The following is a 72089-nucleotide window of genomic DNA, read 5'->3' on the forward strand; positions in this document are numbered from 1 at the left end:
TTCCCCTTTACTAGAGTAAGGTTTTTCTTTTGTGTGGGCTTGTAGTTGCTTATATATTGGTTTCATATTAATATTGAGCACATCAGACACTTCCCCCCCATTCTTGTGATACTTTACTGAGAATAATGTAAAAGATGCATTTTCAACATAAGATAGAAAGATATTTTGCAAAAAGTGTAAGGTTTTATTGTGCCTACTAGCATAGGTGCAGTGACGGTTTCACAAATTTTCGTTTTCTATAGTGGTTTATATGGAATTTATTTATGTTGACATGCTGGGCAACTGCAGGTACAGACCCCAATCTATGGTACATATCAAGAAATTCAACTTTGCTTTGTACTGGTGTGACTTTTTCTGCTTTTTGGGAGTACTTCCAGTATCACTAGTGGCATTTCATATGAGTCCCGTGGTGTTATTCAAGATTTACAATACTTCACTAAACATGATGAAAAATACATGAGAACTATAAGAGATCACTTTTTACTGAGACACAATTTACTGGAGAGACAAACAAATGGCTCACACAGAAATTATTAATATCACACAGCATTTTAAGTAGGTGCTCAAAATACTTGAGCTCACCAAAACTGAGGATAACTACAAAATTATTGCAGTTGTACAATATTACTGCAGTTAGTTTATGCACCTAATGATTTAATGTTTCATACTTATGTTTGTTTATATTTCTCTCAGCTGTGAATTGCATCATGTACAGTTTGTGTTTGTGTGTCTAAGTTTTGATAAATTTTAACTTTTTTTTTCACACAGAGTCTCACTTTGTTACCATCGGTAGAATGCTGTGGCATCACAGCTCACAGCAACCTCCAGCTTTTGGGCTTAGGTGATTCTCTTGCCTCAGCCCCCTGAGTAGTTGGGACCAGTGGCACCCACCACAATGCCCAGCTACTTTTTGTTGCAGTTTGGGTGGGGCTGGGTTTGAATCCGTCACCCTTGGTATATGGGGCTGGCGCCCTACTCACTGAGCCACAGGTGCCACATGGTAAATTTTAACTCTTTAGGATAGATTTGTGTATATCTTTTTTTTTATTTTTTAATTAAATCATAGCTGTGTATAAACTATTACCTATACATTTTATGCATTCCTACATATCTAACATTTATTTAATTTATTCTCTATATTTCTAGGCTATGCAGGTCATCTACGAGTTTTTTTCAAATTGTTACAAATCTCTAAAATATATTCCAATACATTAATTTTAAAAATCCACATATAAGTAGACCTGCACAGATTGAACCCATGATGTTCAAGGGTCAACTGTAGTGTCTTCTGAAAGTTGACCTTATTAATAAAAAACAGAGTGTTCTGGTGTGTTTCAAAATGGTTGCTTTTTCTCTCCCTTTTTCAGAAGCAAGATGGGAGTTCACTTGGATATTTACAGTGAGGCAGAGCTGGCAGAGCTCCTGGGGGTAAAACTCAAACAAGTGTGCTTCCTTCCTTCCGCAGCTGGACTCCCTAGAGTTCCTATATCTTAGGCTTGTCCACATAGAGCCTCCAACAGCTCATCAATTATGGTTGAGGTTTTACTACCCAGATAGTGGTTCCCAGGAAGGTTTCTGGGTGTCAGTTTCTGCTCTAGAGAGTTATTTTTATCTGTATCTGCCTGCCTGCCTGTCTCTCCAGTTCTTGGGGTGGATGGTTGTCTTGTGACATTTTATTTTTCTGGGGGATCTAAGAATTGCAGGTTCTTCAGTCTGTTCACCTTTTTATTTGAAGTTAGCATGAAGTCCTTAATTCTTTAAGCTCCTGGCATACAGGACTGGAAACCCAAAAGTCTCTCCACCAGGGTTTTATTCATCAAATATTTATATCAAGTTAACTGGAAGAAAATATTTAATATTTTAAGCCAAGGGATAGGAATGGAAAAGAAATTGCTGCCAGCAGGATGTGGAAATGAATTTATCAGGCTCTAAGTAGAAGTGAGCTATGGAAAGAAGTGAAGGGGGGAGGAGGAGAATGGTAGGTAACTTATGAGTGGTAGTTTGCAGATTGGAGACCCAGGAGTGTGTTTGAGAATAAAAATACCTAGATTGAATTTAATTAGGAAATAAATGGAAACTGAGATTTTATTGGAGTCTTTGTTAGGGGCGTATATTATTCTTTCTTGCTGAGACGGATGGCTGAAAAAAGTCTTCATTGAGACAAATGAAATGCTGATGTTTGTATGTGTGTGGTAGAGCTGAATTGTTAAGGCAAAAGCATCTGACAGACACTGGGACTTGAAACAATGTGATGTTTGTAACCCTAGTGTCCAGAACAGCTCCTAGCACTGAATAAATATTCACTAAATATATGTTGAAGGAATATGTGGGTAATAGAATTTATTTAACACATTCTAATAAGAACCTATAATAAAGTTAAAAAATTAATTTGACAGAAATAAAAAGTGAAATAAAAAGTTCTTTTTTTTTAAATTTATGTAAAGTTCTTTAATGAAAATGTAAAAAAAAATAAATAAATAAACAAAGGTAACTGGCTAGAAACCAGAATCTTAACCTCTATACCATACAGGAATATGTTGTACCAACAGACTTATTCACCATTCTTTGAAATTAATACTTAATTTAGTTTAGTTCTTCGATCTTATTCTACTCCCTTCTCCCTATTCATATTTCTCCTCTTTCCTCTTCTCTTTTCCCTTCTCTTCCTTTCCTTATCCCACATCCTTTCTTCTGCTCTTTTTCTTCATCTCTCCCCTTCTTTTCTTTATATGCTCTTTCCTCTTCTTCTTGCTGCTGGGCACTTTGAAATAACTACTAGCAGTTCCTCATGAAGCTTGAGTGAGGTAGTTAGTGAGGCAGTGAGAGTGGGTAGAAAAATACACTTGGTGAGTAACTATAAACCAGCTCTTAAAAGTCCTTATGTTGATGTATATTTTCCTTAAGTTATGGGAGTGTTTTAAAACAGAAAAACAGCCTCCTCTGATTTATGCTATATAAGACCATTCAAGCCTCTGGTAGGGAAAATGGATGGTTTACAGCAGGGAGAAAGACAAATCACCAGCAGCAGAGAAACAGCAATTTTTTTATAAAAGAAAGGTTTAAGGGAATAATTTGGCTAGGTTAAAAGTTTAAAAGCTGCCTTTACAAAGCAAGCACATATTAATTACATGAAATGTTTTTGGTGTGAGAAGCCTAATGAAGATTATTTTACTCCCAACCAAACCCCTTTGGAGATGCCTCTGCAGGAAAATCACTTAAGAGGCTCATAACTAAAAAAATTACTGAGGTTTATGCTTTGGAAAAAGGGGAGCTTTATTTCTCATAAAGGGTTGTAGCCTGTTGGACGGCCACAGGGTGAGAAGCAAAGCCCTGGCCAGAAGCCAGGCACAAGTGCTTCAAATGACAGACAAAAGAACAGTATTTTATACTGAGTGGAAGCAGTCAAATATACATATTCAATAAGCAATAGGAGGAGTCATGCACATGACAAAAGAAAATCATTTGCATTTGTTATTGGGCTTTATCTCCCCCATCCTTTTATGGCTGGGAACTCAATTTTAAGTTATTTCTGAGGTCCGCTTGCTGGAGAGGCTTTCCTTCAGTTAGCAGAGGGTTAAGAATTTCATTTTAGTTAACAAAGCTATTGCAATTATCTAGGTCAGGGTTTAGGACAGCAGAAATAAAAACAGCAGCAGTAAGATTGCAGTAAACACACTAGTCAGGACCTGGTCTCATTGACTTTGTGTGGAGAGGCAGTGAAGTCACTTTACTCTCTGGTTTGGGACTTAGGGTCTTTCACCAGACAGGGAAAATCAGAATAGGAGCTTGATTGGAGGTAGCTGGTGGGAAAGGGCCAGAAAATTAGTGAGTGATAGAACTAAAAGCACTAATACAGAATATAGTAATATTTTTCTTGAGGCAAAGCAGCTATGGAGAGGACAAGGACCTCAAGTGGGAAGTGTGTGAACAGACAGCACCCGGTTTCTGTGCATTTTCTCTTTTCTTTCTTATCAAAGTAATATATGTACATTGTTATGTAAAAGTATAAATGTATAAAAGTAATAATTATATATACATAAGACTGTATGCAATAGGCATTACAAATAACATAGGTAATATTTATTTTAACATGCTTATGTTAGTATACAAAATATTAACATCCTGTTTGTTACTATTATTATATATTATTTGTATATTACATAAAAATATATATAGTACAGAAGAACTTAAGATAAAAAGTAACAGTGCTATAGAGGCATTAATTTATTTAATTATAGACTTGGTTACAAGGATAAGTAACAAAAAGCAAGAAGACAAAGACTATGCTCGGCCTTCCCCGCCAAAAACTGTTAAGGGTAAGCCGCAGGAAAAATGGCCAGCTTGGAGGTACTCAAATTGCTACCGTCTCCTTTAATTCTCTGAAGCAGGTGGGTGGGGCCAGAATGGCCCACTCTTAAAGAGCGTGAAGGCGCCTGGCGGCACTCTGGCTTTTCTGGAGCAGTCTCTATGGTATTCTTCCCAGCCCACCCTCCCCTTGGGTAGCGGCAGTCACGTGACAGGCTCTTGGATTACGGCAGGTGCCACGTGATCCTGGCCTGCAGTTCTGGGCTGCGGTGAGGTACCTGGACTCTGGAAGGGCGGGCGGTTAGGTCATAATCGCTGCCCGCCGACGGACTATCCCGGGCTGCCAGGTTTAGGAGCAACGAGCTGGCTCAGGTGTTCTCTTCTTAGTGCCTAACGCACGGGTCAGCTCTTTTTGCTGGCGCCGCGGTCCCCACCTCTTTGCGGTGAAGTTACCTTTGGGTTTTGAGACCTCGGGGCCTGAATCCCAAACTTGAGCCAAACTCCCAAATCACATCTCTTTTTCTCTCATCCTCCATCTTTGCCTTTGTACCACGGAATAACTTGGGTTTTGAGCTGGCCGGCTCAGATTTGCCCTGGAGGCCAACTAAGGGCGGTAAAGGTAACCTTGGGGAACGCGGCCCCCCAGTGGACAAAGGCTGAGGCAAAAATAGCATAGGCCTAAGAGCCGCAGGCGGATGAGAATAGGTGATTGAAGACGTAAGGAGAAAACAAACGAACAAAAAAATACTGCGGATTTAGAAGGGTCTGGAAAGGACTTGTTGCACAATGGAAGAATTTGACTCTGAGAAAAAGATGGAGAAAGAAAATCTGGGGCCGAGAACGGATTCTCCACTAGGGGAGCCGGATGGATCGCTTGGGTGGGTGAAGAACGTTACGCCAAACCTGAAAGGTGTTCTGATTGAAGAGTATTAGAATTAGAGCACTTCCCCCACTCTCCAAGCATAAATTTACTTGATTTACCAGTAAGGTTGATTGGTATCATGCTTTTGACAACAGGATAAACTGGAAAGCAGACTGGCGCTAAGCAGAAACAACACTTGGAACAAGGCTAATACCATTCCTGGTGGTGGTGGTGGGTGTTCTAATTGAGGAAGCACTTTTGAGTTGCTTTGAATTATTGGTAAGGGAGATTTGATATCGCCATGTTGTGGATAGGAAGACTAGGAAGAGGAATAGCATTTCCGAGTCAGAGACTAGAGGCTTGAGAGTGCTTTTGTGCAAATTTATACTTGTATTTTGAGATTCGTTTTTTATGTACTTTGTGCCTATGATGAGTGAAATGTAGCTTGGAAGGACAACTGAAGGACTAAAGATAATTCTGTTTTTTTTAAATACAAGGCTGAAATTGAAAACAAATGCAGAATATTCAAACATGAAAATATTTTATTTACTAAAGCACCTGTATGTGCTCTTTTGATGAATTTTTCATGATAAGGATTAACTGAATCTCAAATTTTAATGGCTTATTTGTATTCTTAAGAATATCTTCCTAGGAGCTGTCTCCTGAGCTCCTAATTAGGGGATAAGAAGTAGAAACCCAGTTTTATAATTTAGAAAATGGGGGCCTCTACTCAGCTGTTGTACTAAACATGCTCTTTTGTACATCCCCATTTATTTATATTTTTATAATTTCAATTTCTAAGGCAATTGGATCATAGAAATTCTGTCTTTTGGTTTATATCTGCAGGTGGGTGCTACCAAATACAGCTATGAAGAAAAAGGTAAGATGTATTAGGTACATTAAAAACATGAAGATAAAAAGGTAAGAACTTTCTATTCTAGAAATATGTGATGTGTGTGTTTCTTTTCTGGACTATTGCAAGAGACTTGTACATGGTCTTTCTCTCATCCTCTTTGCAGTTAGATTTAATTTTTCTAATGTATAAATGTGACTGAGTCATTGACATACTTAAGAAGTTTTGGCAACTTCCCAAATCCCATGGAATAAAATCCAAATGGATTTTAAAATAGTGACTAGATTAAATCAAGCCTGACATAGTACATTATGACAAATACTCCTTATATATGTCATTAGGAATTTTTATTAAATATCTTGGTAGAACATGGATTCCCCCTTATTTGACAAGCAAGGCAATTGGAAATATATTTCATAAATTTTATTTTGAAAGGACTTTAAGTCACTTTACCCAGTTCCTTTCTAGTGTAAGTATACAGCATCTTTGACAGGTGTTTTTCTCTCTTTGTAAAACATTGCAGTTGGCAATAAGCCTTTTTACTTTCATAAGGCCATCCTTTCCACTGGACAATTCTCACTGTTGAAAGCTCTCTTACTTTGTATCTTTGCTTTGATAACTTGCTTTATTCTTTTGATGAACATATTTTGAGCATCTGTTATATGTTAGGCACTAGAGATACAAAGAGGAATCTCCCTGCCCTTCAGGAGAGAGTCTTATGAGAGACAGGCACCTTAAAAATTAGTTAACTAAAAAAAATAAAAATAAAAAAAGTTAGTTAACTGCAATGCATTATGGTCTTTGCAATGATATAACAGTTCTGTGGGAGGACAGATGCTTAAGTCAGCCTAGTGCATTAGGGTCAGAGAAGCTTCTTGAGGAGATGATTACTGAACCAAGATTTGAAGGATAAGTGAAACTTAGCTGTGAAGAAAAGAGATTGAAAAATTACTGGCAGAGAGTACAACATGCAACAAAGGCACAGAGGCAGTACCTCCCAGAGGCCTAGCATCAGTCAAAGGGACTAGCAGTGGTTAAGTATGGCTGGGTGCTAAAAGTTACAAGCCAGGAGGGGCAGGAGATGAGAGCAGAGAAGTAGATAGGCAAGAGGGGTCTTATATGTAGTTTAAGGACTTGAGCCTATAGGCCGTGGGGAGCTTTAGAAAAGAAAGAGTAGTTAATAGAAAAAGATCATGGAGATAAGTGAACAGATGAGATCAAGCTCAGAGGAGGAAAGGTTGACCTTTAACACAAAGATGAAGGATTTTAAGTTCAATTGAAATCCCTTGCTAGGTAGTTCACTGCATAAAACATTGTATTATGAGAGAATAGGGTTTAGTTTCCTCATAAGATGGTACTTTTCTAATTTGGTTCTGAATATATTAATAGTACATATTAGTAACATAGATCCACTGCAGTTCTGTCACCAAGAGGACATGTGACTTGTGACAGGTAAGTGTCTAGCTCCTGGAATTCTAAGTATCTCTGCATTCACTATTGGTTGGCTTTGCCAGGTTGTTGGTACTGTTACTGCAGTAAAATGTCAAATATAGGAGAGAAATAGATCTCTTTAGACTGGATTTGCTGTAGATTGCTAACTTTTTTTTTCCCCCCCTACTTTGTCTTTAGGTGCTATTGATGGGTAAAAGTGGGTCTGGTAAGACCAGCATGAGGTCTATTATCTTTGCAAATTATATTGCCAGAGATACTCGGCGCCTTGGTGCAACAAGTAAGATGTTTTATCTTATTGTAAAGTCAGGTGATCTTAACTATTAATCTGCATAACACACCTGGTTGCAGTAGCTTGGGGATATAGAGGTTGAGGTATTTGTTATGGAGCATGTTTCCGTTTTTTTGCATGCCTCCTCAGAGAGGTGTGGACTACTGCTTGCTCTCTTGAGGAGGTTCTTTCCTTTCTTGGTTGCTTATGAAGTGGAATGCCCTTGTCTAACTTCTTGCTATGCTGCTATTTCTTAAACAAGCATAAGGACCCTTTTTATTTGTGCATTTTTGGGGGAGAGTGTTTTTAACTGTTGTTACACAAAGGGAAATTCATAAATATTAACAAACAACAAAATCTTGTAAGATTTTTTAAAGTAGTTAATCCTTACCTTTATTAAAGATAAACTGCAGGGATGGGAAGAGGGGAGGTTAATCTGATCTGTACTTTGCTGCTTCTCTTCCTGCGTGCATGTAGATATTCTTGTTGGAGTTTCAGCTTTTATTTGGCAAATATCTTATTGCCCTTTATGGTTTGAATGTATTGCCATTTATGGTTTGAATGTTTTAGCTTGGCTGCCTGGGTTCCAGGACAATGAGTCTAGAATCCTGGGAGAGCCCTTCCATCTCTGGGCTGTAAGGCCATTTCTTTCTGCAGCATTTCTGGATTTTACCTTGGTCCTTGGTTTCTAGGTGAGGAAAGCATTGCCTTATCTGGCCTTCAGTGATTTCCTATTCTGGGTTTCTAGCAACTTGAATACTTTTAGGGACATGTGACTTACTACTCTATAAGTAGTCAAACATTCTTAAAACACATTATATTCCAAACCATAGAATACAAAGGAAAAGGAGACTTCATTTCTGTTTTCCTGATGCTTGGAGTGTAGTGTAGACTCTCATATTTGGGGCAGCTTTGATGATTATAAAGCTATTTTTTTCGGTACAGCCCCAACTCTAATTCAATTTTTTCTGTTAACTAGTTCTTTTTATTTTCTCTTAAGCCTCTACAAATATTTGGGTATGGTCAAGGTTTCAGTTTATCCTAGCCATCACATGCTTCCCAAATCTTGCCTTCATTAAGTTAAACATCTCTAGTGAGGTGATGGTTATGTTAACAAGTTTGATATAAGCTTACCACATTGTATATCAAATCAGCACATTATACCCCATAAATGCATTAATGTACACAGTTATGATTTAATAAAAAAACCCCACATGCTCTTCTGGTTCTTGTATAGTTTATTAACTCAGAAACTAAGAATAAGTGCTTTTTAAGTTAAATTACTCAGTTTTGTTTGTTTTAGCCTGTGATATGGTCCTGTCCCCTGTGTTTTGTTAACTGTGAAATCCAGGACAAATCACTGTTTCTCTGGGTTGCAGTTTCCTTGTTCATAGAAAAGGAACTGGGACCTATTTTCATTTTAGCTACTTATTCTTTTATTTGCTGTATTAGCTATCTTTTCTCACTCCATACAGTTTTATTGGATAAGTATCTCTTTCAGTTTTCTTCTAAGTCATTGGTCAAAAATTTTGGTCAGGCCTTTTATACCTCTAGAATTGGCATCTGTGGCTCTAGCCTCTGGAATGTCTACCTTTTCAAACTTCTGTCTTGATTTGATAGATTGTAAATTGTTTCTTTTCTTCCAGGGTAAATATATGAGCCTAATATCATTGTGGGTTCAGTTAATGTTTATAGAACAACTGTGATTTGCCTGTTTTGCATTCTGTTTTATTTATTTTAGTTCTCATATTAACTTCCTTTAACTAGGTGAAGAAAGTATGACTTAGAAGTTAACCTCGTTCAGCTAGAATGTCAATCAATGCTTGTACTCTTTTCATTATGCCATGGTCTATTTATCTTAACCTACCCTAATAATTTATGGCAAATTTATTTGTCCTTGTGTTTACACTGCACACTTGGTTGAAGCACCTTTTTCTATTCCAGTTGATATTTCTGGTTTTAGCTGATGAGCAGAGTTGATTTATTACTCTGAATCCAGAGAATAGTCTTGAAACCAACATTTCAAACCTATTCAAAGTGCTTAAAATAGTTTCAACATAATTTAGCATCATTATGAACAGAATGTTAAAAATTATATGAACCCTATACATTATAGCAGACAATTTCTTCAGCAAGTATTATCATTTTCTGAAGCTTCCTGAGTGCTGGGCATTGTGAATGAGACTGGGCTTTTGCCCTTAAGAATATCCTGCATGAGTGGCTGGGTACAGTGGCACTCTGGGAGGCTGAGTTGGGTGGATTGCCTGAGCTCAGGAGTTCAAGACCATGAGCAAAAGCAAGATTCCCTCTCTACTAAAAATAGAAAAACTAGCCCGATGTGGTGGGTACCTATAGTCCCAGCTTCTCGGGAGGCTGAGGCAAGAGGATTGCTTGAGCCCAAGAGATTGAGGTTGCCGTGAGCTACAATGCCATAGCACTCTATGCAGGCCACAGAGTGAGACTGTGTCTCAAAACAACAACAACAGAAGGTTTATCTTGAATGGGACCTGTATTGATAATACTTTGTTAGTAATTACTATCTCTTTAAAGGTAATAAAAGTATAATTAAAAATATGATGTTGGCCTTAAGGCTTCATTAGCTAGTTTGTGGTTTCTTAAGAAAAGTCTAGGTTTTATTATTAAACTTGTAGACTAGTTCAAAATACATACAGTGCATTGCTTTTTACTTGATATTCTTATGTAGTTGTTGATTTTCTCTACAAGTAAAATAGTACTTTTAAAATATTACATTGACTTTAATGTTTTAGCGTTTTTCTAGTTTGGTATTCCTGAAAACAGTCCAGTTTTATTTTGTTAAACTTAGTGTCTACTGTGTTTTGAAATTTGAAGTAAGAATACAGGATGGTTGTATTGTTAATTTATTAGAGGGCTGTTAATAAATGTTTGTGGAATAGTAAATTTGTCAATAAAAATATTGTTATGAATTATTTTATACTCAAATACTGTTGAAGGCTCCAACATTTTCTGCCTTCTTGAAATTCTCTGTTCCCATGGCTTTTACTTAATGCTCTAGTACCCTGGTTTTCTTTATTTTTAACCACCCCTCCCCCCCTTTAAAAAGAGAAAAAACTATATTATAGTATTTTCTTCTTTCTGCCCCATAAGTGTATGTGAATCCTCAAAGGTCTTTCCTTGGTTGTTTGTAGTGACTCTATGACAACAGAGAAGTTAGGAGAACTAGAGGGCCATACAGGGTATATGAGACTAAAGAGGGAATCGAGAAGTGGGGGACTTAGATTATAAAGTATCTTGTAAGCCAAGTTAGGTGGTTTGAACTGAGGGTAGAGAGAGTTTTAAATAGAAAAGTAACATGATCAGACTTATATTTTATTATTTCTAATTTTCAATTTTAATTATAAAATTAATACTTGTGAAAAATTTAAACATTGCAGACGTGTAGAAAGTCTTACTTCCTCTCTCTCAGGCCTACCTCATAGGCAACCACTGTTCTCCTTTTTTTCTGGGTGTATATAATCATGTACCTACAGAGAAGTTTCTTTTTTTTTTGTTTTTCATGAAGAATGTAATAAAAATCTGCATTTTGGAGAAATCTTTATATCAGAATATGGATATATGGGTTAGAGAGAGGCAAGAGTAGAAACAGGTTGACCAATTAGGAAACTATTTTAAGTAGACCAGGTAAGAGATGACAAGAGCTTGATTTGAGTTAGGGTGATGGTAGTATATACAGTGAGATGCAGATGGATTTGGGATATATTTAAGAGTTAGAATCAATAGGACTTGCTGGTAGATTTATGGAGAATGGTGAGGGAAGAATTGGCCTGAAGGATGAAATTAAGGTTTTGACCTAGGCAGTTGCTTAAATTCACTGAATGGAGAAGACTGCATTAGCAATAGATTTTTGTGGGAAGAAAGGGGAGATGATGAGTTGTATTTGGATACATTGAGTCTGGGATACTTGTGGATTATTCAAATGGACATGTACAACATATGAGTCAGAAAGGAGAGGAATCTGTCCTAAAGAAACCTATTTACAAGTTATCAGTATCCAAGTGGTAAATAAAATAATATGAAAAGATGAGCTTGCCATAGGGAAGGTGGCCAAGAATAGAGTCCTGAAGAACTCCAACATTTAAGGGACAGAAAGAAGAACAGGTGCCTGCGAGGGAGGATCGCCAGAGAGGTCATAGATGTGATGTCAGAGATCAAGAGAAGAGAAATTTTTGAGAAGAAAATAGTCAACAGTGTCATGCTGCAGAAAGTAAGAAAAGGGCTAAAAAGTCCACTGGATTTGGTAATTGGGCCATTGGTCACCTGACAAGAACAATTTCTGTGATACATGAGTAGAAACCAGATTTCTATCCCATGTACCCATATCTAAACAGTTACTGAATCCTGTCACTTCTTTTGTTATTGTCTTTCCCTTTCTCAGTAGCACTTCTTTCCATTTTTTTTTTTTTAGTACTAGACCGTTTACATAGTCTTCAAATTAATAGCAGTTTGAGCACCTACTCTCTCGTAGACTCTGTTGGAAATACAAAGACATGTAAGATATGATTCCTTTTCCAAGGAGGGGGAAGTAAAGGGGAGAAGGGAAATAGTTCGAGCACCTACTATGTGCCAGGCACTTTATATAATGATAACTCATTGAATCCTCACAGTAATCCTGTGAGGTCAATGCTATACATCTCTATTTTAATGGAAGAGGAAAGTAATACTCAGAGTTTCAATGACTTGCCCAAGGTCATACAGAGAGGTAGAGCTGATATTTGAACTAGATTTGACTCCAAAGCCCATGCTTTTTAAAAATAATGCTTTTCTATTTATGATCTAGTTTACAGGAAGATAAAATTGCACCAAAATTAGATAGTAGTCAATTTAAGAAACAGTTTTCAGATAGTCATAGAAGAAACACCACTGTGTGATCAATTGTCTATCACATAAATTGTATAGATGACAATTGTTAGACTTTGAGCAATTTTATTCTTTGGGATTTTTAGTGCCTGGCAGAGAGGAGATGCTTAATAAATGTTTAAATGAATTCAGAGGGAGAGATAATGATAAGTGGGGGTAGCCAGGCAGGGCTTTTAGAAGAGATGGGATATAGGTTGAGTCTTAAAACATGTATATAACTTCGAAATAATGATCGGGAGGGCTTTCCAAGCAAAAGAATAGAGTAGGTAAAGTATAAGCAGGGAGGGAATCATAAGGCAGAGGTCGCAAACAGGCAGCCTGCATGCTGGATAAGGCCTGTAGATGTGTTTTGTCTGGCCCATGCCAAAAAAAAAAAAAAAAAAAAGATATCAACATGTAAAAGTTCTCATAAAAATCTTGATTTTTCTGCTACTATTGAAAAATTTAAAGATCTGGAGCCCATGTTCTTACATGGCAGATGAGTAAGAGCTGAGTAACTGCCACTCATTCTATTTTATTTTATTGGGTGGATATTTGCCGTCCATATGAAACCAACTTTGCTTTTGTACATTTACTGGCCTAGCCCCTATTAGCAAGTTTGCGACCCCTGATTTGAAGTGTTTTGGGGGTTGGGGAGGTAGTGGGATTTTGGAGTACTGTGAATAAACTAAATTGGGCTGGAGCAAAAGGCTTTATTAATGTCAATCATTGGGGAATATATAGGTAGATGGGATGCCAAATTGTGAAGGACCTTAAATGTCCCCCTATAGGCATGGAGGAGCCATTGAAAATGTATTGACTGGGGAGTGACATGTTCAAAGTAGTGTTAAGAAGATGAGCCTGGCAGTAGCCTATAGGATGAAGTAAAAGTGGGCAAATCTTTCTGTGGGGGAGGTCAGATAGGGAGATTTTGTAGTAGTGTAGGCTGAGATATGGGTCTTCCTTAATGTTAGTGGTGGGTTGTAAAATAAGAAATGGGATTGAGAGAGATTACAAAGAGCTAGCAATGAATTGAATTTTAACAGAGGAATCAAAAATGGGAAAAAGTTAGAGTCATTAACTGAAAAGGAAATTAATAGCAGGAGTTAGTTTGATTATGTTCTACGTTTGTTTTGTGTTTGGTTTTTGTTATTTTTGTTTCTTTTTAAAAATTTATTTTGTATGTGTGGGACGTTGGTAGAGGCAAGAGAAACAGGAAAGATGTATTCAATGGTATATGACTCTCTCTTACATGTTGAAATTTTTAACATTAGTATTATAATTTGAGATTATTTCTGCTCTAAGTACTAAACTACTAAAAAGTAAAATGACTTATATGAAAGCCAGTTTTATAACTCAGTGTAGTAGGAGCCCACTTTGCCACTAAACCACACTACTAAGCTGAAAATCACCTTCTTGTGGCTTTGAGCATTTCACTCCTCTTTGGTCCTTCTAAATTCTATGGGTTAGTGCTTTGGTTATTTTGAATTTCACCTCCCATGTTACAGTTACTAGATTTGTCAAATATTTGTCTTCCAGTCGATGTAGAACATTCTCATGTTCGATTTCTGGGAAACCTGGTATTGAACCTGTGGGATTGTGGTGGGTAAGTACCATCTACTTATTTGTTTGTGAAACTGATGACAGTAATCATGGCATCTAGTATCATCAGCATGGTGATTACATCTAGAATCACTATACATTGGGTAAAAATTACTTTCAAATTACTACTTGATTAAATAAATATCTCTGACTTTTATGTAATTGTGAAAATGTCTTCTGTATGTGACATGCTAGGTATCTATGGGTGGTATATATTATCTCCTGTTTTGCAGGGTAATAAATTTGGTTTCTTTCTCAGGTGGCCTGACACCAGCGCCAAGCTCTTAGTTGTCACACCATACTGCTTTTGTATTTAGTTTTTTTATTTATCTTCAGGCAGTCTCAGTAATGTAGATTAGACTCTGAGTACATATTGTCTTAGTTGCCTACTTTTGAAAGTGTAAGAGACAGATCTTCTATGACCAAGGCACTCCACAATTATCCTATCACAGATGCATACACACTGTGGTTTATGCTGATGTTCCTTCCTACTCTGTAGCTATTTACATCTATGTGATGAACTGCTATATTGCCCAGTGGTTAGGCATGTGGGCTCCTGGAGTTAAATTGAGGTTTTCCTCTCAGCTCTATTATCTCTGTTATCTTGGGTAAATCATTTAAAACACTTTGAGCATACTTTCTTTTGTACAGTAGGAATAGCAATGGCACCAGCTAATAAGTTTGTTTTGATAACTAAGATAAATGATAGCATTTTGCTATGTGTTCATATATTCGTGTATATATGAATCTATATATGTATATGTGAACACATAGCAAAATGCCTCAAAAAATAAATAGGTATTATTGTTAGCTAACTGTTTCCCAGCTCTTAGCATAGAGTTAGCCATAGAGTAGGTGCCCAGTGAATATTTTGTTGAAAGAATAATGCAATAGTCAAATATTCTGTAATAATATGACTCCATTTCTGCTAGCAGATGGATCCCTTTACATCCTAACAGGTTTCTCCATAAAAATCCTTCCTCATTATTGCTTCCAATTTTCTGTGTCAAGAGTTTAGTCCCAAGTCCTTGCTTTTAGGCACTAAAATATCTTCATTTTTGCAGATAAAACAGAGGAAGTCCAAGGAGATTATGATTCTCCCAAGGTCAAACAGCTAATTAATATCAAAAGTATAGGACTGTAACCTAGGTTCATGATCCCCCCTCCACTATACGATGCTACTGTTTTCTCCTAGCCAGCTTGTAATTGATAACTTATTGTGAATTGGCACACAGCCTAAGAAGCAAAGAGCAACATTCTCCTAAAAATGTTATCATTGGAGTTTTGTCTGTAGTGTTTAGAATATTTGACTATTAAGTTACTCATTCAGCAAGTGTTCATTGAGCACTTTTAATACTGTTAGAAGCTGAGAAACAATGGGGAATAGTAACAGGACATGGTCCTTTTTTCATGGAACTTGTTTTCTTGGGAAGTGAATGCTATTAATTAGAAACTCACACAAAGAATTGTAATATCACACTTGGGGTAAATACTGGAGGTAAGAGAAATACAATGGTATAGCAGCCTACAGTTAGTGGACTGACCCAAGTTGTGGAGTTCATGGACATTTTCTGTGAGGAAGTATGGATTAATGGAAATCTAAAGGGACAAGCAAGAGTTAACTCGATGAAGAGGCAGAAGGTTAACATCTGAAATACAATGAAAAACATGTGTAAGGGCCCATGGAAGAAATCATAAGCCACTTGAGGAACTGAGAGGTCAGTGTGTTTAGAAAATAAGGAAGGGGAAGAGGGTGGTACAAGTTGTGGCTCAAGAAGTAAGAAGTTAAGGCCAGAGTTATTTGCTGTTATTTATCCTTTAAATTTAAGCCTTAAGATTATCTTTGCCATTGATCAAGCTAACAAAAATAGATAATAAGAAGTTACGACTGAATAGAGCACTTCTTTGCTATCTCTATATATTTTTTTCTACTAGGCAAGACACCTTCATGGAAAATTATTTCACTAGCCAACGGGACAACATCTTCCGAAATGTGGAGGTTCTGATTTATGTCTTTGATGTGGAGAGCCGTGAACTGGAAAAGGACATGCATTATTACCAGTCATGCCTAGAGGCTATTCTGCAGAACTCCCCAGATGCCAAAATATTTTGCTTGGTACACAAAATGGATCTGGTACAGGAAGATCAACGGGACCTGGTAAGAAACAAAAGGTGCTACACCAAATGGTTGACATGCTTTGCAAACCTCTTTTGTAGAGGTATAGGAAAATTTGTAACTTTTTTTTTTTTTTTCAGAAAAAAAAGTCTTAGTCATAATTTTTAAAATAAAGTGCTGTCATTTGATTTAAAAAACACTTATTAGTCAGGCATTGGTGGTGTGAGCCTATACTCCCAGCTACTTGGGAGGCTGAGGCAGGAGAATTGTTTGAGCCCAGCAGTTTGAAGTTGCAGGGAGCTACAGTGAGGCCATTACACTCTAGGTGGGGCAACACAGCAAGTATCTGTTTCAAAAAACAAAAACAAAAAAAAAAAAACACTCTTAGACACACTTTCTTCCATGGTAGGGAAAAGGTAATATTCATTTAGTGAATAATTTTCAGAGCTAAGTAAGGACTCTGACCGTGTGATATCACAAAGAAGCCATTATTTATTTTTAAAATAAGTTTCCTATCCTTGTTTTACTGCTCTTCAGAGCAAGGAGATACTACTGTCAAGGTTAGAAGACCCACCAGAAGTGAGATGAAAGGTTGCTGCTGTCACTAGATTGACTTAGGAATCTGGTCTGTGCCAGTTTCCTACCACTGTTGGTACAATTTCATATACCAACCACACTGTGTTATGTACTACAAGTCCCTTACAGTTTCCCTTACATGGAATATTTCTCTTCTTTTCTGCCATGGAAATTAACATACCCAAGTAACAGGTAACACAGACTAGGGTTTGATACCACCAAGATAGCAGAGTAGGAGATACCAATCTTCATCCTCTCCCCCATAAGAAAACAAATATAGATAGCTATAAGGGGGCATTATAGAAAATTACAGTAGAATGAGTAAACTCCTATCTAGCTATGAGACCTCAAGACTGACACATCACAAAAAATAGTTTAGCTTCAGTTTGTTCAATATAAAATAAAAGAAATGGCTTTTAAGGTCTAGGCTGAAAAAGATCTTTTATTTCCAAGGGTAAAGCTAAGGAAAGCACTTTTAGAATATGCTGATCATGTAGAAGAGTACAGCTTTTCTTTGAGTCAAAGTGTAAGGAGCTCCTTTGTTTAACTAAAGGATCTTTTGGTAATAGCTGTGGTAAGGAGTATTTTTTTTTTCATGACTAGTTAACAGGTTTGTCTCTACTGTTCCAGTGTTTTGACATAGGGTAGCTTACAGGTTGTTTTCAAAAACCATTTGTCAGGGTTCTATATATGACTCAGAAAACCTCATTTAAATATCTAGTAGTCTTTTTAGCTCCTTCTTTTCCCTCTCTTACTAAGTATTAATTCTGTTTTAATTCACCAGAAAATTGTGTATGTAACATGGGTCTTAGGTTTTGTAAGGGCCTTTTTGTTGTTATTGTTGCTGCTGTTATTTTTTGTCATCTTTAAAAATTATTTATTCCCTAGCCAAAATTACAATAGAAAAACTTAGAACATTCCAATAAATGAGTTGCTTATGAATGTTTTAATCACTTGTAATTTTGAGTCTAAATGCTTATATAAATATCCCCCAAAGATATCTTAATGCTCTTCAATTAAACTTAATTAAGAAAATCATACTGTTTATTTTATAAATATTTAGATTTGGAAGTTTCAAAGTAAAAATGGTTATAGTACTTCCTTAAATATTAATTTCAGCAAAGATAGTTATTTCCTTCTCTATGTGTATGTTAGGGTTTTCTAGGTAAACAGAACCAATCAAGTATACATGTATATATGTCTGTGTGTGTATGTGTCTGTGTGACTGTCTTTTGATAGAGACTAAGAAGAACAGAAACAGAGACAGATACTATTTTAAGGAATTGGCGTAACTGATTGTGGAGGCTGACAAATCTGAAATGTAGAGGGTAGGCAGACAGGCTGGAGACCCAGGAAAGCATTGATGTTACAGCTCAAGGCAGAAGACAGTATGGAGGCAGAATTCCCTCTTCCTTGAGATCAATCCTTTTCTCTTAAGGCCTTCAACTGATTAAATAAAACCCACTCATTATAGAGGGTGATCTACTTCATCCAAAGTCTCCTTGATTTCAGATGTTAATCTCATCTGAAAAGTACCTTCACAGCAATATCTGGACTGCTGTTTGACCAAATGTTTGGGTATTATGGCCTAGCCAAGTTAACACATAAAACTAACCATTTTAGTCCACCCCTTGTCAACTTGGCCACTTATAGACATCTCCTGAAACCATACTTAATCTCCAAATAAATGTCTTCTTTGCTTTCCCTTATCATAAACATAGATGTATAGAGTTTATACCTTAAAATGTTTTATTAACCTTACATTGTAATATTCAAGTTACAAGACAGAAAGTAGAAGAATAAACATTATCAAAGGACTTTACATCCTCTTAGTGCATTTTTGGTTGTATATAGGATAATTGTATCATGTTAGGTGGAAGTATGACCTTATTATAGTCTTTATTTGGGTTACCCAGAACCTTGCCTCATACAAATATTTGATTAGGAGTATCCAATGGCATTAATTTTTATATCTCTGTTGCCACATTGCACTTTGGACCATCAGTACTCTGTAGTACTGGGAACAGAGTCATTAGCACAATTGAATCTAATCAGTTAAGAAAACCAATTCAAAAAACTGATCCCTAAGATTCTTTTCTAGACCCACTCTCAATATCCAAATCTATATTAGTAGGATTCTTCAGAGTAATAGAACCAATAGATTGTAAAGAAAATATGCACATACACAGACAGTGAGCTCCCTCTATACACACATACAGATAGAAAGTGAGAGATTGATTTTAAGGAACTGATTCGGCTGATTGTGGAGGCTGGCAAGTCTGAAATATGCAGGGCCAACAGAATGGAGATCTGTGGAAGAGCTAACATTGCAATTCAAGTCAGAAGGCAGTTTGGAGGCAGAATTCTATCTTCAGGTAATGTCAGTCTTTTTTCTCTTAAGGCCTTCAACTGACTGGATGAGGCCCACCCACACTGTGGAGAGTAAACTGCTTATCTTAGAATCTACTGATTGAAATGTTAATCTCATGTAAAAAATACTTCATAGTGATATTCAGATCGATGTTTGACCAAATTGCTGAGTATCATGGCCTAGCTAAGTTGACAAATAAAATTAACCATCACAGTGTGTATACACATAACTCACCACTAATCTACTCACTCATGGAAAAATGTCTTTGCATATATATTTATATAGATATTTTCATATACATGTGAATTATATGTCATATATTATTGTCCATGTATATATCATATCCAGGATGGATAGATATTTGTGTATTGGGGAGTTATAGCTATAGAGATAAATAAAGTACATACGTAAATAATATATATGAATATGTATATTTGTATATATACAGTGTAGCCATAAAATTCATGTGCAATTTTATATACATATATATAAAAAGAAAAAGATATATACAAAAGTTATGTGCAATTTTATATACATATATATCTTATGAAAAAGATATATACAAAAGTTAAAACATTTTTATTTATAAATTCTTGATAAGAATTATAAGAATTTATAATTAAATTCTTATAATTTATAATTAAATTCCTCTACATGATATAAATTACAGCTATCTTAACATGACCGAAATTCTGAGACTTGGAGTGTTAGATATATTTTATTAAGACCTCTCTATATAATTTTTATTTATCATCATATTGCTCTCAGTCAGAATTCATTATAAGTAGCATAGGCCTGAAGGAATCTAGCTATTGTACTTTTAAAACTAACCTGAAATAATTTTTTCCATCCTAGTTTGTGAAATAATGTGAATACTCAAAATTTCTCTTAGAAAAGAGCAAAAGCTCTTGGATTAAATATGCTGAAATAGTTACATCTTAGATTTTTGCAATCAAACAGAAGAGCATTTACATGCTGATTAGTGTGTTGGACTTTTTAATTCAGATTTTTAAAGAACGAGAAGAAGACCTGAGGCGTTTGTCTCGCCCACTGGAATGTTCTTGTTTCCGAACATCTATCTGGGATGAAACTCTTTATAAGGTGTGTATGATTTCCTGAGTTTTCTCATTTTAAAATGGGCATGAAAAAAACTAGAAGGGTATTAACGAAACTAAAATATTTTAAACTATTTATAGCCATCTAGATTTGTTGTACTAAAAAAAGAAATAATTGACAATAAATTGTTCGAAAAATATCAAACTTAACATTAAGAGATTTGGGTTTTGATCTTAGATTGGGTTGACATAGTTACCAAAATCATACTGAATTAGCCAGATTAATTTGATAGTGATCTTTGCAATAGCAGAGGTGTCACTTATTGGCCATCATCCATTTTGACCTGTTGTGGTTCCAGTGCTGATTGTAGTTGTGTCAGTATTCAGGTACCTCTACACGATAACCTCTACATGATATAAACTAGTCTGCCTATGTTTGGATGACAATATAAGAAAAATACTTAGGGAACAGATTGGAGAAGGGAATTTTAGAATGAGAATGTTAGAATGGGAATTTTAGAATGTTATACCTAGAGTATGGTAGCTTCAACTTTCACTCCAAACTGAAGACCAGCATTCTTTTAACCAGAAGGATTATTCTAATTGCTGCAATGTATGCCACACTGCTTGCACTAATTATAGAGGTTACAAAAATGGTTGTGTAATGGATGAAACTGAAATTACCTTATTGGCACATAGGCTTCCATTCTGCTTCCTCTCTTTCTTCTACTGATCTAGTGATTTGAAGGACTGGCTCCTTTCGGGTCTTCCTGTGGTTAGATCTTTCCTTCAGACTGTTTCTGGTATCCATTGACAAGTCTGACTCTGGGTGGGAAAGAATCCTTCTCTGTCACTGGTAGCTAGAGCCTCGATATCAAAAAATCAACGGCATCTGACAAGTATCTACAGCCAGAAGCACAGAAACCTGACATGCCAAGGAGGAAAAATCCACTAAAATCCATTAAAAGTAGCCATTGTTTTTTTTAACCACTTCATTTTTCCCCAATATTATGTTGACCCAGCCTCAATCTAATAACAGATCATTTTGAGATACCTGTCTAGGAAATACTGTTCTAGATTAATATGGGCCGAATTTCTCTCAAAGCCTTATTCCCATAGAACAGGTAACCGTGATAAGGATGGACATGACGCACTGATAAGAACCAACTGCGATGTGAAGGATGGCAATACATAACACGACCAAAGACAATTGGCTAATCACAACACTGCTGTGAGTGACAATGTCTCTGCTGTGGTTAGCTTTGGTGCCTTCTCCAAGGTAAATTCAGCAGTGACATTAACACCGACCTGGGAAATTAGAACCTGAACCTCCATGTCTAAGTAATAAAACTAATTGGAACAGAGACATCGCACATCTATGTCTTACCTCAGTGTTTCATAGAGCTGACTTAAATTTTTATATTAAGTTTTCAGCAAGCACTCATATATCTACTTGATGCTTTTGGATACGCAAATGACTTAAGAACAGGTTCCTGACCTCTAGTAGGGGAGAGAAGAACAAAGTACATCTAACAAGAAAAGTTGAAGTGAGAGTGAAAGAAATATGATAATAGAAATACAAATAAAAGAGCTTTAAAAGAATAGAGGGAGGGTGTGGTTAACTTCAACTGCTAAGGTTACTCATACTCCTCTGGATGAAGTCAGTTTTATACAAATACAGTGAATCATTTTTATGTCAATTGAGTCAATTTATATAGCTAACAGCAAATCTTTGGGAATGATAATACCACTAGTTCTTCTTGTAATGGTATAATATCACATTGGGGGTAGGGTCCATTTGTTCATGTGGCTCTGATATTTTTACAAAATTGATTCTTGGATGTATGTTAAATATAGCATTATAAGTTCTGATCTTCAGAGAAATCTACACTGTTGGACTTAGATATTTGTTGAATATCTGGATTAGGACCTTTTTTAGCATAGTTGATCATATTTTTCAACTTTTTTTCTAAGGCAACATGATGGCACTAAATACTTGTTTAATTTAATTATCAATGGACAGAAGTTTCTCCAGCATTTCACAAAAATAAAAAATAAAAAAAAGAAGCAGAAAGTTCAAGAACAGGTAGAAAATTCAAAAATAAATATCCAAATTGATATTTAAAAAAAAAAGAAATTAACTCAAGGATAAAAATAAAATATTAGCTTTATTTTCTTACTTCATTTGTGTTATAGCATGTATAATGTCAGTATTTGTTTGGGACTCAATTATCATATTTTGCTACCCATATGTTACAGCGTACTTGGTCATCTGAAAGGTCTGGGACTAGTTACTTGAGAGTAATAATGCACTGTGTTTCTGTTCTGTTAGGCTTGGTCCAGCATTGTTTATCAGCTGATTCCTAATGTTCAGCAACTGGAAATGAACCTAAGGAATTTTGCCGAAATTATCGAGGCTGATGAAGTACTTCTGTTTGAGAGAGCTACTTTTCTGGTAAGAACTTTCTGCTTTGCAGATGTACTTTGTATGGTACCGTCTTCTGTTCACCAACAGAGAATCTCATATTGTCACTTTCATTATGCACAGCTTTCTATATAAAGTAGTATTGGCAATAAAGAGACCTGAAAGAAGTCCTTGGATATATAACTCTTTAGCAATTAGTAAAATTTAGACATTTGCATGGCTTGGTGCCTGTAGCTCAGTGGCAGGGTGCCAGCCACATGCACCAGGGCTTGCAGGATCAAACCCAGCCCAGGCCTGCTAAACAACGATGACAACTACAACAACAAAAACATAGCCGGGCATTGTTGCAGGTGCCTGTAGTCCCAGCTACTTGGGAGGCTGAGGAAAGAGAATCGTTTAAGTCCAATAGTTTGAGGCTTCTGTGGGCTGTGATGCCATAACACTCTACGAAGGGCAACATAGTGAAACTCTGTCTCAAAAAAAAAAAAAAATTAGATTTTTGCATGTTATTTCTGCTAATAACTATTAATTTGTGTTAAAGGATTCCTTTTTATCACTGAATTTTATTGCGAAATGTTGTATATTTTACTTTTGAGAATATTCCACCCATTCCTCTCTAAAAGACTTTAGTTGAAAACTTTTAGCACTAAGGAAATGTAATGGTAAGCTTGGTGACATACTTCTGATGCATAGGTAGAGGAGGAAAGAAGCATGTTGTTATTTTATTTTTCATATAAATTAAACTTAGTAAATATAATACATTAGAGTGTACTGTTTATACAGCCTACTGTTTATATAGGAGGGATAGAAAAACCAATATTTTTTTTTTTTTTTATTGTTGGGGATTCATTGAGGGTACAATAAGCCAGGTTACACTGATTGCAATTGTTAGGTAAAGTCCCTCTTGCAATCATGTCTTGCCCCCATAAAGTGTGACACACACCAAGGCCCCACCCACCTCCCTCCTTCCCTCTTTCTGTTTCCCCCCCATAACCATAATTGTCATTAATTGTCCTCATATCAGAATTGAGTACATAGGATTCATGCTTCTCCATTCTTGTGATGCTTTACTAAGAATAATGTCTTCCACGTCCATCCAGGTTAATACGAAGGATGTAAAGTCTCCATTTTTTTTAATGGCTGAATAGTATTCCATGGTATACATATACCACAGCTTGTTAATCCATTCCTGGGTTGGTGGGCATTTAGGCTGTTTCCACATTTTGGCGATTGTAAATTGAGCTGCAATAAACAGTCTAGTACATGTGTCCTTATGATAAAAGGATTTCCTTCCTTCTGGGTAGATGCCCAGTAATGGGATTGCAGGATCAAATGGGAGGTCTAGCTTGAGTGCTTTGAGGTTTCTCCATACTTCCTTCCAGAAAGGTTGTACTAGTTTGCAGTCCCACCAGCAGTGTAAAAGTGTTCCCTTCTCTCCACATCCACGCCAGCATCTGCAGTTTTGAGATTTTGTGATGTGGGCCATTCTCACTGGGGTTAGATGATATCTCAGGGTTGTTTTGATTTGCATTTCTCTAATATATAGAGATGATGAACATTTTTTCATGTGTTTGTTAGCCATTCGTCTGTCGTCTTTAGAGAAAGTTCTATTCATGTCTCTTGCCCATTGATATAAGGGATTGTTGGCTTTTTTCATGTGGATTAATTTGAGTTCACTATAGATCCTAGTTATCAAGCTTTTGTCTGATTGAAAATATGCAAATATCCTTTCCCATTGTGTAGGTTGTCTCTTTGCTTTGGTTATTGTCTCCTTACCTGTACAGAAGCTTTTGAGTTTAATGAAGTCCCATTTGTTTATTTTTGTTGTTGTTGCAATTGCCATGGCAGTCTTCTTCATGAAGTCTTTCCCCAGCCCAATATCTTCCAGTGTTTTTCCTATGCTTTCTTGGAGGATTTTTATTGTTTCATGCCTTAAGTTTAAGTCCTTTATCCATCTTGAATCAATTTTTGTGAGTGGGGAAAGGTGTGGGTCCAGTTTCAGTCTTTTACATGTAGACATCCAGTTCTCCCAACACCATTTATTGAATAGGGAGTCTTTCCCCCAAGGTATGTTCTTGTTTGGTTTATCAAAGATGAGGTGGTTGTAAAATGTTAGTTTCATTTCTTGGTTTTCAATTCGATTCCAAGTGTCTATGTCTCTGCTTTTGTGCCAGTACCATGCTGTCTTGAGCACTATGGCTTTGTAGTACAGACTAAAATCTGGTATGCTGATGCCCCCAGCTTTATTTTTGTTACAGAGAACTGCCTTAGCTATACGGGGGTTTTTCCGGTTCCATACAAAACGCAGAATCATTTTTTCCAAACCTTGAAAGTACGATGTTGGTATTTTGATAGGAATGACATTGAATAGGTAGATTGCTTTGGGAAGTATAGACATTTTAACAATGTTGATTCTTCCCATCCATGAGCATGGTATGTTCTTCCATTTGTTAATATCCTCTGCTATTTCCTTTCTGAGAATTTCATAGTTTTCTTTATAGAGGTCCTTCACCTCCTTCGTTAGGTATATTCCTAGGTATTTCATTTTCTTTGAGACTATGGTGAAGGGAGTTGTGTCCTTAATTAGCTTCTCATCTTGACTGTTATTGGTGTACACAAAGGCTACTGACTTGTGGACATTGATTTTATATCCTGAAACATTACTGTATTTTTTGATGACTTCTAGGAGTCTTGTGGTTGAGTCTTTGGGGTTCTCTAAGTATAAGATCATGTCGTCAGCAAAGAGGGAGAGTTTGACCTCATCTGCTCCCATTTGAATTCCCTTTATTTCCTTGTCTTGCCTAATTGTATTGGCTAGAACTTCCAGCACTACGTTGAATAGTAAAGGTGACAGAGGACAACCTTGTCTGGTTCCAGTTCTAAGAGGAAAAGCTTTCAGTTTTACTCCATTCAGTAAAATGTTGGCTGTGGGATTGTCATAGATAGCTTCAATCAGTTTTAGAAATGTGCCACCTATGCCTATACTCTTCAGTGTTCTAATTAGAAAAGGATGCTGGATTTTATCAAATGCTTTTTCTGCATCTATTGAGAGGATCATGTGATCTTTATTTTTGCCTCTGTTAATATGGTGGATAACGTTTATGGACTTGTGTATGTTAAACCAGCCTTGCATCCCTGGGATGAAGCCTACTTGATCATGATGAATGACTTTTTTGATGATAAGCTGTAATCTATTGGCTAGGATTTTGTTGAGAATTTTTGCGTCTATGTTCATGAGTGAGATTGGTCTGAAATTTTCCTTTTTGTTTGGGTCTTTTCCTGGTTTTGGTATCAGGGTGATGTTTGCTTCATAGAATGTGTTGGGGAAGATTCCTTCTTCCTCAATTTTTTGGAATAATTTCTGCAGTACAGGAATAAGCTCTTCCTTGAAGGTTTGATAGAGTTCTGGAGTGAAGCCATCTGGACCAGGGCATTTTTTGGTTGGAAGATTTTTTATTGTTTCTTTGATCTCAGTGCTTGAAATTGGTCTGTTCAGGAGCTCTATTTCTTCGTGGCTGAGTCTAGGGAGAGGGTGTGATTCCAAATATTGATCTATTTCTTTCACATTGTCAAATTTCTGGGCATAGAGTTTCTGGTAGTATTCAGAGATGATCTCTTGTATCTCTGTGGGATCAGTTGTTATTTCCCCTTTATCATTTCTGATTGAGGTTACTAGAGATTTTACTTTTCTATTCCTCGTTAGCCTGGCCAATGGTTTATCTATTTTATTTATTTTTTCAAAAAACCAACTCCTTGTTTTTAATTTTCTGAATGATTCTTTTGTTTTCAATTTCATTGATCTCTGATTTGATTTTGGATATTTCTTTTCTTCTACTGAGTTTAGGTTTAGATTGTTCTTCTTTTTCCAGTTCCATAAGATCTCTTGTGAAATTGTTGATGTGCTCTCTTTCTGTTTTTCGAATGTAGGCATCTAAAGCGATGAATTTTCCTCTCAAAACTGCTTTTGCAGTATCCCACAGGTTTTGGTAGCTTGTGTCTTCATTGTTGTTATGCTCAAGGAAGTTAATGATTTCCTGTTTTATTTCTTCCTTCACCCATCTGTTATTCAACAGAAGATTGTTTAATTTCCATGCCTTTGGGTGGGGTCGAGCATTTTTGTTAGAGTTGAGTTCCACCTTTAGTGCCTTATGGTCTGAGAAGATACAAGGTAAAATTTCAATTTCTTTTGATTCTGTTGATATTTTTGTGTCCCAGGATATGATCAATTTTGGAGAATGTTCCTTGGGGTGATGAGAAGAATGTATATTCTTTATTCTTTTTGGGATGGAGTGTTGTATATGCATCTATCAAGCACAGTTGTTCTAGGGTCTCATTTAAGTCTCTTATATCCTTGTTTAATTTCTGTTTAGAGGATCTGTCCAGCTCTGTAAGAGGAGTGTTAAGGTCCCCTGTTATTACGGTATTATCAGATATCATATTGCTCAGACTGAGTAAGGTCTGTTTCAAGAATCTGGGAGCATTTAAATTGGGTGCATAGATATTTAGAATTGAAATGTCTTCTTGTTGTGTTTTTCCCTTGACGAATACAAAGTGACCATCTTTTCTTTTTTGAGTTTAGTTGCTTTAAATCCACACGTATCTGAAAATAAGATTGCAACTCCTCTTTTCTTCTGAATTCCATTTGCCTGAAAAATTGTCTTCCAACCCTTGACTCGGAGCTTTAATTTGTCTTTTGAAGCCAGGTGTGTTTCTTGCAGACAGCAAATGGATGGCTTGTGTTTTTTAATCCAGTCAACCAATCTATGTCTCTTCAGTGGGGAATTCAAGCCATTAACATTTATTGAGATAATTGATAAGTGTGGTAGTATTCTATTCATCTTATTTTGTGAGAGTCCATTGCTTAGTTTTATCTTTTGCATCAGTGTGGAGGTTTGGTTCTGTCCTTTAATTTCTGAGTTCTTACTTTGCTGCTGATCCATTGTGGTGGTCATTGTGCAGAACAGGTTGAAGTATTTCCTGTAGAGCTGGTCTTGTTGTGGCGAATTTCCTCAATGTTTGTATATCCATAAATGATTTGATTTCTCCGTCAATTTTGAAGCTTAGCTTAGCAGGGTACAGAATTCTGGTCTGGAAATTGTTCTGTTTAAGTAGATTAAAGGTAGATGACCATTGTCTTCTTGCTTGGAAAGTTTCATTAGAGAAGTCTGCGGTCACTCTGATGGATTTGCCCCTGTAGGTCAACTGGCGCTTACTCCTGGCAGCTTGCAGAATCTTTTCTTTTGTCTTGACTTTGGACAGGTTCATCACAATGTGTCTTGGAGAAGCTTGGTTAGAGTTGAGGCGACCTGGGGTCCGATAGCCCTCTGAAAGCAGTGTGTCAGAATCTTTGGTGATATTTGGGAAATTTTCTTTTATAATATTCTATAGTATGGCTTCCATTCCTCTGGGGCATTCTTCTTCCCCTTCTGGAATTCCTATAACTCGTATGTTGGAACGCTTCATAAAGTCCCATAATTCTGACAGTGAACGTTCTGCTTTCTCTCTCTTCTTTTCTGCCTCTTTTACTATCTGAGTTATCTCAAAAACTTTGTCTTCTACCTCTGAAATTCTTTCTTCTGCATGGTCTAACCTGTTGCTGATACTTTCCATTGCATCTTTAAGTTCCCTGATTGACTCTTTCATTTCCTTCAGCTCTGCTATATCCTTTTTATATTCTTCATATTGTTCATCTCTGATTTGATTCTGTTTTTGGATTTCCTTTTGGTTATTTTTCACTTTATTAGCAGTTTCCTTCATTGTTTCCATCATTTCTTTCATTGTTTTCAACATGTGTATTCTAAATTCCCTTTCTGTCATTCCTAACATTTTTGTATAGGTGGAATCCTCTGCAGTAGCTACCTCATGGTCCCTTGGCGGGGTTGTTCTGGACTGGTTCTTCATGTTGCCTGGAGTTTTCTGCTGATTCTTCCTCATGGGTGATTTCTTTTATCTGTTTCCTTGCCCTAATTTTCCTTTCACTTCCTCTTGCTCTTTAAGTTCTCGTGCCTGTGGAAGTTGCGGGCGGGTTTAGACGGATTGAACACACGCGACCACTTGCCGGTTTTCCACTGTTTTAGTTCTCCTCTTGGGGTCCAGAAGTCTCTCTCTGACTCCCTGTATCCTCTCAGGGGTGATGATAGGCAGATCCCACCAGCCAGAGATGCCTGAAGTCCTATATCCCCAGACTCCCGGTGCCCAGATGCAAGGAAGCTGTTACTCGGCTGCCATTTTGCTCCGCCTGAAAAAACCAATATTGTTTTTATAAATCCATTCTTTAAATAGCAGTGATATAGGCACTAATTTGAAATGTCACAATTACCCACATAAGTAATTGCTAATTCATTTAGTAAATGTAACTTGAAGAACAGTTCCCAGTAAATAATTTGTTTCTGACCTTTACTAGTGCTTGGTGATTTTAGAAACATTTTTTTTTTGTGTGTATGTGTATATAGTGTTCTGGTGATGGGCACACCAAAGTAAAAATCTCAGCTTAAGCCTTACACAAGCTATCCATGTAACAAAAACACTTGTACCTCCTTAATATTTTGAAATTAACAAAATAAGATTTTAGAAAGATTTCTTAATTTCTCTGAGCTTGTTTTCTCTTCAATAAAATGAGGATAAAATCTATATCATAGGCTTATTGTATTGATTAAAATGGGACAAGATAACGTTAAGCATCTAGTATAAGCCTTGTCATGTAGTTGGCAAACTATTAAACATTAGTTCCCTTTGGTATTATAACAATAGAGGACAGAAAATCAAAAGTGCAATTTCCCCCCTTCCTTTGTAGAAACATTATTTGTAACAACAGCAGTATTTTTGGGAGCTATATTTTCCTGCTAGCTAGTGTAATAGCTGAGGCAACCAGTCCTAACTAAGGTGTCTTTCTGCTTCAGCCTGCTGGCAGGAGTCACTTGCTTGGAAATGTGTTAACCTGAGCCTTGTTTTTCCTGCTACTGTAAGTAGCAATAAGCAAGTAAGCTATTTTCTTTATCTTGATGCACATGGCATAACAAAACCCTGCATTGGCAGTATTCCTCTGCTACGTCCACCACGTGGTGATAGGGGTTAGCCAAATATAATAAGTTCTCTGTTTTTCACTAAAAGTAACAGGTAGCTTTTGCTTTTTTTGAAGATCAAATTCAGGTGTGGTTGACCATTTTCACTAAGGGGATGAAGTCAAATAAGGGAGAATTATTCTACCACTGGTATAGGAATTATGTTTTGAAAGTTCTGCATTGTTTCAGGGAATTTCCCTGTGATTTTTTTTCTGATGCATGATTTAGTTTTGCTTCCTGCTAGAAACTTTGCATCTGTGAATTCAGCCTGTATATGATACTTTCATGTTTTTTTTTTAAATTTTAAATATGAAAGTATCAGAGAAAATATTTTCAACTGAGTGTCCATTCTGAATAGGTTTATTTATAAAAAGTTAGCCCTTAGGTTGAAATCATCTAGTTAAGCTTCTTAAATAAAATTCCAAAAGGTACTTGGTACTTAAAGGTACTTGGTACTTAAAATTAAATACATTAAGTATGCCTCAGGAACAGCTAGGAATTTTTATTTTCCTTTTTGATTTGTCTCTTTTTAAATCAAAGACCATCACTGAAAATGAAATACTGAAATAAAATGAACATTTAGTGATTAAAGTAAGTTTAAAAGAACAGCAGTAAACCAAAATAGATAATATTTAAATGATCTAATAAAATTATAGCCAAATGATACTAAATGGGTCATCCAAATGGATGTTGAACTCACATAGAATATTAATAAGATATAGAGCAGAGAAGAAGAGATAGTAAGCCAGGTGCCAAGTCTACACTGAAAACAAAGGTGACCAAGAAACTGACAAATGTCTGCTTTGTGTTTCAGCAGAGGATGATAGGAATTTTGTGTGGATTCAAAGGACATTGTTCTTTTTCACAGGTGATTTCTCACTATCAGTGTAAAGAGCAGCGTGATGCCCATAGATTTGAGAAAATCAGCAACATTATTAAGCAGTTTAAGCTGAGCTGCAGGTAAGAGATCTTGTAGGTGTGATCTGTTTATCCCTGGAAAATATTGTCATTTTTGAGAAGTTCAAATAACTAGTTCACTGTACTTCTATATTCAAAATATTTCCATCACTCAAAAGAAAGGTAAACTCTAAGGGAGCCTACAATTGTCCTTTACTGAAAACTCAAGTGGTACAGAAGAAGCATATGAAAAATATCCAAGTAGAGTACCTCCAAGTAGAGTACCATTTCAAGATGTGTGATACTATTTGGGAAGAGGTAAACAGAGAATATCCAAGAGTTTTGGAAAAGAATAAAGGAGAATTTGCCTTACTAAATACCAAAATTTATTATAAAATCATAGTAACTAAAATAGTGAGGTACTGATTCAGAAATAGTACAGAATGGAGAGTCTAGAAATACTGAATTTTTTATATCAGCTTTGATTAAATAAAAATTGAATCTAACTTGAATATAGGAAGAAGGAATGGCTGAACAGTGTAGTAAAGAATAATCAAAATTTTTATTCTGATAAAAGTTTAAAGTCTGAACACTAGTATGAGTTTACTCCCTTTATGCTTTAGCATACTTGGAGACTTTCTGGAATGTTTATGCTAACAGTTTTAAAAAGAAATAGCCAAGGACAAGCAAATATAGTTTCCTAAAGAAATGGGATTATTTCTTGAATTTAAATGTAACATCAAAAAGACATAGGTAGTTCCCGCGGCTTCTGAAACTGAGGCCTGCTACACTTGGCATTTGACTGGTCCTAAAGCCCATCAAGGCCAGCCAGCAGAACAACAAACTGTGGCTTTGCTTCTGCCAGGGCTAGGAAGGGGTGTGTTGAACTCTGCATTCCTGGGGCTTCTGAAACTGACCTCAGCTTGCCACAGTTGGCATCTATCTGGTCCTAAAGCCCATTGGATGGGCTGGAAGAACAGCCAACTGTCACTTTGCTTCTGGCAGGAAGGAGTATGGTGAACTCTGAAATGGGCATTGGACCTGATGGACTTGGTATCCAACTGGTGGTAAAAGCCCACTGGATGGGATGGAAGAGCAGTGAACTGCTGCTTTACTTCTGACTGGTCCTTGAGGCCTCTGAAAGTGACATCAGCTCACCACATTTGGTATTTCACTGGTCTTAAAGCTCACTAGGCCGGCTGTCAGACCTGGGAACTGCCACTTTGCTTCCGGCAGGTATGAGAAAGGGTGTGGTGAACTCCGCAACCTCAGGGCCTTTGAAACAGATATCGGCCGGCTAATCTGGCAGCCAAACAGCCTTAAAAATCTGAGCAGCAGGTGCAACAAGGAGCTTCCAGTCTACTTTGGAAAGTTCTAGAGGGGGTGTGGTGAGCTCTGCATTCCAGGAAAGCCAGATCCCACAGCAGCCCACCAGACAGGGCCACCAAATGTCCCTGAACAGCAATGAAGCTAGCAGATCAATGTGCCATTTGCTTGTCCCAGTCTCTTCCCTCCAAATCCTTAATGCCTCCTATGAGCTGGCTAATCTTACCTTAACAGATTATCTATTAACTTCATATAGACACTCTAACCTTTTAGTTTAAAGTTTAAAAAAACACACACACGAGGAGGAATCAGCAAAATAACCCTAGCAACTTGAAAAATAAAAGCAGATCAATTCCCCAAAGGAACTACAATGGAGCTACAGCAGAAAATTCCATTCATAAAGAACTTGCTGAAATGTCACAAGTGGAATTCAGAATATGGATGGCAGATAAGATGGATGCAATTTAAGAAATGATGAAAAAAGATGTCCAGCAACTGTCTCAAGGTATCAATGAAATTAAAGACAAAGTTACTAAGTATCTGGACATAATTGGGAAGAATATAATAACGTTTAAGGAAATCAGGGGCATTTAAGGAGTTTCAAAACACTACAGTATCTAAGCAATAGAGTAGAATATGGAGAGAAAAGAATCTCAGAATTCCAAAGATCAGACATTTGAGTTAACCCATGCATTCAAGGAGGCAGAAAAGAAGAAAGCAAAAGCAGAGCAATCTCTTAGATAAGGGACTACACAAAGCATACAAACATACAAAACTGTAGGTATTCCTGAAGGAGAAAAAGAAATTCTTAAAACCATGGAAACTCTACTTCAAGCTATCAATGTGGAGAATACACTAACCATTGGGAGAGACCCAGACATGTAGATATTAGATAATAATAGAAGTTTAGGATGATTCATTTCAAACAAAGCATCTCATAGATACATTGTAATTAAACTGGTCAAAGTCACAATGCAAGAGAATTCTACAGGAAGCCAGGGGTAAACGACACCTTACCTACAAAGGAAAAAAACATTAGGCTGACAGCAGACTTGCCATCAGAAACTCCATTAGCAAGGATAGAACAGTCATTTTTCTTTAAGCTTCTTAAAACAACTTTCAATGTAGGATTCTGTATCCTGCTAAACTGGGTTTCATATTTGATGGAGAAATAAAGTTGTTTACTGACAATAACATTGAGGAAATATGCTACTATAAGACCAGCTCTGCGGGAAGTTGCAGGAAGTACTCAGACTTGTACTATATACATACCATCACAATGGAACACCAGCAAACTTAAGACATCCAGAAACTGTAGGACAAAGCCTATCTTCCACAATGGTCCAAGAAGGAAAGCCAGCCAATAGACCTTCACAAAACAAGACAAACACATCACCACCATTCTTATCAATTCTCTCAATAAATGTGAATGGTTTGGATTCCCCAATGAAGAAATATAAGCTGACTGGCAAAAAAGGCACAAGACAAGTATATTCTGTATTCAGGAAACACATTGAACCTCCAAGGATAAAACAAGACTCAGGGTGAAGGATCAGTAAACAATATTTCAGCCAAATGTGAATCAGAAGAAAGCAGGAGTTGAACTCCTATTTGAGGATACAATTGAGTTTAAAGCTATAAAAGTAAAGAAAGACAAAGATGGACTGGTCAAGGGAACATCAAGAAGACATAATCCTAAATATTTGTGCCCCCAACTAAACATGCTCTCGGATTTATAAAAGGAACCCAGACTGGCCTGAGCAATATGATATACTATAACACCATAATGTCTGAGGGCTTCAACACCTCAATGACAGAACTGGAAATATCTTTAAAGCAGAAATTAAACAAACAGTGGACCTAAGCATGACTCTAGAACAAATGGGCTTAACAGACATACACAGAACATACTACCCCAATAATGCTGAGTATATGTTCAAAATTGATTATATCTTAGGACAGAAATCAAACCTCAACAAATTTAAAAGAACAGTAATTATACCTTGTATTTTTTTGGACCACAATGTAATAAAGGTAGATCTCAACTCCAACAAAAACCTTCATTGCCACATAAAGCCATGTAAACTTAACAACTTTAGGCTGAATGACAACTGGAGCAAGGAGGAGGTAAAAAAGGAAATAATTAGAGTCATTAAAGAAATCAGCAATGAAGCCACAATCTATCAAAACTTGTGGGATACTGCCAAAGCAATCCAAAGAAGGAAACATTGCATTAAAAGCCCATATCCAGAAAACAGCAAGTGCAAATCAACAGACAAATGGCCAAAAAACAAATGAAGAAATGGTCATCATTCCTAACCATGAGAGAAATGCAAATCAAAATCACCTTGAGATGTGACCTAACTCCTGTGAGTTTAGCCCACGTTACAAAATCCCGAAGTTGCAGATGCTAGTAGCCTGGGTGTGGAGAGATGAAGATATTTATACATTGTTGGTGGGACTGCTAAGATCGCCTTTCTGGAAGTAAGTGTGGAGAATCCTCAAAGAGCTAAAAGTAGACTTTCCATTTAATCTCACATTCCTGTTACTGTGTACCTACCCAGCAGAAAAAATTATTTTATCATAAGGATATTTGTGCTGGAATGTTTGTTGCAGTTCATTTCATAATTGCCAAGTGCTCATTAACTCATGAATGGATAAATAAACTATGGTGTATATATATATATATATATATATATATATATATATATATATATATATATATCTTGCAATACTATTCATCCATAAAGAAAGATGGAGACTTTATATCTTTTGTTTTTACCTAGATGGATTTGGAGAACATCCTCTTTAAGTAAAGCTTTTTTTTTTTTTTGAGACAGAGTCATCTCACCATGTCTCCCGTGGTAGAGTGCTGTGGTGTCACAGCTCACAGCAACCTCGAACCTCTGGGTTTAAGTGATTCTCTTGCCTCAGCCTCCCAAGAAGTTGGGAATGCAGGTACACCTGCCACAATGCCTGGCTATTTTTTGTTGCAGTTGTTTAGCTGGCCTGGGCTGGGTTTGAACCCGCCACCCTTGGTGTATGTGGCTGGTGCCATAACCATTGTGCTTTGAGTTCCAAGCCACTCTTAAGTAAAGTTCCATCAGAATGGAAAAGTAAGCATCCAGTGTACTCAAAACTGGAGATGAACAACTACATGCCCCAGGAGCAATAAACAAAATTAAATTCAAGAAGTGGGGATGAGGGAGGGAGGAGAATATAGGAGGAGAGAGGGGGGTGTTGATGAGCTCTCACCTAACAGGCACAATGTAGGGGTATATGGCATACATCCTGAATGAATGACTCAACTATAACTTGGAATTTGCCTAACAAATGGAAACAATGTAACCTAATTGTTTATGCCCTTATATTGATCTGAAATAAAAAAAAGAAGAGGCATAGGTATTAATCTCAATGGTAATGAAATTTCAACTTAATAAACTTCTTAAATATTGGAGAAGTTTATCCCAAGATGGATGGCTGACTAGAGAAGCTTTTGCCATGGTTTCCAGTCGTGAAGGAGGAAAATTGGATTGAATCAAACTCAGAGCAGTTGACACTAAGGGGTCAATTGCAATGAGAAGAAATCAAGGTGTGAGACTAACCTAAGACATGAAAGAGGAAGGAATAGAACAGGAAACACTTATCGAGTGAAGGGACTGAAGGATCCTGGTACTAAACAAAGGAGTAAGGGGGGCCCTTCCCCCTCTCAGGGGCTTTCTGCACAGAGAAAATAAATGGGATTTCTCAGGCCATGGGAGATAGCCATGAAACAGAATTTTTCCTGCACCTAGAAATTTCCAACCCCAAGGTCTCCATGCCACCTGACAGAAAAGTGAACAGGCTTTATCTCTGCTGCCTTGAGCCCATAATTAATCCCTGATTCTCTGCGGTCACTCAACAGATTTCCCCCTGCAGAGGCTAGCCTCCCAGAACTCTGGCAATTGGAGTGATAGCCTAGGAAATCTGGAGGATCTGTCCCATCCCCCAGGCACCAGAAAGGCAAAAGAATTCCAACCAGACCCACTGGGGAGCCAAGGATTGTACAAACCACTTTCTACCTCACCAGAACTGGCCGGATTCTTGACTGGCCACAGATGAAGGAAGGCATGTCCTGCCTTCCTAACCAGTCTGGTGGGATCTCTGAGGCTCCACTGTGTTGAATGTTCTGGTGAACTGAATGGGCTCTGACTTCCTAACCAGAGGAAATTGTATTTGGCTGCAGTGATTTGGCAGGGTGGGATTCCTCCTAGATATCTCTTACTCCAGGAAAGACCTTTTCCCTGCCCCCTAGAATGGTACTGCCTGGTGTCTGTGCCTGGTGGGCCTTTCCTAGTGGTTCAGCCTGAATCCCCCCACAGCTGACTTGGGGAGAGACAGGCCTAGCCTCAGGCAAACCTGCCTTGGGGAGGTCCAGGAAGCAGATTGATAGACCATGGTTCCCCTCCTCCAGCCACAGGTGAGGATTGCAGTTTTTTTCAGTCAGTGGTGGTCAGGACACCGCTGACAGAAAAAATCAGGTGCTTTGAATTTGCATGAGTAGCGTTTGGGCTGTGCTGTTGCTGAAAATAGGGTGGGAGCAGTTGGGTGGTCCAAGGATTCCCCAGGCCCAGTTGAAATAAAGCGTTTTATCTCAAGTGATTAAACTAAAAGAGGAGCCACAGTGGTTGCATCTTTTACAGCAGGGACTTTGGAAAATTATGAGGCTCCTTTAAACTGAATTGAGGGCTGGCTGATACTAAGACAGAAGCAGATTGTGAGTTAACCTGGTGGTCTGCCCCCAAATGCTACCCCACCTAACATGGAGCAAGCAAGGCCAGCCTTCTAGAGAATCTCATGCTACAGTCCTGAAAGGAAACTTTGGAAGCTGTGTATGGGAAAGGTCACAGATACATACTCTAAATAATTTCAAAGGTCAGAAGTAAAAGGGTGGTGAGACACATATCCTGTTTTAATTTTAGTTTTGGTTGCCAAACAGGTTTTTTTTTTTTTTTAAATTTTAGTTTTGGTTGCCAAACAGGTCTCTAGGGTGCTAAGGGTTTCTGATTAGATCGTGTCTCAAAAATTTAGTGACAACTTACCATTTAAACTAAAAAAACTATAATACAGGGCGGTGCCTGTGGCTCAAGGAGTAGGGCGCCGGTCCCATATGCCGGAGGTGGCAGGTTGAAACCCAGCCCTGGCCAAAAAATCACAAAAAAAAAAAAACAAAACTATAATACAAAAATATGCTGAAAATACACATGGGGCAGAACCAGCAGAAGAATTCTGGCAACATGGAAGATCAAAGCAGATCAGCTCTCCCAAGAGATTGTATGGGAGATACCACAGAAAATACCATCCATAGAAAAATTGCTGAAATGTCAGAAATAGAATTCAAAATATGGATGGCAAATAAGGTGGATGGAATTAGAAGATGGAAAATGGAAAAAGCAAACCAAAAAGTAATATAAAAATTATCTCAAGAAATTAGTGAAATTAAAGTCAAAGTCACCAAGTATCTGGACATAATTTTGAAAGATACAGCAGAGCTTAGAGAATTCAAAGAGGCTTCAGAACACAATAGAGAGCCTCAATAACAGAACATAGAGAAGAAAGAATGTCAGAAATTGAAGACAAGACTCTTGAACTAATGCAATCATTCAAACAGGCAGAAAAAAAAAGAGAACAAAACCAGAATATTTCCTGAGACAGTCACAGGATTACTTCAAAATAACAAACATCCAAATTATAGGAATTCATGAAGAAGAGGAAGGCCTTAAGAGCACTTGATGTTTGTTCTACTTCAAATCATCATGGTGGAGAATTTCACAAGCATGATGTGAGATACAGAAATTAAGATAGTAGTTTAAGAACCTCAACACGACTCAATCCAAACAAAACATCTCCTAGACACGTTGTAATAACATTGCCAAAGTCAATATGAAAGAGAATATCCTGCAAGTACCAGGCATAAGAAATCTTACCTACAAAGGGAAAATATTGGGATGACTGCAGATCTGTCAGCTGAAACTTTTCAATCCAGGAGAGTATAGTCATTGCCCTTTAATCTTCAACAAAACAATTGTCACTCCAGGATACTGTATCCTGCTAAACTGAGTTTAATTTGTGATGGAGAAATCATTTATTTTACTGATGTGCAAATGTTGAGGAAATTTGCCACAAGTAGACCAGCTCTACAGAGGAAGTACTCAGACCTTTTCTTCACACTGATCACAAAATTCCATCACCAAAGTAAACACCCCCAGAAATTGAAGAACAAAGCCCAACCTTCCACAATGGCTCAAGAGATTAAACAACAGATCTCCACAAAACCAGATGAATGAAACTCCACCATACCTATCAATTCTCTGAATAAATGTGAATGGCATGAATTCCTCACTAAAGAGGCATAGGCTAGCTGACTGGATAAAGAAGCTCAAATCCAAAATCTGCTGTCTCCAAGAGACACACCTAACCTCTAGCAATAAAACAAGACTCAGGGTGAAGGGGTAGAAAATAATATTCCAGGCAAATGGAAACCAGAACAAAGCAGGGCTTGAAATCTTATTTGCAGATACAATTAGATTTAAATCATCAAAAATGAGGAAAGACAAGAATGGACACCACATACTAGTCAAGGGAAGCATATGACATGAGGAGATTTCAATAATTAACATCTATGCACCCAATCTAAATGTGCCTTGATACATAAATCATAAATGATCTGAAAAATATGATCTCTTCCAGATCCATAATAGTTGGCGATTTCAGCACCCCTCTGACAATATTGGATAGATGCTTTAAACAGAAACTACACAAAGAAGTAATGGACTTAAACACAGCACTAGAACAAACGAACTTAACAGATATATAAAGAACATTTCATTCTAATGAAACTGAGTGCACCTTCTTAATAGCCCATGGATCACCCTTTAAAATTGATTATATCTTAGAGCACAAATCTAACTCAACAAATTTAAAACAATAGGAATTATTGTATCCTCTCAGACCATCATGGAATAAAAATTGAACTTAACCAGAAATCCTCATACCTACATAATGTCATGGAAACTAAATAAACTTAAGCTGAACAACAGCTGGGTTAAGGACAAGATTAAAAAAGAAATCATTAGATTTCTTGAACAAATGATAATGAAACCATAAGACAAATTTCTAGCATTAAGTGCTTTAATCCAGTAAGCAGAAATATAACAAGTCAGCAACCTAATGGATTATCTCAAGCAATTGGAAAAGGAAGAACAATCCAACTCCCACTTTAGCAGAAGAAAAGAACCAGAATCAGAGCAAAATTAAATGAAATTGAGAACATGAGAACCATTGGGAAGAACGAAAATATGGTTCTTTGAAGAGATTAATAAAATCGATAAACGCTTGACTAGACTAAGCAAAAACAAAAATGTTAGATCTCTAATAACATCAATCAGAAAGAAAAAGGGGAAATAACAACACATACCAGAGAAATCATCTCTGATTACTACAAAATCTCTGTGCCCAGAAACTTAACAATGTAGAAGAAATGGACCAGTACTGGGAAGCACACAATACCAATACCCGGAAGACTTAAGTGGGATAGATAAATCTCTTGAATAGACCAAGATCAACCACCAAAATTGAAGAAACTATAAAGAAGCTTCATACAACAACAAAGCCCTGGACCAGACATCAACTATACAAAGTTTTCCCAAAAAAGCAAATCCATGGACCAGATGGTTTTACAAAAGAATTCTACCAGACATTCAAAGAGCAACTAATACCTACATTGCATAACCTATTCCAAAACATAGAGAAGGAAGTAATCTTCCCCAACTCATTCTATGAAGTAAATACCACCATGATTCTAAACCAGGAAAGAATCCAATACAAAAGGAAAGCTATAGATCAATATCATTAAAGAATATTGATGCAGGTCAGGGATGGTGGCCCGTGTCTACAATCCTAGCACTCTGGGAGGTTGATGCAGGTGAACTGCTTAAGCTCATGAGTTTGAGACCAGCCTGAGTAAGAGCGAGACCCAGTCTCTACTAAAAATGAAAAACAGGCAAGATGATCACTTGTGCCCAAGAGTTTGAGGTTGCTGTAATCTGTAATGCCATAGCACTCTACCTAGGGTAACAGAGTGAAACTCCATCTCAAAATATATATATAGATGTAAAGGTATAAGATCCTAGCAAAATAATTTACCATATAAAGAAAATAAAAAAACAAACCATATGATTCTCTTGATGCAGAAAAGGCTTTTGACAACATCCAGCATCATTTTCTGAAAAGAACACTTAAGAAAATAGGTATAGATGGGTCATTTTTAAAACTGATAAAAGCCATCTACAATAAACCCACAGCCAATATTCATATTGAATAGAGTAAAACTGAAAGGATTTCCAATCAGAACTAGAACTAGACAAGGATGCCCACTATCTCCACTGCTATTCAGTATAGTGCTGAAAGCCCTTACCAGCGCAATAAGGCAGGAGAAGGAGATCAAGGGTATTCAAATGGGGACAGTAGAGGTCAACTTTGCTCTTCATGGATGACATGATATTATACCTGGAAAATCCTAGGAGTTCAACTACAAAGCTCTTAGAAGTTATCACAAAATATAGTAATGCTATATTTGTGCATGGGCTATATTTTGTGATACAAAATCAGTGTTCACAAATCAGTAGCCTTGATATATGCCAATAACAGTCAAACTGAGAACCAAATTAAAGACACAGTACCCTTAACTGTAGCTCCACAGAAAATGAAATGTCTGTTAATATAGCTAACAAAGGATGTAAAGATCTCTTTTATAAAGAGAACTATGAAACCCTGAGAAAATAAATAGCGGAAGATGTTAAGAAATGGAAGAGACCATACTTGTGGCTGGGAAGAATCAACATTGTTAAAATGTCCATACTACCCAAAGTGATCTATAGATTTAATGTAATCCCCATTAGAGTAGCAGTGTCATACTTTGAAGAAGTTGAAGAAATAGTACTTTGTTTCATATGGAATCAGAAAAAACTTGAATAGCCAATACAATTTTAAGAAATATAAAAAAACCTGGGTACATCACATTACCAGACTTTAGGTTATAGTACAAGTCTATAGTGATGAAAACAGCATGACATTGGCATAAAAATAGAGAAATAGATCTGTAGAATAGAATACAGAACCTAGAGATGAATCCAGTCATATATCACCATCTGATCTTTGATAAACCAAACCAAAACATGCACTGGGGAAATGAATCCCTATTTAATAAATGGTGCTTGGAGAACTGGTTAGCCACGTGTAGAAGACTGTAACTGAATGAACACCTCTCAGCATTGACAAAAATTGACTTTCACTGCATAAAAGATAGAAATTTAAGGCATGAAATAATAAAAATTCTTGAGGAAAATGTGGTGACAGCTCTTGAGCTTTTTGGCCTGGGAAAAGATTTTATGAAGAACCCTTGGCAATTACAGCAACATCAAAAATAAATAAATGGGACTTGATCAAGCTAAAAAGTTTCTATAATAGACATACTCTTATTTGACAATGTGAATGTTACTTTTTTTGCATTATTATTATTATTGCTCAATATTTCGATGAAGCAATTGTCTGATTCCTTTTCTGAATGTACTATATTGTTTTGTTCTTTACAAGTTTTTTTCTAATCCTTATCTTAAACATTGTTATTAAAAAAAATGTATATATATATATATATATAAAGTTTCTACACAACTAAGGGCACCATAACTAAAGCAAACAGATAGCCTTCAGAATAGGAGAGGATATTTGAATACTATAAATCTGATAAAGGGCTAATAACTATGGAGTCTAAAGAGAACTCAAATTAATCAACAAGAGCAGAGCAAACAACTCTACTTATAAGTAAGAAAGAGACTGGAACAGAAACGTTTCTTAAATGATGGACAAATGGCCAAGAAACACATGAAAAAATGCTCATGGTCTCTAATCTTAATCAGGAAAATTTAAATCAAAACCACTCTCAGATATCACCTATACTCCACTGAGATTAGCCCACATCACAAAATTCCAAATCTGCAGATACTGGAATGGTTATGGAGAGAAGGTAACACATTTTCCCTGCTGGTGTCATTGCAAATTAATTCAATCCCTGTGGAAAGATGTATAGAGAACTGTCAAAGTATTAAAAGTAGACCTTTCATTTGAACCCCCAATCTCATTACTATGTGTTTAGCCAGAAAAAAAAAATCATTTTGCCCCCAAGGACAGTTGCACTAGTTTTTCAATTGCTGCTCAATTCACAATTGCAAAGAAGTGGAATCAGTCTAAGTACCCATCAACGCATGAATGGATTAACAATCTGTGGTGTATGAATACCATGGAGTACTAATGAGCCGTAAGAAAAGATGGTGACTTTACACCTTTTGTATTTACCTGGATAGAGTTGAAACTCATTCATCTTAGTGAAGTATCGGAAGAATGGGGGAAAAGTATCTAATATACTACTCAATACTAACATTAAAGCAATATATAAACAGCTATATGCCTACACAAAAGAAAAAACACAAATATAGTCTAGCAAAGGGGTAGGTAAAGGGGAGATAGGAAGGAGGTTGATTGGCTAGATGAAGGGCTCAATTACAACTTGAATTTTACCTTATAAATGAAAACAATATAACCTAAAGATATGTATCCTCATATCAATCTGAAATAAAAAAATATATTGGAGAAGTCTTTGTAACATGATTTTTAGTGTGAATTTACATATAATGTCATTTTATTTTCGTAGTCAAATTCAAGTCCTAACCCACTTTCCATCCTAGTCACAGTCCAAGCATGTTAAATTCAGTATGAGTTTTTTTGAAAATGAAATGTGGTTAGTGACTAAGCATCTTAATGGAGTAGTGAATTGATGTGTAATGCTATAAAAATATTTAACAGAAAAGATAAGAACTTCTTATATTGTTAGAATTTTACATTCTTTAATCTTTTTTATCATTTCTTCTCTAGCAAATTGGCTGCCTCTTTCCAAAGTATGGAAGTCAGGAACTCTAACTTTGCTGCTTTCATTGACATATTTACATCCAACACTTATGTGATGGTTGTGATGTCTGATCCATCTATTCGTAAGTTTAAACTTAGCTGACATAGGTACAAAGCCACATATTTAGAACAACACATATTTAAGAAATTGGCCTAGAGACAGTACTTTATATTGTTAAAAACTTTTATGGTGGGTATAGTTGCACAACAACATGAAAGTTCTTAATACCACTGAACTTTATGTTTAAAAATTTATGTATATTTTACCTCATTAAAAAAATCTTAGTACTAGTAATAAATAGTTTTTATTTATAGACCTATATTTTGAAGCTTAAAAATAATTTGGTCTTCAGGGTATTATGTCTTTCTTCATGGATACTTCCAAAAGCAAGTTACAAAGAGAACAAAATTCATGATTTATTTTCAATATAATATATATTTATAAAAATCTATCCAGTCTGAACCCTAAACTATTAAATGTTGAAACATTTTTTTATGACATTGAATATTTTTGTGTGCCAGATTTCCATATTTCTGTTATGGGCATGAAGCAAAGTGTTTGGCACTTACTGTAATAGCCATGGCTATCCAACCATTGAAATGTAGGTTCTTGGAAGATTTTTAGGATCATTCCAGGTGTTTATCCACTGGCTTTTCTTCTTTACATTATTAAAATACAACACAAGATCATAGGCTTTGTACTATTAGCTCCTAACCAAAAGATCTTGGGAATTTATTTTGAAAATTTTGTTTAGAATATTAGCAAATCTGCTTATTTAGAAAAATTAAATCTTTGTAACCTGGGACTTTCTATATGTTCTCTGTGACATACATTGAAGGATTTGGCTCTCTTATGTTTATTTGGTTTTACTAGTTAGGCATTCTTTTGGGACCTTATATTTATTTTGTTGTTGTCTCTCCACCCACACCCTCAGCTTCTGCAGCTACTCTGATCAACATTCGCAATGCCAGGAAACATTTTGAAAAGCTGGAAAGAGTGGATGGACCAAAGCAGTGTCTTCTTATGCGTTAGACAATGCAGAATATTGTTTTACACAAGAAAAACACTTTTTAAAATCTTAATGTTATGTTCATGTATGTAGGCTCTGAAGTGTTAAAATGCTTACCATTAGTGTATTTCTTCATGTATTTCTTCTCTGCTTCCCAGTCCTAGTGTTTAATCTTGAGTGCTATTTGCTTAAATAGCCATTGAGTAGTTAGAAGATGAATTGTTCATGAACTTGGTATAACATAAAAGTAAATGATATGTTAAGTGTTCTGATAACAAGATTCTAATAATGCTTAGGTATTCTGATGACTTTGTTCCAATAGTTGTGTATGCAAATACCTTTCTCAGCATTGTTTTGTGTTCCTTATCAGATAGTAAGTAATACGTTAGTGGAATATTTACTGTTTCTCAGCATGCATTAAAAATATTCCTTAACTTCAATTGTAAATAAACTTTTGCTGTTAGGGATTTCAGTGTCTCTTTTTCTTTTCCTTGTTTCTTTAACTTTATCCTCAGAAAAAGCAAAGCAATTTCACAATTACGCTAGGTAAAGGGTACCTATTGGTTGAAAAGAGTATAAAATAAACTTGGATTAGAAGGATGGAACAAGATTATAGCTAAAATCTAGGCAGAAGAGTTTATATATGAGACATCTAAGTGTGATTAAAAAAAATAGGAAAACATTGTAGGCTTTTGAGCAGGGGAATTTTGTGAAAGCATTCTTGAACTTAAATTAACCTATGGACTGACCAATGTCAGTAGGAAAAGCCCTGATAGTAATCCAGGCCTCGGGTATGTTAAAAGTCTGTTTCAGGATGTAGCTAAACAGGAATGAATAAAACGTGGAGGAAAAAAACAATAGATAGAACTGAGTTTCAGAAGTGGTTAATTTTATATTTTCCATAACACCTAGTCAAGCAGAATTAAAATCCTTTTCAAGCCGAGAATTGTATTTAACTTTATCTCATAAGGAAAAAGTGAAACACTGTGGACTAAGAAATGGAGTTTGATAACATTAACTAGAGTTACTCAAAGTCCTAACCTTTTAAGTTTCCATTGACAAGATAACAACACAAACATTTAGGGAAACTACAGCACAGTAGACTCATTTCTCCTGCCTCCTTATCATAAAGAAATGTATTACAGACCACCAGTCTTATACCTTCTGCTATTTTAGTTTATTATCCCCACTGGAGGGATAAGTAGAATTTTCACTGAGCAGCAAAGAACATATTTTTTGAGTACCCTAGTTCTTTGTGTTCTCTGTAGATTGTAGTTATCAATCCTTTGTCAGATTCATACTCTGCACATATCTTCTCCCATTCTGAAGGTTGTATTTTATTTTTTTATTTTTTGGCCAGGGCTAGGTTTGAACCCGCCACCTCCGGCATATGGGACCGGCGCCCTACTCCTTGAGCCACAGGTGCCGCCCCTGAAGGTTGTATTTTAGCTTTACTTGTGTCCTTAGCTGTGCAGAAGCTTTTCAGTTTAATTAAGTCCCATTTGTTAATTTTTGTTGTTATTGTAATGGCTGATGTAGTCTTTGTCATAAAACCTTTCCCTGATCCAACATCATCAAGAGTTTTCTCCACACTTTCTTTTATGATTTTTATTGTTTTGTGTCTTAGATTTAAGTCTTATTCATCTTGAGTCAGTTTTTTAAGTGGTAAAAGATAGGGGTTAAGTTTCAGTCTTTTTTTTTTTTTTGTAGAGACAGAGTCTCACTTTATGGCCCTCGGTAGAGTGCCGTGGCCTCACACAGCTCACAGCAACCTCCAACTCCTGGGCTTAAGCGATTCTCTTGCCTCAGCCTCCCGAGTAGCTGGGACTACAGGCGCCCGCCACAACGCCCGGCTATTTTTTTTTTGGTTGCAGTTTGGCCGGGGCCAGGTTTGAACCCGCCACCCTCGGTATATGGGGCCGGCGCCTTACCAACTGAGCCACAGGTGCCGCCCGAAGTTTCAGTCTTTTACATGTGGTTATCCAGTTCTTCCAGCACCATTTGTTGAATAGGGATTCTTTTCCACACTGTATGCTTTTGTTTGTTTTATCAAAGATCAGATGCAAGAGACTTGTTTCAACTCTTGGTTTTATATTCTGTTCCATATGTCTGTGTCTATTTTTGTACCACTACCATGCTGTTTTGTTTACTGTGAATGTGTAATGTAGCCTGATATCTGGAAGGGTGATGCCTCCAACTTTGTTTTTATTACTAAGAATAGGCTTAGCTATATAGGTTTTTTTTCTGGTTCCATAAAACACGAAGTACTATTTTTTCCAGTTCCTCAAAATATGATGTTGGTATTTTAATGGGGATTACATTGAATATGTAGATTGTTTTGGGTAGAATGTCAGTGCCCGCTGTGGTACCCTATCACCATGCTAATAAAAACAGAAAGTACATGCCTACAAGAGGTGGGCTTTTCTGTCTATTCTCTGAGAGCCCCAAGAAACCTCTCTCTTGGCCTTTGATTGAAGACTGATGCAACAGGAGTGGGGGCCCACGTGCTAGGATCACATGTTTAATGGTTGCTAAGTGCTCTTTCTGCCCAGGCTCAACTCCCATCCTGTTGCCCTATGAATTTTACTAAGTATAACGCTTGTTAACGAGCTACAGCATGCAGCTGCTTGAGGGCTTGTCTCCAGGGTGCAAAACATCTCTATGCTGGCTAGGAGATTGTCTCGCTCCCAGTGCCTTCTTCAAGAGCCGGTGGCTGCTTCTATAAGCCTGGTGCTCAGTCTACTTCATATCCCCCTTTTTTGTTGTTTAAGATATTCTTGTACAGGATAAGGGAGAGACCTGCAGTTGTCTGTTTCATCTGTTGTTCTTATCTAGTAGCTAGCTCTCCTTTCTGCTAAGTAGAAGAATAAAAAGCACAAAATAATAAAGTTATTCCAACAAAACCTTTCAGGGCTTTCACAGAAGAAAAAGAAGAAGGAGTAGCCATCCTGTTGCCAGTATTTAGAACTTCTATTCTTGTGACAGATTACACTCTTAAGGGTGAGAGTACTGGGGATCGCTTCCATATAAGGTCAACAAATGAAATTCTCTCACCTTTGCCAATGTTAGTGCAATTATTGCCAGGAACAAGAATTTTACTGGTGTGGATATTCCTCACATATCAACCACCTCAAAAGCTGGCTGCTTTTGTTCCTGATCTTGTTATAGCCCAGAGGATGCATGCTGAGATCACCTAGGCTTACAGAATTGGGAGTTCCCTAAGGGGGGGGGGGAATCCTGTATCCTTCTCTGAATAGAAGCTCCAACTGCCATTGGGAATAGGGACACTAACTGCTCCAAACTACTTCTGCTGAAACTGGATGATGATATAGGGGGGAAGAAGAGGTTCCTCAGAGGAGGTTGATCCAAGTTTCACAGCGAATGAAAACAATGGTCTGTTTGAAATGCGTTTTAGTAGTTTGTATCTTATAAGGAATTTTGTTTTCTAATTTGCCAAATATACAGATCTAGAGTTGGTCTTAGCATTTTCTAATTATCCTTTTAACAGTCAGTAGTTAGAGGCTAACACAGCCTATAAATCTGAAAACATTTTCAATGCACTCCAGACAGTTATGCTATAAACATTAACTTCTTAGTAGAATCACAGCATTAATACACCCAATTTATAATAGGATATTTTAAGTCTCCTGTTATGTTTAAACTGCATCAAATTCAGACTATGTTCAGCATAAAATTGACATGCCAAGCCAAACTATTGCAAAAGATTACATAAACAAGCAACATTAGTTATAAATGTGTTTTGCTGTCTATCAACTAATTAATAAATCAACATTTACAGACATGTAATTAGATGTTACTTAGAAAATCCTTAAGACTGGCAAGGTTTCTTGCTCATGTTGAGGTTTTTTGATCCAGCGGGCAGGCAGCCACTGCTTTTCTTCTTGCTCTGCAATGATATAAGCAAAACCTCGACCCTTTTGTAGTACATTACCAGGTTAACACATTACCAGGTACATGTTCAGACATATCAGATTTTTTTTATAGGAAATAGGTTGTTTAAATCCCCATACTCATGTTTTTTTCCATGGGCCCCGAGCTAGGTCCAACCAACAGCTTTTCTGCTGTAAAGGTGTTCCATTCTCATCAAAGTGAGAGCAGTATTCATTTGCTCAATGGAACCTCTAGGGCATACGCCAGAGGGTTTACGTTGTCCTTGGTTTGATTACTAAATGAGAGATGGCCTTTCCCATTGATACTAATTGCTATTCTTTTTTCACTTTCTTTTCTCATATGGTCTAGCCTCCCACATTTATTTTATTTAGTGGTTTTAACTGTGAGGCTATTCAGCCAGTCTTCTATTTTATCTGAGTTCTGATTCTTTTAGGCAGTTGTTCTTACTTTAGCTCAAATAAACTCTTTAAATTATAATTTTTTTGCCTTAGGCTCTTTCTTTTAAGCTACTTTTAAGTTCAGTTAATTAAACACTCCCTTTTGTGGTTTGCCAAAGGTCTCACTACTTTGTAGGAGTTCTTTTGGTTTACAGAATGTGATCTCACAATTTAATAAACAAACACAAGTACATCACCAAAATGAGCAAAATGACTCACATACACACTGTTATTTGCCAGAGGTCCACTTACTCTGAATGATGTCACCCTCTGGTATCTGTTTGCCAAAAGTTCCACTTACTTTGGCGCTAACCCTTTTATTGTCTTTCTTTCTTTTCTTATTGTTTGACAAAAGGTCCCACTTACTTTGAGGGGCGCTACCTCTTTTGCTGAAAGGGGCCAAAGGTTGCACTTAACCTAAGTACAGGTCCGCCTTTGACTAAAAGAAACCAAAGGTTACACTTAACTCAAGCATAGCTCCCCCTTTGACTAAAAGAGACCAAAGTTCACCCTTAACTCAAGGGCAGCTCCCCTTTGGCAGAAAGAGACCAAAGGTTACACTTAACCCAAGCATAGCTCCCGCTTTGGCTGAAACTCCCTCTTGCTGTTTGCCAAAGGTTTCACTTACTGCGAGTGTAATTTCCCCTTTCAATCTGTGACCCCCAGATTCTGTCAGATCCTGCCAACTATGCCATTTGTCAATGCCCATTGTGGCACCCCATCACTGTGCAAATAAAAGTAGCAAGGTACACGTGCTAGGTGTTTAATGGTTGCTAAGTGCTTTCTGCCCAGGCTCAACTCCCATCCTGTTGCTCTACAAATGTTACAAAGTATAAGGCTTGCTAATGAGCCACTGATCTTATCTTATTAACTCATGCAGCTGCTTGAGGGCTTATCTCTGGGCTGCAAAACATCTCCATGCCAGCTAGGAGATTGTTGGCTCCCAGCACCTTCTTCAAGAGCCAGTGCTGCTTCTATAAGCTGGTGCTCAGTCTCCTATATTAGAATATACATTTTGACAATGATGATTTTTCCCAACCAAAAGCATGGTATGTTCATCCATTTGTTAGTGTCTTCTGCAATTTCTCTTCTTAGGGTTTCATAATTCTCTTTAAAAATATCTTGAACTTCTTTTGGTAGATATATTCCTAAATATTTTATTTTCTTTGAAACTATGGTGAAGGAAATTGTGTCCTTGATTTGCTTTTCAACTTGGCTGTTGGCATATATAAAGGCTACTGATTTGTGGACAGTGATTTTATATCCTGAGACATTACTATATTTCTTGATCACTTCCAGGAGTTTTGTGCTTGAGTGACTGGTGTTTCTCAAACACCAGTATAAAATCATATCATCAGCAAAGAGGGAGAGTTTGACCTCCTCTACCCCTATTTGGAGGTCCTTTATATCTTTTCCTTGCATGATTGCATTGGCTTGAATTTCTACTATCCTTTTGAATAATAGTGGACATCCTTGTCTGGTCCCAGTTCTAAGTTGAAAAACTTTTACTTTTACTCCATTCAGTATGATGTTAGCTGTGGGTTTGTCATAGATGGCTTAAATCAACCTAAGAAATGTGCTACCTATGCCTATTTTTTTAAGTGTTCTTTTTAGAAAAGGATGCTGAATTTTGACAAATAATTTTGTGCATCTATTGAGAGGATCATATGGTCTTTGTTTTTGCTTCTATTGATATTATGTATTACATTAATGGATATGTGTATATTAAGACAGGCTTGCATCCTTTGGATGAAGACTACTTGATCGTGGTGTGTGTATTTTTTGTTTAGTTTTCAGCTTCAATCTATTAGTTAAGATTTTGTTGAGTATTTTTGTATTGATATTTGTTAGTGAAATTGGTATATAATTCTCCTGTTTAGTTGGGTCCTTTCCTGCTTTTGGAAGCAAGGGGATGTTTGCTTCATAGAATGTGTTAGAGAATGTTATCTCCTTCTCAATGTTTTGGAACAGATTCTGCAAGAAAGGTACAAGCTCATCTTTGAAGTTGTGAAGCCATCTGGTCCTCGGCTTTTTGTTGTTGTTGGAACATTTTTTATACTTTCTGCAATCTCAGTTTTTGATATTGGTCTCTTCAAGAGATCTGTATCTTCCTGGAGAAGTCTAGGAAGATGATGTGATTCCAGGTATTGGTCCATCACCTCCACATTGTCAAATTTGGGGGCATAAAAGTTTTTTGTAGTAGTCAGAAAGAATCTCTTGTATCTGTTTTTCTTTCCCCTTTTTCTTTCTGATTGAGGTTATTAAAGATTTTACTTTTCTATTGTTTATTAATCTGGCCAACGATTTATGAATTTTATTTAACTTTTTGAAGAACCAACATTTTTGTTTCATTAATTTTATGAATGATTCTTTTATTTTCAATTTCATTAATTTCTTATTTAATTTTGGTTATTTCTTTTCTTCTGCTAGGTTTGAGGTTTGATTCCACTTCCTTTTCTATTTCATTAAGATGATTCATTAGATTGTTGATGTGCTCTTTCAGTTTTCCAGATGTAGGCATCTGATGTAATAAATTTCCCTCTTAGACTGCTTTTTCAGTGTCCCAGAGGTTTTGGTAACTTGTGTCTTTATTGTTATGTTCAAGAAAGTTAATGATTTTCTCTTTTATCTCTTCCTTGAACCTACTGTCATTCAGCATAAGGTTGTTTAGATTCCATGCCTTTGTGTGGGGCTGAAAATTTTTGTTGGAGTTGAGTTCCACCTTTAATGCCTTGTGGTCCAAAAAGATACAAGATATAATTTCAGTTCTTTTGATTGTTTAAGGTTTGATTTGTGTCCTGGTTTATGATCTATTTTGGAGAATGTTCCATGGGCCAACAAAAAGAACATTTTCTTCTGACTTGAAAAGTTTCATTTGAGATGTCTGCAGTCACCCTGATGGATTTGCCCCTGTAGGTCAATTGGTGCTTACTCCTGGCAACTTGTAGGATCTTGTCTTTCATCTTGACTTTGGAAAAGTTCATGACAAGGGGACTACAGGCGCCCACCACAATGCCCAGCTATTTTTTTGTTGCAGTTTGGCCTGGGCTGAGTTTGATCCTGCCATCCTCAGTATATGGGGCCAGCACCTTACCCACTGAACCACAGATCCGCCCCCTCTCTCCAAGAATCTTTATAGTTTCTTTTTATTTATTTATTTATTTTTTATTAAATCATAGCTGTGTACATTAGTATGATCATGGAGCACCATACACTTGGTTCATAGACCATTTGGAACAGAATTGACAATTAAGAGATGAAACCAGACACTTATTGTCATTTGATCTTTGATAAGCCTATTGAAAATATAAATTGGGGGAAAGACTCCCTATTAGGTGAATTGGCTGGCGACTTATAGAAGACTGAAACTGGACCCACATCTTTCACCTCTAACAAAAATTGACTCTCACTGGGACAAAGACTTATACATAAGACATGAGTTTCATGTATGAGTTTCATGTCTTATGTATAAGTATGTATGAGTTTCATGTCTTATGTATAAGTATGTATGAGTTTCATGTCTTATGTATAAGTCTTTGTCCCAGTGAGAGTCAATTTTTGTTAGAGGTGAAAGATGTGGGTCCAGTTTCAGTCTTCTATAAGTCGCCAGCCAATTCACCTAGCATCATTTGTTAAATAGGGAATCTTTCCCCCAATTTATATTTTCAATAGGCTTATCAAAGATCAAATGACAATAAGTGTCTGGTTTCATCTCTTGTTTGTCAATTCTGTTCCATACATCTAACTCTCTATTTTTCTGCCAGTACAATGCTGTTTTGATAACTATAGTCTGAAGTCTGGTTGTGTTATTATTCCTGATTTGTTTTTGTATCTGAGTTATGTCTTGGCTATTCGAGGTTTTTTCTGTTTCCATATAAAATGAAGTACTAGCTTTTCCAGATCTTTAAAGTATGACAGAGGTGCTTAAATGGGGATTGCATTAAATCAGTAGATTGCTTTGGGTAGTATGGACTTTTAAACAATGTTGACTCTGTCCAGCCATGAGCATGGTATGTTTTTCCATTTGTTAACATCTTCAGCTATTTCTTTTTTCAGAGTTTCATACTTCTCTTAATAGAGATCTCTCACGTCCTTTGTTAGGTACACTACCAGATATATCATTTTCTTGGCACTACTGTAAGGGGAATAGAATCCTTGACTTTTTCTTCAACTTGATTATTGTTGGTATATGTGAATGATACTGATTTGTGAGTATTGATTTTGTAGCCTGAGACCCTGCTGTATTCCGTAATCACTTCTAAGAGTTTTGTAGTTAAGTCCCTGTGTGAGTTTGCAGATTCCTGTCGTTACTGAGTTCAAATTTTATTCCATGATGGTCTGAGAAAATACAAGTAATAATTTCTATTTTAAAAAATTTTTTCTGAGGTTAGGGCAGCACCTGTGGCTCAACAGAGTAGGGTACCAGCCCCATATGCCAGAGGTGGCAGGTTCAAACCCAGCCCTGGCCAAAAATTGAAAAAAAAATTTGCTGAGGTTAGCCTTGTGACCTAAGATGTGATCAATTTAGGAGGATGTTCCATGGGCTGATGAGACGAATGTATATTCAGTTTTATTAGGATGAAATGTTCTGTAGACGTTTGTTAAATCCGATTGTTGAATGGCTAAGTTTAAGTCTAAAATTTACTTGCTTAGTCTCTTATTGGAGGAGCTATCCAACACTGTCAAAGGGGTGTTAAAATCTCCAACTATTTTGGAACTAGAGAATATCAACTTGGTCATGTCTGTTAGGTACTGTCTTATAAATTAAGGAGCATTCTGGTTGGATGCATAAAAGTTAATAATTGAAATCTCATCATGCTGAGTGTTTCCCTTAACAAATATGAACTGAACATACTTATCTTTCCTTACTATTGTTGGTTTAAAACCTATTGTATCTGTGAATAATACTGCAACACCTGCTTTTTTCTCCTTTCCCTGAATTATAGATGTCCGTCCTTTCTTCCAGAATCTATATTTATCTTTTAGGGTAAGATGAAATTCTTGTATGCAGCAGATATCTGGCCTGAGTTTTTTATCCATTCAGCCCACCTGTGCCTCTATAGAGGACAATTTAAGCCAATCACATTAATTGAGAGTATTGATAAGCCTGGTAGTATTTTAGGTGTCGAGGTTTTCAAAAGTCCAGTGAATATTTTTAATCCTTTACCTTTTTTTTTTTTTTGGCTGGGGCTGGGTTTGAACCTGCCACCTCTGGTATATGGGACCAGCACCCTACTCCTTTGAGCCACAGGCAGCACCCTGGCCATTTTTAATCCTTTATCCACTTTGGAAGTTGGGATTTGATCAAAATTTTCTGAGTGAGATTTCTTTGGTGATAGAGCATTGTACTGGTCATTGTAGAAGATGGGTCTAAGAATATCCTGGAGAGCTCATTTACTTATGCAAATTTCTTCAACATGTGAATATCATTAAAGTATTTAATTTCTCCATCATAAATAAAACTCAGCTTAGCTAGATACAGGATCCTGGATTTAAAGTTGTTTTGTTTTAGGAGGTTGAAGATTAATGACCATCCTCTTCTGGCTTGAAAAGTTTCAGCAGAGATATTTTCAGTCATTCTAATATTGTCCCCCTTTTAGGTATGGTTTTCTTATGTCTGGCTGCTTCCAGAATTTTTTCCTTCATATTAACTTTGGCAAAGTAAATTATAATGTGTCTTGGAGATCCTTTATTTGAATTGAGTCTTGATGGAGTTCTGATATCCAAATTTCAGTATCTCTTGCCATGTTTGGGAAGTTCTTCTTCATTATATCTTGGAGTAGGGCATCTGTGCCTTTTGGAACAAATTATTCACCTTCAGGAATTCTTTTAAGGCAAATGTTTCCTTTTTTGGAGTTGTCCCACAGCTCTCTGAGAGAATAATCCATTTTTGCTCTCCACTTCTCTTTCTCTTTGAGCATTTGGGAGCATTCAAAAGCTTTGTCTTCAATGTCAGAAATCTTTTTTCTGCTTATTCCATTCTGTTACTGAGGGATTGTACTGTATTTCTCATATCTTTGAGGGCTTCAAGAGGAAGTGAAAAAAACATAGGGCAGGGAAAAAGACAAAGGAAAACACTCATGAGGAAGAAACAGCAGAAAATGCTGGCAACATGATAAACCAAACCAGAGAACTCCCCCAAGAGACCATGAGGTAGCTTCTGCAGAAGATTACACCTATAACAAAATGTTAGAAATGGAAAAAGAGGGGGAGGCGCCTGTGGCTCAGTCTGTAAGGCACCGGCCTCATATACCAAGGGTGGCAGGTTCAAACCCAGCCCCGGCTGAACTGCAACAACAACAACAAAAAAAATAGCTGAGCGTTGGGGCGGGCGCCTGTAGTCCCAGCTACTCGGGAGGCTGAGGCAAGAGAATCGCTTAAGCCCAGGAGTTGGAGGTTGCTGTGAGCTGTGTGATGCCATGGCACTCTACTGAGGGCCATAAAGTGAGACTCTGTCTCTACAAAAAAAAAAAAGAAAGAAATGGAAAAGAGGAATTAAAATACAGAGGATGAAAACAATGAAGGAAATTTCTGGGAAATTGTAATATAACCAAAAGAAAATCCAGAAACTGCATCAAATAAGACATGAACTATATGAAGAATATAAAAAGGATATAGCAGAACTAAAGGAATTAAAGCACTCAATTAGGAAACTTAAAGAAGCAGTAGAAAGTATTAATAACAGATTAGACCATGCAGAAGCAAGACTCTCAAAGGTAGAGGACAAAGCTCTTGAGATAACTCAGATAGTTAAATTGACAAAAAACAAAGGAGAGATAAAGCAGAACGTTCACTGACAGAATTATTGGACTACATGAAGTGTTAAAACATCCAAGTTATAGGTGTCCCAGAACAGGAAGAAAAATACCCCAGTGAATGGAAGCCATCTTGGAGAAAAAGATAAATGAAAATTTTCCAAATATCACTAAATATTCTGACACACTCCTTTCAGAGAAATATCAGACCCCTGGGAACATCAACTCAAAGAGAGCATCTCCAAGAAACTTTGTGATGAACCTGTCCAAAATCAAGACAAAAGAAATAATTCTGCAAGCCACAGGTATACGGGCCAATTGACCTACTTGGGCAAATCCATTCGGGTGACAGCAGACTTTTCAAATGAAATGTTTTAATCCAGAAGAAAGTCATCCATTAAAGTCATCTTTAGAAAACTTCCATTAAAGTCATCTATCTTTAATCTACTTAAGCAAAACAATTTCCAGCCCAGAATTCTATATCCTCCTTATCTAAGCTTTAAATTTGACAGAAAAATCAAAACTTTTACTGATATGCAAACATTGAGGAAGTCTGCCACAACAAGAAAAGCTCTACAGGACATATTTTGATTTATTCCACACACTGACCATCACAATGGACCACCAGCAAAGTAATCATCCAGAAAATAAAGAACAAAACCTAGCTTCCACCATGATGCAAATGATAAAACTTAGCAACAGACTTTCACAAAATTTGATGAATAGAAACCCACCACATTTATCAATTATCTCAATAAATATTAATGGTTTAAATTCCCCACTGAAGAGGAATAAATTGGCTGATTGGATAAAAAAAAAAAAGCACAGTCAATCCATTTGCTGTCTGCAGGAAACACACCTAGCCACAAAACACAAATTAAAACTTAGAGTTAAGCGATGGAAGACAATTTTTTAGTTAAACAAAATAAAGAAGAAAAGAAGGGTTGTAATCTTATTTTCAGATACAAGTGGGCTTAAAGCAACTAAAATCCAAAAAGACAAAGTTGGATACTTTATATTGGTCAAGGGAAAAATACAAGAAGATGACATTTCAATTCTAAATATTTGTGCACCCAAGTTAAAGGCTACAGGTTCCCGAAACAGATCCTAATTAGTTGGAGCAATATGATATCTCATAACACCATAATAGCAGGGGTATTTAATACTCCTCTTACAGACCTGGACACATCCTCTAAACAGAAACTAAAGAAAGATATAAGGGACCTAAATGTGATCCTAGAACAACTGTGCTTGATAGATATATAGAGAATACACCATTCCAAAGTTAAAGAATATATGTTCTTCTCATCAGCCCATGGAACATTCTCCAAAATTGATCATATCCTAGGACACAAAACAAACCTAAACAGAATTAAAAGAATTGAAATTTTACCTGTACCTTCTGAGACCACAAGGCATTAAAGGTGTAATTCAACTCCAACAAAACCCCACATAAAAGCGGAAATCATTAACTTCTACCCCACACAAAGTCATGGAAATTAAACAACCTTATGCTGAATGAGAGTTAGGTGTAGGAAGACATAAAAAAGGAAATCATTAACTTCCTTGACCATAACAACAATGAACACACAAGCTACCAAAAGCAGTCCTGAGAGGAAAATTTATCACTTTAGAGCATACATCCAAAAAACAGAAAGAACATGCATTAACAAACACACAAACTATCTTATAGAATTGGAAAAAGAAGAACAATCAGAGCCAAAACCCAGCAGAAGAAAAGAAATATCCACAATTAAATCAGAGATGAATGAAATTGAAAACAAAAGAATCATTGAAAAAATTAATGAAACGAGGAGTTGATTTTTTGAAAAAATAAAAAATATAGACAAACCTTTGGCCAGACTAAACATAAACAGAAAAGTAAAATCTCTAGTAATCTCAATAAGAAATAATAAAGAGGAAATAACAACAGATGCTGCAGATACAAGAGATTATCTCTGAATACTATAAGAAACCGTATGCCCAGAAATTTGACAGTGTGAAGAAAATGGATCAATATCTGGAATCACACCCTCTCTGTATAATTACCCAGGAAGAAAAAGATCTCCTGAACAGACCAATTTTAAGCCCTGAGATCTAAGAAACAATAAAATATCTCCCAACAAAAAAATGCCCTGGTCTGGATGGCTTCACACCAGAATTCTATCAAACTTTCAAAGAAGAGCTTATTTCCATACTGCAGAAAATATTCCAAAAAATTGAGGAGGGAGGGTGAGAGGCAAGATGGCCGACTGAACACAGCTTCTGAAAGAGGCTTTTGTTCAAATGGAATGATAACAGCCCAATTAACCTGAATACTGGGAGCCCAGCGGAGAGAGAAATGATACCTGCAGGTCACCTTGGCTAAGGCAAGCTGCAACTCCAAGAAACCAGGCTTTAGGTACAAAATTCATCTGAAAGGAAAAGTATCTGTCCCTTCCCCCAAGAAAGCTGTGAGGTTTTTTTTTTTTTTCTTTTCTGTCTCCTTTCTTTTTTTCTCTTCGTTTGCTCCTGCAGGTTTTCTACAGACAAGTGGTGAACTGTGGACCTCTTGTCTCACCCCATGGGTGAGTGCTGTGGGAAGTTGTGACTACTTCCTCAGAGGGACCCTGTTGTGACTCTGAACATTTTCTTGCTAGGCAGAAAAATTGAACTAAAGTCTTCCCTGCCATTCTAAACTTCAGCACACCCTTCCACACTTACATGATGAACAAGAAGCCTAAGACCTGCTGAAACTGAGGGAGGAAGTTCTTGAGGAATGACTCCCTCCCTATCTGCCGGAAAAAGTGCCCCCTGCGCAAGAGACTCAGGGAGCCCATGCTGAGATCCCACCCCACCAGAAACTGCGCTGTCAACTGTGTGCCCCATGCCCGCCCTGGCCAGCTAATCCGCTGGCAGCCAGCGGCCACGTGCCTTGGGCCCACTGGGCCTCCGTAAACCCACCCTGGCTAGGGACTCACTGGCAACTGAATGGCCAAGTGAAACACGCCTGCCCCAGCCAGGGAGTCTGCCGGCAACTGACAGCTTCATGCCCCATGCCCTCTGGGCCTCCGTACGCCCACCCTGGCTAGGAACTTTCCAGCAACTGCATGGCCCAGCAACCCACACCCACCCTGGCCAGGGACTCTGCTGGCAGCTGGTGGCCCTGTGCCCGCCGGGCCTCCTCCATATGCCCACCCCACCTAGGGTCTCACTGGCAACCGCACAGCCCAGAGACCCGCACCTGCCCCAGCCAGGTACTCCACCGGCAATCGACGGCCCAATGACCCTCCCTGTCTGCTGGATCAATGCCCCCCCAGCAAGACTCTGGGGGCCGCACCATGACCCCCATTCAGGGCTTCTGCCTGCAACCACAGGTCCTCATGCCCCAGGTACGCCTGGCCTTCATACATCTGCCCTGGCCAGGGAGTTTAGCAGCAATGCCGCAGCCCAGTGCCCCATGCCAACAGAGCCTCCAAGGGCCTTCACACTTCCTCCACGGCCAGGGAGACCGCTGGCAACTGGGCAGCCCTGCAACCTGGGCCTGCCCAGTCTCGGCACACCCGCCCCGGCCAGAAACTCCAGGAGCTGTGCAACATGTGTCCTCCCTCCCATACCCTCCCAGCCGCCCTACTGGCTCACCTAGGGATGAGGGACTAGGGACTCTAGTAGCTGTGAAAACTGTACCCTCCCTCCGGAGCCCTCCCTGCCTCTGTGCAGACCCCTCCTCCTGGCCAGAGACTGCTGGAGCCTTGGTCTCTCTGTGCCAAAGAAACTGGGTGTCAGGCACTCCCAGAACCAAGTGCATCACCCCTACCCTGTTGCTGGATCTGGGTGTGCCACATTCCGGAACTGCTCCCACAGCCAGAATTCCCTGGCTTGGGCAGGCCCAGAGGAGTTACACAGGGTTACTCCCAACAAAGATCTAGCAACAATAGACTGAACCTGCCGGGGTCTAATCTTGGGGAGACACCTCCCCAACTCTGAGGACAGCCAGAGGCAGTGGTGAAAAACAGTAATGAGGCAGAATAAAAAACTCCATCAAAATGTATAATCAGAGTAGGTCAACTCCCCCAAGGAACAACAAGGCAGACGCAGCACAAGATCCCATGCATAAACAAATGCCTGAGGTGTCAGAAATCGAATTCAGAATATGGATAGCAAATAAAATCGAATTAGAATTCCAAGAATTAATGCAAAAGATGTCTCAAGAATTCAACGAATTCAAAGACAAAATGACCAAAGATTTTGACACATTGAGACAAGAAGTTGCAGTCCTAAAAGATCTGAAAAATACAGTAGAATCCCTCAGTAATAGAATTGAGCAAGCAAAAGAAAGGATTTTTGTCATTGAAGACAAAGCTTTCAAAAACTCCTAAACTTTCAAAGAGGAAGAGTAATGGAGGGCAAAAGTGGAAGACTCTCAGAGAACTCTGGAATAATTAGAAGAAAACCAATACTCACCTCATAGGAATCCCCGAAAAAGACAAAGTGGCTTCACAAAGCACAGAGTCTCTTCTTCATTAGATTATGAAAGAGAACTTTCCAGACATGCCCAGAGATTCTGAAATTCAGATAGCAGACAGTTTCAGAACTCCAGCATGACTCAACCCTAATAACACATCCCCAGACACATAATCAATTTCAGTAAAGTTAATAAGAAGGATAAAATTCTGAAAGCAGCCAGACGTAGGAAAACCATAACCTACAAGGAAAAGAATATTATAATACCTGCAAATCTCTCTGCTGAAACCTTTCAAGCTAGAAGAGGATGGTCATCGACTTTTAATCTCCTAAAACAAAATAACATTCAACCCAGGATCCTGTACTGAGGGAAACTGTGTTTCATTTATGATGGAGAAATGAAATACTTTAATGACATTCACATGTTGAAGAAATTTGCCATAATGAAACCAGCTCTCCAGGATATGGTCAGACCTATCCTCCATAAAGACCAGCATGATCCTCCACCACAAAAGTAAACTTGCCCAGAAACTTTTGATCAAATTCCAACTTCCACTGTCACAAAAGGGTTAAGAATGTCCACCGGACTTACGAAAGGCTTATCAATATTCTCAATTAATGTGAATGGTTTAAATTGTCCTCTAAAGAGGCACAGGTTGGCAGACTGGATACAAAAACTCAGGCCAGATATCTGCTGCATACAAGAATCTCATCTTACATTAAAAGACTAACATACACTCAAGGTGAAGAGATGGTCATCTATACTCCAGGCAAATGGAAAACAGAAAAAAGCAGGTGTTGCAATCCTATTCACAGATACAATAGACTTTAAACCAACCAAAATAAGAAAGGATAAGGATGGACACTTCATATTTGTTAAAGGTAATACTCAATATGATGAGATTTCAATTATTAATATTTATGCACCAAGTCAAAATGTGCCTCAATTTATAAGAGAAACTAACAGACATGAGCAACTTGACTTTCTCCAGTTCCATCATAGTCGATTTTAACACCCCTTTAGAAGTGTTGGATAGATCCTCCTAAAAGAAGCTGAGCAAAGAAATTTTATATTTAAAATTAACCATTCAACATCTGGATTTAACAGATATCTACAGGACATTTCATCCCAACAAAACTGAATATGCATTCCTCTCATCAGCCCATGTGACATACTCAAAAATAGATCACATCCTAGGTCACAAGTCTAACCTCAGCAAATTGAAATATATATATATATATATAAATTATTCCTTGCAACTTCTATGACCATCATGGAATAAAAATTGAAATCAATAACAACAGGAATCTGTATCCTCATACAAAAACATGGAACCTAAATACCTTATGCTGAAGGATAGATGGGTCATAGATGAGATTAAGAAGGAAATTGCATAATTTCTGGAACAAAACAACAAGGAAGACATGAATTATCAGAACTTCTGGGATACTGCAAAGGCAGTCCTAAAGGGAAATTTATAGAACTACAAGCCTTCCTCAAGAGAACACAAAGAGAGGAATCTAAGAACTTAATGGGAACTCAAGCCACTAGAGAAGGAAGAGCATCCCAACCACAAACCCAGCAGAAGAAAAGGAATAAACAAAATTAGAGAAGAATTAAATAAAATTGAAAACAAAGAATTATACAACAGATCAATAAATCAAAAAGATGTTTTTTTGAAAAGGTCAATAAAATAGATAAACCTTTGGGCAACCTAATCAGGAAAAAAAGAGTAAAATCTCTAAACTCATAAATCAGAAACGACAAAGATGAAATAAGAACAGACTCCTCAAAAATTCAAAAAATCCTTAATGAATATTACAAGAAACTTTATTCTCAGAAATATGAAAATCTGAAGGAAGCTGACCAATACTTAGAAGCACGTCACCTTCTAAAACTTAGCAAGAATCAAATAGAAATATTGAACAGGCCCATATCAAGTTCTGAAATAGCATCAACCATACAAAACCTCCCTAAAAAGAAAAGCCCGGGACCAGATGGTTTCATGTCAGAAATCTACCAAACCTTTAAAGAGGAATTAGTACCTATATTACTCAACATGTTCCAAAATGTAGAAAAAGAAGGAAGACGACCCAACACGTTCTATGAAGCAAACATCACCCTGATCCCAAAACCAGGAAAAGACCCAACAAGAAAAGAAAATTATAGACCAATATCACTAATTAATGTAGATGCAAAAATATTCAACAAGATCCTAACAATCAGAATCCAGCAACACATCAAACAAATTATACATCATGACCAAGTCGGTTTAATCCTAGGGTCTCAAGGCTGGTTCAATATCCGTAAATCTATAAGTATAATTCAGCACATAAACAAATTAAAAAACAAAGATTGTATGATTCTCTCAATCGATGCAGAAAAAGCTTTTGATAATATCCAGCATCCCTTCATGATCAGAACACTTAAGAAAATTGGTGTAGAAGGGACATTTCTTAAACTGATAGAGGCCATCTACAGCAAACTCACAGCCAATGTCATATTCAATGGAATTAAATTGAAATAATTTCCACTCAGATCAGGAACCAGACAAGGTTGCCCATTGTTTCCATTGCTCTTTAACATTGTAATGGGAGTTTTAGCTACCGCAATTAGGGAAGAAAAGGCAATCAAGGGTATCCATATAGGGTCAGAAGAGATCAAACTGTCTCTCTTCACAGATGATATGAGTTGTATATCTGGAAAACACCAGAGATTCTACTACAAAACTCTTAGACGTGATCAAGGAATACAGCAGCATCTCAGGTTACAAAATCAACATCCATAAATCAGTAGCTTTTATATATACCAACAACAGTTAAGTTGAAAAATGAGTTAATGACTCTATTCCATTCACAGTAGTGCTAAAGAAGATGAAATATTTGGGAGTTTATCTAACAAAAGACGTGAAAGATCTCTATAAAGAGAACTATGAATCTCTAAGAAAAATAGCTGAAAATGTTAACAAATGGAAAACATACCATGCTCATGGCTGGGAAGAATCAACTTGTTAAAATTTCCATACTACCCAAAGCAATATATAATTTTAATGCAATCCCTATTAAAGCTCCACTGTCATACTTTAAAGATCTCGAAAATACAATACTTTGTATTATATGTAATCAGAAAAAAACTCGAATAGCCAAGACATTACTCAGAAATAAAAACAAAGCTGGAGGAATCACGCTACCAGACCTCCGACTATACTACAAATCGATAGTGATCAAAACAGCATGGTACTGGCACAAGAACAGATAAGTATATTTTTGGAACAGAATAGAGAACCAAGAGATTAATCCAGATCCTTACCGTTATTTAATCTTTGACAAGCCAATTAGAAACATTCAGTGGGGAAAAGATTCCCTATTTAAAAAATGGTGTTGGGTGAACTGGCTGGCAACCTGCAGAAGATGGAAACTGGACCCACACCTTTCACCATTAACTATGATAGACTGTCACTGGATTAAATATTTAAACTTAAGACATGAAACTATAAAAATACTAGAAGACTGCAGGGAAAACTCTTGAAGGAATCAGCCTGGGTAAATATTTTATAAGGAGGATTCCCCAGGCAGTTGAAGCAGTATCAAAAATACACTACTGGGACCTAATCAAACTAAAAAGCTTCTGCACAGCCAAGAACATAGTAAGTAAAGCAAGCAGACAGCCCTCAGAATGGGAGAAAATATTTGCAGATTATACCTACGATAAAGGTCTAATAACCAGAATCCACAGAGAACTCAAAGAAAAGAACAAGTGATCCCATTTCAGGTTGAGAAAAAGACTTGAAGAGAAGCTTTTCTAAAGAAGAAAGGCACACGGCCTACAGATACATGAAAAAATGCTCATCATCCTTAATCATCAGAGAAATGCAAATCAAAACTACTTTGAGATATCACCTTACTCCAGTAAGATTAGCCCACATAACAAAACCCCAAAACCAGAGATGTTGGCAAGGATGTGGAGAAAAGGGCACACTTCTACACTGCTGGTGGGAATGCACACTAATTTGTTCCTTTGGAAGGATGTTTGGAGAATATTTAGAGATCTAAAAATAGATCTCTAAATACCATTCGATCCTATAATTCCTTTACTATGTATATACCCAGAAGACCAATAATCACAATATAATAAAGACATCTGTACCAGAATGTTTATTGCAGCCCAATTCATAATTGCTGAGTCATGGAAGAAGCCTAAGTGCCCACTTACCCATGAATGGACTAGCAAATTGTGGTACATGTATACCATGGAATATAATGCAGCCTTGAGGAAAGATGGAGACTTTACCTTTTCATGTTTACATGGATGGAGCTGGAACATATTATTATTAGCAAAGTATCTCAAGAATGGAAGAAAAAGTATTCAATGTACTCAGCCCTATTATGAAGCTAATTAATAGCTTTCATATGAAGGCTATAACCCAACTATAGGACAAGAACATGGGAAAGGTGTAAAGGGCGGGGGTGAGATTGGTGTGGAGTGAGGGTAATTGGTGGGGTCATACCTACAGTGCATCTTAGAATGGGTATAGGTGGATCTTACTAAATGCAGAATACAAATGTCTACATAAAATAACTAAAAAAATTCCATGAAGGCTATGTTGAACAGTTTGGTGAAATTATTTCAGATTATATGTGAAACCAGCACTTTGTACCCCTCGATTGCACTAATGTACACAGTTAAGATTTAATAAAAAAAAATTAAAAATTGAGGAGGAAGGACTCTTCCTCAACATTTTCTACAAAGCAAACATCACCCTGATACCCAAACCAGGAAAAAACCCCATTGAAAAGGAGAACTTCACACCAATTTCACTAATAAATATAGATGTAAATTTTCTGAACAAAATCCTAGCCAATAGATTGCAGCTTTTCATCAAAAATGTCATACATCTTTATCAAGTAGGTTTCATCCCATGGATGCAAGGCTGGTTTAACATACACAAGTCCATAAACATAATTCACCATATCGACAGAAGGATAAACAAAGACCATATGATGCTCTCAATACATGCAGAAAAGGCATTCGATAAAATCCAACATCTTTTTCCAAACAGAACACCAAAAAGTACAGGCATAGGTGGCACATTTCTGAAACTGATTGACAAAACCACAGCTAATATTTTACTGAATGGAGTCAAACTGAAAGCTTTTCCACTTAGAACTGGAACCAGACAAGTTTGTCCTCGATTGTTGCTGTTCTTCAACATAGTGCTAGAAGTTCTAGCCAATACAATCAGGCAACAGAAGTAAATGAAAGACATCCGAATGGGAGCAGAGGAGGTCAAACTCTCCCTGTTTGCTGTCGATAAGATCTTATACTTAGGGAACCCCAAAAACTCAACCAAAAGACTTCTGGAAGTGATCAAAACATACAATAATATCTCGTAATATAAAATCAAAGTCCACACATCAGTAGCCTTTGTATACGCCACTAACAACCTGGATGAGAAGCCAATTAAGGACCCGCCTGCCTTCACAGAAGCTTCAAAGAAAATGAGATACCTAGGAATATACCTCACAAAAGAGGGGAAGGACTTCTGTAAAGAAAATTATGATACCCTGAGGAAAGAAATGGCAAAGAGGCGGAGCATGATGGTGGACGGGACGGACGTGTAACCCACCTCTCCCAAGTCATCAGGTGAGAGAAAGAGGGGTATGGACCCTTTCTCCGTGTTGATTATTGGTGTGGACAGACAGCTGGAGATGCACAGCGAATTGGCAGATTGCTGTATATGAGGTGTAATTTAAAACCATGAACTCTGTTGTAGAGATTTTCTTCCCCTCTTGGCCATGCTGGCTGGCGGTCCTCTCTCTCATGGAGGACAGCAGCCTGCAATTCCTAGCAAAACCCAATTGACGAAAATTTATTCCTGAGCTGAGTGTGGCACCCAAAAGGGGAGCCAGTCAGAACCACAAGGTGCTAAGCAACCTGATAGAAAATTGAAGGGAAGGGATCCTGCCCAGGAAACAGACATTTTTAATTATCCGAAATGGCAGACAGCTTCCCTCAGAACAACAGGAGTGATTAAATAGACAGGACTATTCCTGGTGGGGAATATTGGAGTGGGCTGGCAGTTCAGGCTGTGTGGCAAACTGGCGGGTGGCTGGACTCAAAAGTCCAGATTTAAGTGAAACTCTAAGCCACAAAAACTAAGGATAGGGTTTCCATGTGCTGCAGCTGTGGGACCAGCGGCAGTGGTGGCCATGGGGGCGACAGCGGCCATGGAAGCCAGCAGCAGCTAAAGCCGATGGCAGCCAGAACCCTCCCCCACAGCCAATTGCAGTCGCCAGTCTGCAGGAGAACATGGGAGCAGAGTGGAAAAATTTGTGAAGCATGGACTCTTGCAATGAGCTGGGAGGTCAGATAGAAGTGCTGTCTGGAACAGAGCAGCTCAGGTTACACAACAATTAGATAATAAAACTTTCACAGAAACTCCAAAATGGCAACCAGCCAAGTAGGGTGGTTTCTGTGGTAACAGCATAAACTGTGAATCAGGTACAAGCCCAGGAACCACTCACAGCACCATATGTCCACAGAGTATATTGCATTGTAAATATATTCCTACAAAAGTCGATCCCTTCATCATACATATAAATGTATATTCCTACATATATACAAGAATAATACTTTTGTGGTTGCTGCCTTTTTTTTCTTTCCTCACTATTTTCTTGGAGGAGCTATTGTTAATTTTTATTATAATTTTTACATATATACTTTTTTATTTTTATTTTTTCTATTTTTAATTTTTTCTGTCTTATTTTAACATTTTTATGACCACCACTTTTTTTTCTCTTCATTCTCTCTTCCTCTACTTCCCACCTTATGGTTTCTGAGAGTGCTTACATCAGATTTTTACAGGTTTTTTTTGTTTGTCTGTTCATTTTGTTTGTATGATTTTCACCATTTTTTAAAATTATTTTACAATTATCATTATTTGTATTATAGCTTTTTTTTTGTTCTTGTTGTTGTCTGTATGTCTATGTGTTTCTGACTGTTTGTGCATCTATGGGCTTATGTGTCTAGTAGCCTTTTTATCTGTTTATTTGCTCATTTGGTCTCAATGAGTCTGGTGTTTCCATCTGCAGTTCTCAGGCCACAGCACTTCCCTCCACTCTCATTCTGAGGTCTGGAGGCCTGTCCTCCAGGAGTCCAGATTCATGGGTGATTTCTCGATGGGCATGGACAGGGACTGGACTGCAGCTGGTCAGTGCTGATTCTGTGGCATGGGAGTGAGGAGATGATGATCAGTGGAGAGGGAATCACATCGGAATGGCAGTGCCCCAAGGGGTATATGTATACCATAGAATATTATGCAGCCTTAAAGAAAGACGGAGACTTTACTTCTTTCATGTTTACATGGATGGAGCTGGAACATATTCTTCTTAGTAAAGTATCTCAAGAATGGAAGAAAATGTACCCAATGTACTCAACCCTACTATGAAACTAATTTAGGGCTTTCACATGAAAGCTATAAGCCAGTTACAAACTAAGAATAGGGGGAAGGGGGAAAGGGAGGGGAGGGAACGTGGAGGTGGGTAGAGGGAGGAGGATTGGTGGGATTACGCCTGCGGTGCATCTTACAAGGGTATATGTGAAACTTGGTAAATGTGGAATGTAAGTGTCTTGACACGGTAACAGAGAATGCCAGGAAGGCTATGTTAACCAGTGTGATGAAAGTGTGTCAAATGGTCTGTGAAGCTAGTGTATGATGCCCCATGATCATATCAATGTACACAGCTATGATTTAATAAAAAAAAAAAAAGAAAAGAAAAGACGGGTGGCGCCTGTGGCTCAGTTGGTTAGGCACCGGCCCCATATACCAAGGGTGGCGGGTTCAAACTCGGCCCCAACTAAACTGCAACCCCAAAAAAATAGCCGGGCGTTGTGGGGGGCACCTGTAGTCCCAGCTACTTGGAAGGTTGAGGCAAGAGAATTGCTTAACCCCAGGAGTTGGAGGTTGCTGTGAGCTGTGTGATGCCACGGCACTCTACTGAGGGCCATAAAGTGAGTCTCTGTCTCAAAAAAAAAAGAATGAAAAGAAAACATGAGATTCTGTCTTCTCCATACTTGAGATGCTTTACTAAGAGGAATGTGTTCCAACTCAATTCAGTTTAACAGAAAACATGTAAAGTCTCCATCTTTTTTAATTGCTGAATAAAATTACATGGTATACATATAGCACAGTTTATTCATCCATTCCTGGGTTGGTGGCCGTTTAGGCTGTTTCTACATTTTGGCGATTGTAAATTAAGCTGTGATAAACAGTCCAGCACAAGTGTCCGTATGGTAAAGGGTACATTTTTTTCTGGGTAGATGCACAGTAGTGGGATTGCAGGATCAAATGGGAGGTCTAGTTTGATTTCTTTGAGGGTTCTTCACAATTCTTTCCACAAAGGTTGTATTAATTTGCTGTGCCACCAGCAATGTAAGAGTGTTCCCTCTGTCCACATCCAACAGCATCTACAGTTTTGAGATTTTGTGATGTGGGCCATTCTCACTAGGGTTAGATGATATCTCAGGCTGCTTTTGATATTCATTTCTCTAATAATTACGGATGATGAGGATTTTTTCATACGTTTTTTAGACATTCATCTATCTTCTTTACAGATGGCTCTACTCATCTCTCTTGCCCGTTAATCTAAGGGATTGTTGGCTTTTTTCAAGTGGATTAATTTGAGTTCCCAGTAGATCCTAGTTATCAAGCTTAGGTCTGATTCAAAATATGCAAATATCCTTTCCCATTGTGTAGGTTGGCTATTTCCTTTGGTTGTTGTCTCCTTAGCTGTATAGAAGCTTTTTCAGTATAATAAAGTCCCATTTGTTCACTTTTGTTGATATTGCAATTACCACAGAAGTCTTCTTCATAAAGTCTTTCCCTGGGCCAATATCTTCAAGTGTCTTTCCCATGCTTTCTTTGAGAACTTCTATTGTTTCACGACTTAAATGTAGGTCTTTTATCCATCCTGAATCAATTTTTGTGAGTGCATAAAGGTGCATGTCCAGTTTCAGTCTTTTACATGTGGATATCCAGTTCTCTCAGCACCATTTATTGATATGGATTCAATCCTCCAGTGTATGTTCTTATTTGGTTTATCAAATATTAGTGGGCTGTAAGATATTAGTTTAATTTCTTGATTTTCAATTTGGTTCCATATATCTATGTCTCTATTTTTGTGCCAATACCGTGCTGTTTTGACCACTATGGCCTTGTAGTACAGCTTAAAGTCTGGTAGGCTGATGCCCCGGGCTTTATTTTTATTACTAAGAACTGTCTTAGCTGTATGGGGTTTGTTCAGGTTCCACACAAAACGCAGAATTATTTTTTTCCAAGTCTTGAAAGTATGATGTTGATATTTCAGTAGGGATGACATTGAATTTGTAGATTGCTTTGGGAAATATAGACATTTTAACAATTTTGATTCTTTCTAGCCATGAGCATGGTATATTCTTCCATTTGTTAATACATTCTGCCATTTCTTTTTTTATCACTATATTCAGGGTTTTAATTTTTGTAAGTAATTTGTCTTACTTGTTATCTTTTTAAATTTTTTTATGATTAAATCACAGCTGTATACATTAATGCAATCATGGAGCACCATACACTGGTTTAATATACAGTTTGACACATTTTCATCAAACTGGTTGACAAAGCCTTCCCGGCATTTTCTTAGTTATTGGGTTAAGACAATTATATTCTATATTTACTGAGTTTCACATGTATCCTTGAGAGGTGCACCGCAGGTGTAATCACACCAATCACCCTCCTTCCGCCCATCCTTCACCCTCCCTCCCTTCCCTTGCCCCGTTCCCCATATTCTAAGGTTATAACTGGATTATAGATTTCATACAAAAGTCATAAAAAGCCACAAATCAGTTTCATAACACAACTGAGTACATTGGATAGTTTTTCTTACATTATCGAGATACTTTACTAAGAAGAATATGTTCCAGCTCCATCCATGTAAACATGAAAGAGGTAAAGTCTCCATCTTTATTTAAGGCTGCACAATATTCCATAGTGTACATATACTACAATTCATTAATCCATTCGTGGATCGATGGGCTCTTGGGCTTTTTCTATGACTTACCAATTATGAATTTGGCTGCAATAAATATTCTGGTACACATATCATTGTTATAATGAGATTTTTGTTCTTCTGCCTATATACCTAGTAGAGGAATTATAGGATTAAATGGCAGGTATATTTTTAGATCTGTAAGTGTTCTCCACAAATATTTCCAAAAGAAATGTATTAATTTGCAGTCCCACCAGCAGTGTAGAAGTGTTCCATTTTCTCCACATCCACGCCAACATCTCTGGTCTTGGGATTTTGTGATATGGGCTAATCTTACTGGAGTTAGATATCTCAAGTTAGTTTAGCTTTGCATTTTTCTGATGATTAAAGATGATGAGCATTTTTTCATATGTCTGAAGGCTGCGTGCCTGTCTTCTTCAGAGAAGTTTCAAATCCCTTACCCAGCCTGTGATGGGATCACTTGCTCTTTTCTTGCTAATGCGTTTGAGTTCTCTGTGGATTCTGGTTATTAAACCTTTGTCGGAGACATAACCTGCAAATATCTTCTCCCATTCTGAGGGCTGTTTGCTTGCTTTACTTACTGTGGTTTTGGCTGTGCCGAAGCTTTTTAGTTTGATCAGGTCCCAGTAGTGTATTTTTGAAGCTACTTCAATTGCCCTGGAGGTCTTCCTCATAAAATACTCGCCCTGACCTATTTCTTCAATGGTTTCCCTGCAATCTCCTCTAGTATTTTTATAGTTTCATGTCTTAAGTATAAATCTTTAATCCAGTGAGAGTCTATCTTAGTTAATGGTGAAAGGTGTGGGTCCAGTTTCCAACTTCTGCAGGTTGCCAGCCAGTTCACCAAGCACCATTTGTTAAATAGGGAATCTTTTCCCCACTGAATGTTTTTAATTGGCTTGTCAAACATTAAATAACGGTAAGTAGCTGGATTCATCTCTTGGTTCTCTATTCTGTTCCAGAAATCTACTTCTCTGTTTTTGTGCCAATACCATGCTGTTTTGATCACTATCGACTTGTAGTATAGTCTAAGGTCAGTAGCATGATTCCTCCTGCTTTGTTTTTATTTCTGAGTAATGTGTTGGCTATTCGAGGTTTTTTCTAATTCCATATAAAACGAAGTATTGTTTTTTTCAAGATCTTTAAAGTATGACAGTGGAGCTTTAATAGGGATTGCATTGAAATAATATATTGCTTTGGGTAGTATGGACATTTTAACAATATCGATTTTTCCCAGCCATGAGCATGGTATGTTTTTCCATTTGTTAACATTCTCACCTATCGCTTTTCTTAGAGTTTCATATTTCTCTTTATATAGATGTTTGACGTCCTTTGTTAGATAAAATCCCAAATATTTCATCTTCTTTGGCACTAATGTGAATGGAATAGAGTCTTACTTGTTTTTTCAACTTGATTATTGTTGGTATATATAAAGGCTACCGATTTATGGATGTTGATTTTGTAACCTGAGACTGCTGTATTCCTTGATCACTTCTAAGAGTTTAGTAGTAGAATCCCTAGTGTTTTCCAGATATACAATCATATCATCTGCGAAGAGTGAAAGTTTGATCTCTTCTGACCCTATGTGGATACCCTTGATCGCCTTTACTTCCTTAATTGTGGTGGCTTAAACTTCCATTACAATGTTAAAATGCAATGGAGACAATGGACAGCCTTGTCTGGTTCCTGATCTGAGTGGAAATGATTCCAATTTAACTCCATTGAATATGATATTGGCTGTCAGTTTGCTGTAGATGGCCTCTATCAGTTTAAGAAATGTCCCTTCTATACCAATTTTCTTAAGTGTTGTGATCATGAAGGGATGTTGGATGTTATCAAAAGCTTTTTCTGCATCCATTGAGAGAATCATATGGTCTTTGTTTTTTAATTTGTTTATGTGCTGAATTTTATTTATAGATTTATGTATATTGAAACAGCCTTGAGACCCTGGGATAAAACCAACTTGTTTATGATGTATAATTTGTTTGATGTGTTGCTGGATTCTGTTTGTTAGGGTCTTGTTTAATATTTTTGCATCTATATTCATTAGTGATATTGCTCTATAATTTCCTTTTCTTGTTGGATCTTTTCCTGGTTTGGGGATCAGGGTGATATTTTCTTCACAGAACATATTAAGTAGTTTTCCTTCTTTTTCTACCTTTTGGTACAGGTTGAGTAATATCGGTATTAATTCCTCTTTAAAGGTTTGGTAGAATTCTGATGTGAAACCATCTGGTCCCAGGCTTTTCTTTTTGGGGAGGTTTTGTATGGTTGATGTTATTTCCGAACTTGATATGGACCTGTTCAACATTTGCATTTGATTCTGGTTAAGTCTTGGAAGGTGACGTGCTTCCAAGTATTGGTCAATTTCCTTAAGATTTTCATATTTCTGAGAGTAAGGTTTCTTGTAATATTCATTAAGGATTTTTTTGATTTCTGAGGA

At 37.3% G+C, this 72089-nt stretch overlaps 1 protein-coding gene across 2 annotated transcripts; it reads left to right on the forward strand.

Annotated features, from left to right (window-relative positions):
• Nucleotides 1–4530: 4530 nt before the first annotated feature.
• RRAGB (Ras related GTP binding B) lies at nucleotides 4531–44522 on the forward strand. 2 transcript variants are annotated; one of them, XM_053580070.1, is made up of 11 exons: nucleotides 4541–5183; nucleotides 6014–6047; nucleotides 7650–7749; nucleotides 12185–12268; nucleotides 14155–14221; nucleotides 16153–16375; nucleotides 20286–20381; nucleotides 22668–22790; nucleotides 30690–30781; nucleotides 43013–43128; nucleotides 43981–44522. In XM_053580070.1, exons 1-11 carry the CDS (start codon nucleotides 5092–5094, stop codon nucleotides 44076–44078), a joined length of 1125 nt encoding a protein of 374 aa, XP_053436045.1. In that variant the 5' UTR covers nucleotides 4541–5091; the 3' UTR covers nucleotides 44079–44522. The 2 variants fall into 2 exon arrangements, with proteins under 2 accessions (XP_053436046.1, XP_053436045.1); XM_053580071.1 differs by lacking the exon at nucleotides 12185–12268 and having other exon boundaries at nucleotides 4531–5183.
• Nucleotides 44523–72089: the final 27567 nt, after the last annotated feature.

This window comes from Nycticebus coucang, chromosome X (assembly GCF_027406575.1).
Source record: "Nycticebus coucang isolate mNycCou1 chromosome X, mNycCou1.pri, whole genome shotgun sequence".
In the NCBI taxonomy this organism is placed as follows: domain Eukaryota; kingdom Metazoa; phylum Chordata; class Mammalia; order Primates; family Lorisidae; genus Nycticebus; species Nycticebus coucang.

Excerpts from the sequence above, each read along its gene's own strand:
- RRAGB (XM_053580070.1), top strand. The coding sequence starts at position 5,092 with ATGGAAGAATTTGACTCTGAGAAAAAGATGGAGAAAGAAAATCTGGGG. Across the intron at positions 6,048-7,649 it reads ATACAGCTATGAAGAAAAAG|GTGCTATTGATGGGTAAAAG; the intron begins GTAAGATGTATT and ends CTTTGTCTTTAG. Across the intron at positions 30,782-43,012 it reads CAGTTTAAGCTGAGCTGCAG|CAAATTGGCTGCCTCTTTCC; the intron begins GTAAGAGATCTT and ends TTTCTTCTCTAG.